The 72,089-nt window shown below is 38.6% G+C and overlaps 1 protein-coding gene, 1 long non-coding RNA gene and 2 pseudogenes across 2 annotated transcripts; 2 read left to right on the plus strand and 2 right to left on the minus strand.

Moving 5' to 3' along the window:
* Positions 1–5,614: 5,614 nt before the first annotated feature.
* On the plus strand, positions 5,615–6,031 carry LOC147826824 (olfactory receptor 6N2-like). Its single transcript, XM_087216973.1, has one exon. It carries the CDS (start codon positions 5,615–5,617, stop codon positions 6,029–6,031), a length of 417 nt encoding a protein of 138 aa, XP_087073099.1.
* Positions 6,032–21,558: 15,527 nt separating this feature from the next.
* LOC147826825 (uncharacterized) lies at positions 21,559–46,938 on the minus strand. The gene is made up of 2 exons (XR_015438742.1): positions 46,417–46,938; positions 21,559–29,782 (listed from the first exon to the last, which is right to left on the minus strand). It is a non-coding gene; the product is annotated as an uncharacterized LOC147826825 (long non-coding RNA).
* LOC147826826 (glycine cleavage system H protein, mitochondrial pseudogene) lies at positions 33,079–34,110 on the plus strand (annotated as a pseudogene).
* A 20,137-nt stretch (positions 46,939–67,075) lies between the features above and the next one.
* Positions 67,076–68,020, minus strand: LOC101716270 (olfactory receptor 2G3-like; annotated as a pseudogene).
* Between the last annotated feature and the right edge of the window lie 4,069 nt (positions 68,021–72,089).

Consider the following 72,089-nt stretch of genomic DNA (forward strand, 5'->3'; position numbering starts at 1 on the left):
ATGACCCGTGTGCAGCTGGAAAGAATGTGTATTCTGATTTTGTGGGGTGAAACACTCTATAAACATCTATTAAGTCCATTTGTTCAATAGCTTGGTTCATTTCTAGAATTTCATTGTTAATTTTTTTCCTAGGTGATCTGTCTATTTGTGATAGAGGGGTGTTCAGGTTCCCCCACTAAAATTGTCTTATTGTTTATTTGGTTTTTCATGACCATTAATATTTGTTTTGTATAGTTGGGGGCATTTGTATTTGGTGCATAAATATTTAGGATTGTCATCTCTTCCTCTTGGATTGTTCCCTTCACAAGGATGTAGTGACCATCTTCATCCCTCTTAATTAGTTTTAGTTTGAAATCTACTTTGTCTGCAAATAAGATTGCTACCCCTGCTTTTTTCTGGGTTCCTGTGGCATGAAAAAATGTTTTCCATCCTTTTACTTCCAGTCTATGAATTTCCTTTTCAGTTAGGTGTGTTTCTTGTATACAGCATATTGCTGGGTTTTGCTTCTTAATCCATTATGTCAGTCTATTTCTTTTGATTGGTGAATGGAGGTCATTAACATTGGTAGTTATAATTGAGAGATATTGACTCATTCTAGACATGATGTTTTATTGTTGTTGGTTCTTTTCTTATTTTTTCCCCTTTCCCTTTAGTACCTTACTTCACATGATGTCCTCTCTCTGTTGGCCCTCATTGCCTTTTACTAGGATATTGCACAAAATTGTTTGGAGTGCTGGTTTGGTTTTCATGAAATTTCTCAGGTGTTTTATGTTGTGAAAGTATCTACTTTCCCCATCGCTTTTGAAAGATAATTTTGCAGGATACAACAGTCTAGGTTGGAAGTTGTTTTCTTTTAGGGCTTGAAATACTTCATTCCAAGCTCTCCTTGATTTGAGGGTTTGTGTTGAGAAATCTGCCATGATTCTGATGGACTTTCCTTTGTAGGTGATTTGTTTCTTTTCTCTAACTGCCTGTAGAATTTTGTTCTTCTTTTGGGTTTCTGAGATCTTGACTATTATATGTCTAGGTGTAGATTTTTTTGATCGTTGCTGGGTGGATTTCTATATGCCTCATTTATCTGTGTGTCCAATTCTACATCTCTGTCTGGGAAGTTTTCTACTATTACTTCTGTGAACAGTTTTTTTATGTCAATTGTACTTTCTCCTGTTTTTTCGTGGACTCCTATCAGTCTTATGTTATTCTTCTTTGCATCATCTAGCAGCTGTTGGATTGATTTCTCATGATCCCTTACTATCTTTAAGAAATCTCTGTTTTCATGGTCTTGAACTGTGATCCTGTCTTCTATATCTGATATTCTGTCTTCAGATTCTCTTAGTCTGCTCTGCATGCTTTCAATTGAGTTTTTAATCTCCTGATTATCTGTTTGAATCTGTTTCATGGATTTCATTTCTTATATTGGGTGATCGTGGTTTCCATTTCTTTCTTATGCTGGGTATTCTTGGCTTCCAGCATGTTTCTGATCTCATGTATTTTCTTGTCTGTTTCTGCTCTAGAGCCTCTAATCATGTCTTTCACTCTACTCAACATCTCTGTATTTTTCTAGGAGATTATTTCTGCTTTGAATTTTTCTAGAGCCTCATGTATCTGCTTTGTTACTTCCTGTGCTATCAGTTCAGGGTGTCCAGGTGTTTGATTATCTGACTTTTCCACGTCATTTCCCCCAGAATTTCCTTTTAGTGGTGTGGAAGCCTGCATTTGTGCCTTGCTTAAATGTCTTCTCATTTTTGTTTTTGGTACTGTCCTTGATTTAATTCCTGGGTTGATATTTCAAAATTGCTTAATGCAGATATCTTTATTGCTTGTGTTTAAAACCCTTGTGGAATGATTGCTTTTCAGAGGCGTCTTCCAGATATGGCTTGCGTTTAGTTTTTGCTGCTCAAATGACTCTGAGGCTATTTTATTTTCCTTATACCAGGAAGGAAAACTGATTAGATCAATCACAACATTAGGCCAAATGTTACAATCAGCAATACCACAGCATCAAGCACAGCTTGGAAAATGACAATTTGTGGTAGTTATTAATCTATTACATTTAACTATGTCAAGTATCATCCCCTGTGCCTCTGTAGTGTGGGAGTAGGTAGCAGAAGAGCTGGAAGGTGGAGTGGGGGGTGGAATTGGACCTTGCGGGTGCCCATGTGGCTAAGCAGAGCACTGGATGAAGATGGGGCTCTAAGCCACTCCCTGGATGGTAAACACAGAACATGATTGGATAACAACCTAAATTTCTTCTGTTTATTTGGAAATACTCACATTGTACATGTGTTGCATGTTTTGGAAATAAATTTACTAATAAGTTATTAATAGATTTCATTAAGAATTACTACTGGATTTGCTGAGGATGTAATTGTATTTAATTGAGTGGGTGGGTAAATACATTAATAGATTTCCAATCACTGACATTTCATCTCTGAAATGAACCAAGTAATATGCTGTAATTTTTATCCATTTTTGGACAACACTTAATATTGTTTTAGTTAGGCAAGTATTTTTGTATCCAGAAATTGTATGTGAGTTTTTGTTGTTCTCTTTATCCTTTGCATTTCTTGTGATATTTGTAAGGTTTAAAAAATGCATGATACTAAAAGAAAGCAGCAACTGGTCCCATACCAATGACATCTTGTTAAATAAGTCGAGGTGATTTTTTTTTTTAAAAGCAAGAGCTAAGGGCAGCAAACAACACAGAAATTGAAATGAAAAACAAAATCTAGGAGCCCTAATCTATCTCCTCCAAGGTATATCTATGTATTGTGATAATGCTGCAACCTAGTTGAACCTTAAAACATTATACTTGGTGAAGAAAAGTGAGAAACAAAAATCTATTATGGTATGAGTCCATTTATATGAAATACTCATTGCTGTCCAGTGCATGGGCACAGGAAGTGGAGGCAGTGATCAAGGGCTGGGATGAGGAGGAAATGAAATGTGGCCCCAAATGGGTTAAGGACTCATTTGGTAAGTCATGACAAAATTCTATATTTACACAGTGTGGTGAAGAGCTCCCTAATTGTACCAAAATTCACTGAACTGTCACTTTAAAATCACATGACATCTGAAGCTTAACTTAATAAAGCTTTTGTGTTAAAAAAAAAAAAAAAAGGGAACACTTTCTACTATGTCTGCCCAGACTGTTTGCATGAACAGCTCAACAAATTCTTTATACAAAGTTTCTTTATTAAGCCACTGTTATCACTCATGTAACCTGTTCCCTAGGTGAACATCTAAGTTGCCACCATTTCTAATGATGATTTATTTTCCTTTTTCAAAACAAATGTGCTGGGCCAGAGATGTAGCTCAGAAGCCCTGCACCTGCCTGGCAAGTGCAAGGTCCTGGGTTTGATCACTGGTACTGGGGGGAAGAAAGAATCTAGAAAAATAAAAGTGTGCTAGAAGTGTGCATGTAGACATTATGTGACACAGAATCCTGTGATTGTCAAGAGGGCAAACTGTTTCAATATGAGTGCTTCCATGAGTTACCTATTGTGAGTTGTGCTATAAACATGGGTGTGCATGGATCACTGTAATATGACATTTTATTACTTTCAGGAAAATTACCCAGGGGAGGAACAGCTGGATCAAATGGAATTTTTATCTCGAGCTTTTTGAGAAATCCCTATTTACATTCCCACCAACAATGTATAAGTCTCCTCAGCATTTGTTGGGTTTTCAGCCCTTTTTAGTAGTCATTCTTACTGGAGTGAAGTGGAATGTCAGTATTGTTTGATTTGCATTTCTTTAATGGCCAAAGATGCTGGAAATTTTTTTTCATGCATATCAGCTCTTTATGTCTTCATCGTTGAAGTCTATACATTTCAATTGTTCATTTGTAATTGGTTATTTTAGTTTTGGATATCTACTTTTTTAATTTCAAATTTCTGTTTTCCCTTTTCTATTTTCATTCATTAGTACACATCTGTGGTACACAGTTTTTACATTCCTTTCGGGAAGGTAGAACATGTACCTAACGCATCTTAATTTCTTTGTCATCCCTTTCCCTTCCCTCTCTCCCCCCTCCATGTATCCCTTAACTCCTGCATTTTGCATGTGTTTGCAGAACATAATGTTTGTATTCCGTGTGTGGAGTCGATACTATGCTTCTGTCTGAGTATGGTTTGTAAGAATTTTTTGACTCCATAGATTGTCTCTTCACTCACTCAGTTGGTTGTTTCCTTTGCTGTGAAAAAGTTATTTTTAAATTGGATATAGTCTCATTTATTGATTTTCTTATTTAATTAGGATTCTGTTCAGGATGTCTTTGCCTATGGCTATGTCTTCAAGCCTTTTACCAATTTCTTACAAGTAGATTTAAAATGTTTCTGTTTATATACATATAGTTATTGATACATTTTGATTTCACTTTTAAATTTTGTGAATAGCTTTTTAAAGTTTTATTAGTGCAAGTTTGCAGTACATGAAGTTTACATTAATCTTGCTGAGTAGGAACATGTACATAACACAGTTTGTTTGCCTTTTTAATCCCCACCCCTCCCACCCACCTCAATCCCTTTGCCTCTAAACTTCCTTCTCCATGTTTTCATTATTATAGTTGTTATTATTCTTAGGTTATGTTTATGATGTATAATGTTTATGTCCATTGTGATTGTTTGGTCCCTACACATGGCATAGCCTAATAAAGATGTAAAGGAGGAAATATACAGAGAGAGGAAGTCAAGTAGTTTCACATTATATTCAAGGTTCTCCTTTGATACAAAGATATTAAGTCACTGTCTTTATAGAATATGCATTACATCATCTATAATATATTTATCTTATTCAAGTGCAGTTTTCTTATGCCCATCATGGTTGAATATATTTTATACTTCTTCAGGTAGGTTGATACTAATTATATGACAACACTGACTGGGATTCTCTTTCTCTGAACACAAGATTTCTGACTTCTTTTAACAAGTACTTGCTAAACATTTCCTAATCAGAGTGGCCAGAGATGGTAACATTTACTTAAGTGCAGTCCATCTGCATATGCAGTGCTTTCCACCTTCTGCTCCTCATCTTCCAAGTAGGACTTGCTCACACCAAACCCTTACACCTCTCCTCATGGTGTCCATGAGGGATGTGGGGTTAGAACTGTGGGCAGTGCTTTCTCTGGCATGATAACCTGTAACCCCTGTGACTATCTCCCATGTACTCACCAGGCCAGCATCCTCTCTGGTTTCCCCATGGCTCTCTGTACTTTGTGATGAGTGTGACATCCTCAGGGACAGAGCAACCCCATCTCTCTCACAGCCATGGATTAGGCCTCAGCTTTGTCTCTGACATCACCATTCCTGGGATCCAAAGGACAGCATCAGAACTTAAAAGACTGATGCAGCTGTGTAATAACTACTCACTCCAGGAGGTCCTTTATTCCTAAAGTTGGACATTGTTAGAATAGTGACACTGAAAAATTATCTTGAAAATCAAATGAGACAAACCTTCTAAAGTGTTCAGACAACTTTGGATCACATTTTTACAGCATTAATTGCTGCTATTAGAGACCATCACAACACTAAATAAGTGAATACAAATTTTCCATTCTTAACTACTTGGTCATCTACTGTCATCTGGTGCTGTTGATCCTCTGAGATGAGACCAGATGAGGTATGGACTAAGCAAACTGAACCACAGTGACAGAGTTCATTTTCCTGGGACTCTGGGGCCCTCCCTCCCTGTGGCTTGTAGTCTTGTGACCTTCCTCACTGTGTACTTGCTCTCCCTTCTGGGGAAAACCCTCATCTTCTTCATCATTCTCATGGACTCCACCCTCCAGACATCCATGTACACCTTCTTAGGGAATCTGTCCTTCTTGGAGATCTGGTACACTACAACCACAGTGCCTAAGCTGCTGGCCATCTGCCTCTCCGAAGCTGTCACCATCTCTGTTCCCACATGCATTGCCCAGCTGTATTTCTTCTTCTCCTTGGGAGCTACAGAGTGCATCCTGCTAGCCGTGATGGCCTATGATCGGTACCTGGCCATATGTAGCCCTACTGTGGAGTCACCCCTTTGGTAAACCCTCTCATCTATACCCTGAGAAACTAGGACTTGAAGAAAGCTTTCAGGAGAGTTCTAGCTTAAAGAGCACTTTTCTTCACAAGAAAGATTGGGAAGTTTTGAGATATCATCAAAATTGAACAATGCAGAGAAAAATGCTTTATGAGCTAGAACTTTTCCACACAGTAGAACATGAACACCACTTTACCAATGTTAAAGTTTTACTTGGCAGGAGGGCAGATGTAGGCAAGGATAATGGTGCCATAGTAGATGGTGAATACAGTGAAGTGGGAGGCACAGGTGGGAACAGTTTTGTTCCCAGCTTCTCAGGAAGCCAGCCTGACTACTGTGGCCACAGTATTGGCATAAGAGGAGAAAGTGAGAAGCAGAGAACAGAGAATCACAACAGAGCTATGTGTGTATGCCAGGGCCTCCACAAAAATTGTTTCTGAGCAGGAGAATTTGAAAATGGGGTCTGAGTCACAGAAGAAATGGTTGATCTTCCGGGGGCCACAAAAGGTTAGATGAGAGATGAGTAGGTAGTGGGGAGAGCAGCAGAGAATGCCTCAATCCAGGATCCAATTGAAAACTCAAAGCAAATCTGAGGATTCATGAGAAGTGTGTGGATCTATGACATATGATTCCTGCCTAGAAGGCATTCACACGTGTAAGAGACTGGTTAAATCTCACATCTCTCAGTTAAATATTTACATAACTGATAAAGTAACAGAAAACCTGGGCCAAAAATCTGTTACACAGAGCAGTTTCAAATGTAACTTATCATTTCTATTTCAAAAATATACCTAATAAATAGAACCCATATATGAGATCCAGAGGAAGGCTCTATCCTGGGTCATTGATTATGATTTAGTTTTGTAATATAAACATTGTTACTTTAATTATTTTGTTTATTTATTTATTTATCTTTGGTATTGGGAATTGAAATCGGGTCCTTGCACTTGCCCAGCAGGCAGCGAAACAACTGTGCCAAATCCCCAGTACTTTTAATTATTTAAAAAATATTCTGAGCAATTGTATCACTAGAACAAATAGTAACACTATTTTTAATTCTTTGGGAATTTCTATCCTGATTTCAATAGTGGCTGTACTAATTTAATTCTCACTAGTAAGTTTTCTTTATCTATGCATTGTCACCAGCATATATTATTTTTATTCTTGATGATAGCTGTTTTGACTGGGTGAGATAGAAACTCAATAAAATTTTAATTTCCTTTTCCTTGAAGCTAAAGTTGTTAAGAGTTTTTCATGTAATTATTAACCACATATACTTTGTTTTGAGAAGTGTCTGTTCAGTTAATTCACTGAGGTATTGGTTGGATAATTCTTTTAATGGTATTTTTTGCTTTTTTAATATATTGCAGATATTAGTCCTCTGATAACCTAGATCTGGCAAATATTTTTTTCCATAGCAACTAATATATAATGAAAATAACTTTTACTTGTAAATGTGAAAGTCAGCACGTGCAAGAGCAACACCTTTTCCAATAATTAACTTTCTACCTGAATATCAAAAGCTATGTGCAAATGATCCACAAAATAATTAAAACATCACTATCAGTAATTAATTATTTCTTTATGAAATCTCAACTGATGGCAAATATCCTTTTCCCAAAAATTGTGTTATTTTAAAGAAATCTAACCTCATGGATTATGTCTTGGATTATACTCATAAGAATATATTTAAGCCTCTCTGCCTCTGAACCTTTACTCATTCCAAAGTTCTAAATATTTTCTTTTTCACTAGGGGAAATCTACTGCCATAGGTGGTATTAGGGAGTTTACAAGGGATAATATGTGTTATGCTACAATTGCTCTTTACAAACATTTAAAAAAGGACATTCTCATTCACTATTTTTTTTCCCAACAGCTTATTTTGGAAACTGAGATCTTACCTTCAAAGCTTGCAATAAATGTGACTTCTCTGGGAAAAGCCAAATTTGGTAATAGTAATAATCACATTTTTATGTGAGACCAAGCAGGACATGGTGGTGTCTGCCTTCTATACCATTGTCACTCCCATGCTTAACCCACACATCTACAGTCTCAAAAACAAAGATGTCATGGGGGCATCTAGTAGGATATTCACATGTTGCTCCTCAGCTCAGAAAGTAGGAACAGGCAGCAGCTAGGGATTCAATGACATGAGAATGGGTCTTATCAAGAGCCTCCTCAGGGAGCTCTTGATCCTTGTGAGACCATTTGGTCAGCTATCACAGTGGACTTTCCATTGAACATGAAGGGGATTCCTTTCATTTGGATTCTTGCTACTAAAGGTGGAAGAATGTTTCACTCATTGCATAGAGATTGTGGGCAAATCACATTATAAAAACCAATTTATCACTAAACAAAAGTATTCATCAGCTTTTCATTCTTGTTTCTAAGGGAAACACAAAAATAGCAGAGTTCATAGCCCCCCTTCCACCATGAACCAGGTCTCCCTCAAGATTAACTCTTGGTTAAACAAAACAAATAGTAAACAATTATCAAATTTTGGGTGCCAAATATTCTGTGGTTATTTCATATGAACACAGTAAAAGAGAAAAAATTGAAATCACACAATTTAATCATGGTTTTCATTCAGAATTAATACCAATGAACTGTACATGCTCTGATCATTTTGGAATCTTCTTGGCTGGGTACAGCAGCTGCTGAATACTCAGCCACAACAAGCAGTGCATGAATTGAATAGAACCAACTGTGAAATAGCATCAAGCACAGCACAGATGCTCAATTAACATCAGAGAACACTGATGTGCCCTTCTATGAGGGTCTGAGAGCGAGATGCTATGTACCCAAGCCAGAAATTTCCCCCAGTCTGTGTGACTCCACAAGAGCATATGGATGCACTTTGGGTTCAGTTCTGAGTGTGGTGGGAAGAACATCTGTAGAGCTTTTCATAGAAATGGACACGATAAGATGCACATTTTTTTTAAAGGCTTCCTATGTCTAGGGGCAGAGAAAAGAAGAGGAAACAAATATGGATGCAGGAAGATAATACTGGAAGCTTCAAAGAAGTAACAGTAGCTGGAGTGGGGTGGAGACCAATGAAGATTAGTTCATACATTTTATATATGTTGGGAATAAATGTGGAAAGAAGGGAAACCATTGATTTTTGGCTTAAGTGAATGGAAAATGGAGTTTTATTTCCTAAAGTTTTGAAAATTCCTACAGTTCTAGGTAAGAGAAATTGCTTTTTAAGAATTCAGTTGTTGTCAAGATAATTTTTACAGTCCTATTCAATGTATAGTCACATATCAAGTCAAGTAGAATCAAGATTAGAGTTCTAACCTCGAGGAATGCATTTGGTAGTTTTCAGGGTCTAAAGATTCTCTAAAGACACAAAGTTAGTTGATTCAGGTGGACTTCCAAAGTTAGCTGAGATCACTTCCTTATAGGAAGAAGTTTCAGACTCAGACTTGAAGCAACTGGGTCAAATGAGAAATAAATAGATCAAGAGATAAGATTTGATGAGGTAAGAAATATGCTCAGAGGCACAAATGAAGTTAGGTACAAAGGGAGGGTATAATCAACTGCTACAAGTGCAGTTTGTTTTGGATTAAAATGAGAAATGAGATGTGATCTGTGTATTTAGAAATGGAAAATCACTTGATACTAATTGAGCAATTTCAGTGGAGATAGTCTTGGAGTCCATTCAAGGTACCAAGGAAAAAAAAGAAGTAGGAGCTGACAAGATGAGTAGAGTACAAAGTTTTAGATGGTTTAATTTTTAAAGGTAGTGGAGAAATTGAGCATAGGAAAGGCTTTGACCTCCTGCACACTTGAGAGTGGGTTAATGAATCCCATGTAAGACTCCCCTTAGAGGAGATGGACTCTGCAGAGTGCCTAGCGAAGAGCAAGCACTCATCATTTTAACTACAATTATATACAGTAGCAACCAACACAAGATAGTGGCAACAGCAACTTTTATCATTACTACTACAGAATTACCATTACTTCTGTGAAAAAAACATCTCATAGTCATGATTTTCGAATGCCTATAATTGCACCATTCAATAAACATTCTTTGTTTCTATGAATTGGTCTTTGGGGGCAATTAAAAACTTTACAATGAACATTCCTGCCTTAGTGGGGCTTCTTAAATTACACAGATTGAGTTGGTATTGTAAAGTGACAACCTTTCATGTCCAAATCCTAAGTTTAAAGCCTATCCCTAAAATAGTCCCTCTGTAGCCTGGGCTTTGGAATGGCTTTCAGATGGTTGGGTTTCCATTTAGTGTGGAAAAAGGTCCCTGCCCTAAGCATTCTTCTTGTGCTCAGTAAATCTCCTGTATGTTTTAGTAGATTTTATTAAAATACTCCATCTCCTATCTTTTTACACAATATCTCAATATTCAATGTTTAGAATGCATAGTGTACAATTAATACTTAATTTGTATTTGATTATTTTTACCCCATCCTCCATGTTCATAGCCAATTTAATGGCATTAAAGACCCATGCTTGGGAGGAAACTCATCTGAGTTTGAATCATGGCCTTTTCCTTTTCAGGCTGTGCTCCTGTAAGCATGATATTCAACCTCTTGGTGCCACTACTTATGTCTTGCTAAGAGTTAATCCAATGTCAAGAACAGGATTGGCTTCTTAGGACAGGTGCTCTGAGTCTATAGCTGTTGTTCCTTGAGGTGAGGGGCTCTGCCTTTCCTATGTGGCCCTCTAGTGTTCTTATGTGGGTTCTATACACAGAGAGAGGATTCTCTGGATTCTCAGTTTATATCTCAGGCACTGCAGCCAAGAACATTTGTAATTGTGTCTGATTATTTTGAATTTACTCTTTTTGCCTTGATTTGCTGATCTGTCTCCACAATGAACACAATCTCGAGGTGGGTGTTTGCAAAGTCATCCAGACATCCCAAAAAGGTGGTGCTATAGGACATGATGACATCATCATTCTGCCTGTGGCTCCTATGACTGTCTTTGAACAGTGCTCCTGGTTTATTCTTTAAAACATCATTTGCAGAGTTGAAGAACACACAAACATACACACACACACACACACACACAAAACAGTGGAATCCCACTTAACAGTTGCCTTGGAAGAGCTGAAGGTGACCTCCCTGTCCCTATCCTTTTGCCATCAGGCATTTTCCATTCTCACAGGTGTCTGTTGGCATCAACAGCTCTAATAGGGAGCTGCCTTCTGTGTGTGACAGCACAGCTGATCTGAGTTTCAAATCAGCTCCACTGCTCAGCCGTGGGCATCGCTCAAGCCTGGGCTTCAGTCTCTTAACTTTGGTGAGCAGTGAATGTGTTGATATACATGGAGCTCTGTCCTGTATCTTAGTTAGGTAGTGTTGTTCAGTGTGATCAACACCATCAGCAGAATCATCACCACACCCAGTGCATTCTGGGTATGCTCCAGATTGAAGACAGAGGCTTGGGTGTCCAAACACCTGACGGCAACTGTACCTGCTCTGTCCACTCTGTAACTGCTCCACAAACACTTGGAAAAATCATAGCTCATATGAGAACTTTCTGCATGATTATTTCATTCACTTATTTTAAAATGTTTTTTATGACATCTATTCTGTGTTTATTGATGTAATCAAACCATAGAACTTTAAATATATACTATGTATTAAATATATATATTAAGTATTACTTAACATTTAAATATATTTCTATGTCAGTTTCCCTCAATTTTTTAAAACTTGAAGAAAAAAGTTATGCAAAGAGTTACAACAATGGGAAACATTTGTTGGAGAATCTTTGTAGCTATTTCATATTATTCATATATGTATATATTAATATTATTAGTAATACAGAAGGGTGAGGTTTCTTATGTATCATATCTTTTATTATTTTAAGTTCCGTTACTCCTCTCCATTTTCTTCCCACTCATTCTGATCCTGTTGTAGTCAGGGTTTTGTTAAGATAATATGTTTAGTACAGGACACATAATTTAGAAGATTATCTTATGCTAATTACCCCAAAAGTCAAATGCAAGGGAGTGCAAGAGATTAACTGCACACTAGGGGCCCAAAAGATCCAGCTGAGGGCCTGAATCCCAGCAATGTCTCACACAAGTCCAGCTAAAAGCTTAGAGTCCAAGGCAATGTCCTCCATGAGTCCAGCCATTGGCCTAGAGCCCATGGCAATGTCTCATTCCTGTCCTTATTGAGGATCTGCACCGGGAAGGCCCAAAGGCCAGTGGTGGAATTCAGAAAACCTACACCAGTGAGACGAAGGATTTGTGCCACCAAGCAGAGGTATCCACATTGGAGCCAGGAAGTGATGCTCACAGTGAAGATCAGAGCTCCCGTGATGAAAACAGCAGCCATTCCCAGTGGCAGTGAGGCTGCGAGCTTCTTCTCCAAGAACAGCCTCAGGAAAACCATCCACAGCACGCGTCTCCTAGAAAATCAACAGGCCAAGATCTTCCCCTCCAGTTCTTTTTTTGGCTATTGGCAACAATCCTCAGATGGATCTTCCACACCCAAACCACACTGATTCAGTTCATCTGGGCATTACAAGTTGACCATTAGTCAATCCACTAGAGATCCTTTCTTCAGTCTCCCAAAATCTACCTTCTAATTCCCCGGTGTCTCTCCTTTATTTTATTTGGTATTTTTGTTTATTTATTTATCTATTTTTCATATAAGAGAAATTGTGATATGTAACTTTCTGAGTTGGATTATTTTGTCAACAATCATGGTCTCAAATTTGATCCATCTTCCTGCAAAAGACATTTTTCTTTTTGATTAGATAATATTCATATATATCAATCATCTTTTCTTTATTCATCTGTTGATGGGCACCTAGTCCATTTCCACAGCTTAGCTATTGAGAATTGTGCCACTATAAACAAAGATTTGCACATATATATGCTGTCATAAATTCTTTTAGGAGCATACTAGGAGAGTTATAGCTGAATCAACAGGTATTTTAGTTTTAATTTTTTAGGAATCTTCACACAGACTTCCATAGTTATTGCCCTGTTTTACCTTCCCCCCAGCAATGTAGGAGGATTCCCTTTTCCCCACATCCAACCCAGAGCTCATCATTTTCTATATTCTTGATGGTAGCCATTTTGATGGGGGTAAGGTGAGTTATTCCCTAGTACCTAAAGATGTGTTCCTATATTTATTGACCTTTTTGCTTCTTCTGATGGGAAGTCTATATTCAGTCTATTTGCCCATATATTGCTTGGGTCATTTTTAAAGAACTTTTTAGTATTTTATATATTCTAGATATTTGTCTTCTATTAGAGGAATACCCAGCAAACATTTTCTCCCATTCTGTAGTTTTTTCTTCCACTCTGTTGGTTGTTCCTTTTGCAGTCAGGAAGCTTTTGAATCTATATAATCCTGTTTGTTGATTCTCAATATTTCCTGTGCTATTGGAGTTCTCATTTGGAAGTCTTTACCTGTGCCTATGGCTTCAAGTGTTTCCCCTGTTATCTTCCAGCATTTCAAAGTTTCTGGTTTTATATCTGGTCTTTAATCCACTTTGATATGATTTTAGTATAGGATGAGAGAAAAAGATGTAGCTTCAGTTTTCTGTATCTGGCTGTCAAGTTTTCCCAACACCATTTTTTAAAGAGGCTGTTTTGCTCCAGTGTGTTTTTGGCTCTTTCATCAAAAATGAGAAGTTATAGATCCATGGGGTTGTTTGTCTTGTGCTCTAGTGCATTTGGTCTACATTTTTGTTTTTGTCCTGGTACCATGTTGGGGATTTTTGCTATTTCTTTGCAGTATAACTCGAAATGAAGTATTGTGATGTCTGTAGCATTGCTCTTTTCACTCTGGATTTTTTGGCTATTCTGGGTATTTTTTATTTCATATGAATTTGGGAATTTTTTCCTAGTTCTGTGAAGAATGTTCTTGGTATTTTAATAGAGACTGCATTGAATCCATTGATCACTTTTAGTAGTTCAGCCATTTTAACAAGGAATTTCTATTTTCTGAAATCCCCTTCAACTTTTTTCAGAGTTCTGTAATTTTCCTTAGAGAAGTCTTTTCCTTCCTTGATTAGGTTGGTTCTAATGCATATAACATTTAAAGATATTGTGTATAGAATTGTTTTCTTGATTTCTTTCTCAATGGTTTCATTATTGGTATATAGAAATTTGAGTTTTTGTTTATTGATGGCATATTTTGAGAATTTGTTGAATTTGTTTATCAGATCTAAGTTTTCTGGGGGGTCTTCTAGGGTTAATTTGACTTTTTAGTTTTGTATTCATATTCCTTTTCTTTCATTCTCTTGCCTGATTGTTCTGCCTAAAATTTCAAGTCCTATATTGAACATGAGTGGTAGAACGGGCACCCTTGTCTCATTACTGATTTTAGAGGAAAGGCTTTCAATTCTTCCCTATTCTCTATGACATCAGTGGTGCGTTTGTCATCTATGGCTTTTACTGGTACAAAGAAGGATCATTGTATACATACTTTCATCAGGGTTTCTATCATGAAAGGATACAGGATTTTTTGGAAGTCATTTTCTGCATGAACTGAGATGATGATGTGGTTTTCACTCTTGATTCTATTTTTGTGATGTATCACATTTACTGATTTACCTATGTTGAACTACTCTTGCATCCCTGCAATGAAACTAACTTGGCCATAGTATATGACCTTTTTAATGTGTTGTTGAATTCTGTTTGTAAGAATCATACGCCCATTTTAACATCTACTTTTATCAAGAATAGTCATCTGTCATTTTCTTTTCTTCTTGAGTTCTTGTCCAGTTTTCATATCAGGGTACTTCTGGCTTCAGAAAATGAGTTTGGAAGCATTCCTTGCTTTTCTAGTACATGGCAAAATTTGAGGAGTATTGGTATTAGTTATTCTCTAAAGGTTTGGTAAAATTCATCAGGAAACCTACTAGGTCTTGGGTTTTTCTTAGTTGGTGGTGTTGTAATTATTGCAACAATTCCATTGTTTATTACAGATCTGTTGAAAAATTTATTTATTTATATCTTCTTTGTTAAGCTTTAATATGTTCTATAGGTGCAGAAATTTATTCATTTCTTCTAGATTCTCAAATTTATTGGAATATAAGTTTTCCAAATGGTTTCTAATAATTTTCTGGATTTTCAAAGATAATTACTGTAATTTCATCACTTTCATATTGAATTTTATTAATTTGGGCCCTTTCTCTTTTTTGATAAGTTTGGCTAAGGCTTTATCAGTCTTTTTTGTCTTTTTAAAAGACCAACTCTTTGATTCACTGATCCTATGAAGTTCTGTTAGTCTCAACTTCATCAACTTTCACTCTTCTCTTCATCATTTCTTTCCTTCTATCAACTTTAGGTTTGGTTTGTTCTTGTTTTACCAGGTTCTTGACCTGCATAATTTGGTTATTTGGTTATTTTCTTAGCATTACTTCTTTTTCTAATGTAGGCATTCATACCTATAAACTTTGCCCTTAGAACTGTTTCCATTGTGCTGTACACCTTTTGTTACATTGTTTTCATTATTTTAATTTGATCCTAAGAATTTTTAAATTTCTCCTCTGATTTTTTTCATGGATCCACTGATTTTTTAAAGAGTGAATACAGACTTTTCTCAGATTAAGAAGTAGAAAAAGAAAATAAATACTTGAAAAAAATGTTCAACATCACTGGTCATTCATGAAATGCAAATTAAAACAGTGCTGAGATTCCATCTCACTCCAGAAAGAATGGCTGCTATCAAGAAATCAACTAATATGTAATGCTGGTGGGGCTGTGGGGGTAAAGGAACATTTCTCCACTGTTGGTGGGAGTGTAGACTGGTGCAACCACTGTGGAAATCAATGTGGAGATTTCTCAAAAATTTAAAACTAGAGGTTTCATTTGTCCCAGATATTCCTCTTCTTGCTATCATCCTGAAAGAATTAAAACCATCATACCACAGCAATATATGCACACCCATGTTTATAGCAGCACACATTGTAAGAGCTAAATCTTGGAAACAGCCCAAATGCCTCTCAACTGTGGATAGAGAAATGTGTTTTTTTTAATACAATGGACTACTACTCTGTTGTAAAGAAGGGTGAGCTTCAGACATTTACAACTAAATGGATGGACCTTGAGACCATACTCTTAAGTGAGATAAATCAGACACACATGATTGTTGAGTTTTTTCTCTGATGTGAGAAACTCAAAGTGGAAATAAGAACTAAAATTGGGGAGATTGGGTCAGCAATGTCCAAAACTTGTGGATTTTTTCCTATTCTGGGCAAGGAAGAGAAGTCATCCCTATGACAGGGACTGAATGAATGTTTCAGACTTTGCCTAATAGGAAAGACATCTTTGTAATGGTATTTCCTAAGTCATGGACAAGAGTCAACACAGACAACTAGGTGGGATCTGTGTTTAAGAATGGTGCCTTTGAAATATTGGTGGTCCCAACATTTTGTTATCTAACAAAAGGCCTAAATTTTAGCTTTTTTATCATTCACTTAATCTGGCATTCTGAACCCTTTTCCCCAACAGAACTCTGACTTTAATGCTCTGAGAAAATATCCTGCAGGACTGGGCCCTCCTTAATCATCTATCTTCCTTCTAATCTATGTAAATTTCTGCCCATCTTATGTAAAATACAGTCAAAATTTATTGCACATATTTTCTATTAAATGTTAAAGAAAACATGAAAAAAGAGGGTATTACTCAATATTTATGTTTTTTTGTGTGGTCTCTGGTTTTGTTTGGTATTGATTTCTAGTTTTAGTCCATTTCCATCTGATAGGTTGTGTGAGACTATTTCATTTCTTTTGTAGACTTACTGAGACTTTAGGGCCAAAAATGTAGTCTTTTGGGAGGAAGTTCCTTGTGCTGTTGAAAAGAGTGTTTAGCCTGCTGTTGTTAGATGGAACACACTCTGGATGCCTGTGAAATCCATTTGATCAATAGTAAAATTCTGATGTTTTTTGTTGATTTTTTTTTGTCTAGAAGACCTGTCAATTTGTGAGAGTAAGATGTTAATGTCCTTCACAATGTTATTGGGCCTATCTGTCCTTTTATGTTAAATACTGTTTGCTTCCTAAAACTATCTGTGCCAATGATCAGCACACATATATTTACAACTGTTCTCTCTTCCTTATGCATTGTTCTCTTTATCAATATTTAGTGGTCTTCCTTGTCTCTTCTGAAACATTTTAGTTTGAAATCTATTTTATCACCTCTAAATATAACTACCAAAATTTGCTTTCAGCCTCCAGCTACTTGGAGTATCATTTTCCATTCTTTCCTGTTCAATATGTGAATGTGTTTGTACGTGAGGAATGTTTCTTGCAGGCAACAGAGTTGGGTCTTGATTATATCCAATTTGCCAATCTTTGTCTTTTAATTGGATTGTTAACACCAGTTATATTAATCACTACCATTGAAAGGTACATAGTAATTCTTTTCATTTTGTTTTCCTCATGCTTGTTTCATTTTTGTTTCTCATTCAGTTATCTGCCCAATGAGATTTATTCTGTTGGTCTCATGGTTGTTATTCTATTGGCCTCATGGTTGGTCATCTGTGTTTATGATTGAGCATTGCATGCAATTTTAGATTAATGAGCATGAATTTTTTAGTTTGTAGTTATCAAAGTAAATCTTTATTTCTTATTTGATTTTGACCAGTACTCTCCAGTATATGGTAATAGGATTTGACAATTATTTTCATATATGAAATACATCATACCATGCTCTCCTGGTCTTCAAACTTACTGTTGAGAAATACACTGTTATTATGTTTGGTTTGGTTTTAAAGGTGATTTGCCAGTTGTCTCTAACACTTTTAAATATTTATGTTCAGAATTTTTCACCTTTTTACTACAATGTGTTGTGGATAGATTCTTCTCTGGCCATGTCTAGGTAGAGTTGTATATGCCTCCTTTACTTGTGTATGCATTGCATTCCCCAGGTCTGAAAATTTTCTGCAATAATTTTAATGAAGAGATTTTTTTATGCTATTAGCCTGTATTTTGTCACCTTCCTCAAGACCAATGAGCTTTGAAAAAATATTTATCAAGACCTCTTGAATAATCTGTTGACTATTTCTTAGTGTTCCTTAGATACATACAGTCTGAATGTTCTAGTATATCCACCTTGTCTTTAAGTCTTGATGTTTATTGTGATTCAATTTGTTGACAGCCAAGACTTTTAGTTGAGTTTCTTGTTGGACTTACTGATTCTTCATTTTCTGCATTTCTGCTTGGTTAATCTTTGAAAACCCTATCACTTTATTGAAGTGGTCTTTCTTTTTGGGGGGAATATTTAAAATTTATTTTCCAACAGATGGACAGCATCAGCAGGTACTGTTGTGCCCAGATCACGAAGTCCCCAAAGACCATCAAGGAGCTGATTCCGATGTAAACACACGAGGGTCGTTTATTCAAGCTCGAGCAGGGGCACTCAATCGTCACCGATGCAGCGGATGAGGATTGAGAGCCCTGAATTTCAAATCAGCAGGGTTTTTATTGTGGCTACTGTAAGGTTTGGGGATGTTTCATTTAGCAGTTACATGATTGGTTGATATTTAGCAAGCATGGGGGGTTGAGGGGTGGCTGCATGTAGAGTTTATGGGAAAAAGGAACAATCAGCACATTGACAGAATGTTCTATAGATAATGGGCCTGGGAGCATCTGTTTTCTGGGCAGAGGATTGAGTTAGAAGCTGTGTCTTTTTATCTGTTGTCCCACAGCAAGGACATTTTATCATTATTTTATGGACACAAAGGAGACTAGGGAAATAGTTGACTTCAGTGAAGTGAAATTTATGTCAAGGCCACTTCACTGTCTTATTTTAAGATAGAGTCAAACTTTAAAATAGAGTTAGTTAGGTCTCACAGTACAACTACAGGGGTCCTCCATAGATCATACATTCACAAGGCATTCTGAGCTCAACAGTGAGAGAGCCATTGGGGTGTACTCATAACAGTATGTGCTTCACAGTGTAAACAGGTAGTATTTATTGTGTTCTATTACAATTCCAGAAAGAAAGGCACAACTTGGCAGAACACTTTTTTGGATTCTAAGGTCAGGTGCAATAACTAAGAGACAGAACCCGGAGTAACAGTCTCGATCTGTGTTGCAACCAGGGACTTCAGCAGTGGGAAAGACTTCTCTACCAGCAGCCAGGTCTTTTTTTTCCTTTCTCATTAATCTGTTAGAGTAACATTTCACCATCTGCTCAATAGTATTACATGTACAAAGGGGGATTTTAAGAAAAAGAAATCAAAGACATCTTGAACATCCAGCTGTTCCCACAATATATCAACTCTTAGGTTTAAGAGGGAACCTAGAATACTTTCAGCGGTCATAAAACAGGAAAATAGAGACTACGGCTACAAAAATAAAAAATAAATGAGGTAGATAAATTAAAGCTTTCATACCCAGGACTTACCTGTTCCAGCTTCACAGCCTTCATGCAATACCCAAGCAGGGGGAAAAACATCTTTATTATTACTTGGCTTATGTTGCACCATTAGAAAACCAAAACAAACATGTGAACTTGTGAAACAAAGTTTCAATCTTCCATGAGTTTCAAGAATGAAAATGCAGTTCTTCCCACACAGGTGAACCCCAAGTCACCTGAGAATTCTGTCTCAGGTGCCCATGAAGTGGTCTTTCATCTCCTGCACTATCTTGTGTATTTCATTCAGGTTCTTCTATGTCTCTTCTTTGATCTCACTGATCATCTTAACCATGAGCTTTGAATTTCTTATCTGGAATTTTATCTCCTTCAGTACATGTGGGATTAACTTTGAGTTTTAAATTCTTTGAGAAATCTCCTTGCCTTGTATTGTCATTACAGTTTTGATTCTGTGTTCAGGTCGAAGCCCATTTGGGAAGGATTTTTCTTCCAGTGTTTGCTGGGAGTTGTTTTTGAAAGCAGCCTTCCCTGTGTGATGTGCTCTGCTTTGGATATATTTCCACATGAGACTTTCTTCAGGTCTGTCCTACATGCTAGGTTCTAAAAGGCCACAGCAACACACAGGAAGTTTTGGAAGAGACAATGCACAAATAATGTTCACTGAATCTATATGGACTGTGGACTGAGAAGGAGAATAACACAAAGTGGGAAGTCTTGGCACAGGAGGGAAATGAACAAGACAAGTGCTTCCTATTTCTTGGTTGGTTGGTTTTGCAAGCAGAATGCAATCTCACCTTGATGGCAAATCTCCAATATACAGAAAAGGCCTGAGGGGCAGATCTCTTTCCTCCTTCTCTGTTAGTTTAGCCCAAAAATGTCAGTTAAATAAAATTCTTCTCTCTTCTCTTTTCATCTGCAACTGAATATAGCACATCTCAGTCTTCTATCATAATTCCTATAAAATGATAGTTCCACTCACTGCTTTGGTTAAATTAATATTCCCTTTTTATATTATTCAGAAGTTATAAACTTTACTGACTGACTTGGTAGAAGCATTGCACTTCTGTCTCCTTAGAGGAAACACTTTTTTTCCTTCTTCATGCAATGAGACATCTGTTTTCTTTGCTTTAATTTGCTTCTCTGTCACATGTATGTTTTGTACTAATAACTATCCTATTGAAACAGTGACTACTTCAAGAATTCTCTTGGTTTCCTCTTCACTGTCCTCCCCCCTGCCACCTCTGTCCTCCTGCTTGCCTCTCCTTGGGCTTGGCTGCAAGGTTCCTCCCTTGCTCCTTCACCATTATCCCTTTACCTGTGGGTTCCTTCTCATTTGGATCCCATGCCTTCCTCTTTCTCTACTGAAAGAGGGTCCAACCAGGAAAGCAATGATCAAGTTGTAAGGATGGCTATGGTGTACTGCATGGTCATGCTCTAGAAGAGAATCACTTCTCACTGAGACCAGGAGAGAACCCTGAAGCCTACTGGAAATCTCTAATTGCTCACTCCTGCTGCTTTAACACTGAAGTTTAGAAGGAACAGAAAGCAAGATACTGTAACACAGTTCTATTGGCATTTATTTAGAGAAGGGGAACACTCATTTCCAGGAGTTCTTGGGGTAGGACATGTTGGTGATCACTCAGAGAGGCCTGAGCCCTCATCTCAGGTCCTCACTCCAGTGTCTCTCTGGTTAAATACAAGGCCCTGTGCAGGCATCATCAGATGCCAGAAGAACTGCACCATGTTTATTTGCACTTAGGACAAGAGTATAAAAAGCACCATGGTTGCCGGCATCTCAGCAGGTCCCAGAAACTTCCCTCCATGCAGAAGATTAGCTGCCAGGCCCAACATGTTCCAAAGCACAGAGGAGGAAGAGTGAATGCCCTTAGTTTTACTAAATGAATGATCCTACCACTTTATCCATTTTCAGCTATTTTCAGTTAACCCCTCATTAACACAGCTAGTCATTGTTTTATTCTAAAACCTATAGCTTAAATGAACCTCCTGCCCCAAAATAACAAGAACAAAAACAGTGGCATTCAGGCTTCCCATGCAGAAGTCAATTACAACTCTCCAGAGGCAAACTTTCCACCTGGAGCCTCCCAGTTTAACACAGCAGCTGTGCAGTCACTGGTGAGGTAGGTCAGAAATTTTTTTTAAATAGTCAGGAAGGAGACAAGGATATTGTTGTACCCAGTGAGAGAGAACCAACCAGACACAGATATTAAATCCACACAGGAGTTTATTACCAGGTGGGACCCAAGCCAAGCATCAGACTTGAGCCTCAACTGGGGGTTCACAAACATGTTTTATACACTTTTGAGGCCAACAGTTCCTAGGGCCCCCTATGAGATAGAACTAGTAAAGCAAGCAAAATGTACAGAAGTGGAATGTCCTGCTGTTAGAATATTTGTAAAACAATAGTTGATTAATTGTTATTTCTAAAAAGACTTTCTAATGGGAGGAGGTTTTTAAGCTTCCTCCTTCTGAGTTCATCTAAAGGGCAGGCAGGTGGGTCAAGCAGTAATATATAGTCTGTCTTGATAACTAGGGTCCTTCATTCCCCACTGGTTCTTGTGACTTAATGAAATCTTTGATTTCTGTATTTATTCTTCATATTTTTCCTCTAAAACATCTTCTAAAACCTCGTAATTTGTCTCAACACCATCAGTTTAACTGTATCAACCCTATGTCTAACATAATTAGTCAGAGCAGTTATAATGTAAGGTCTCATGAACAAAAACAGAAGATAACTAAGGGGCCTGCTACAGCAGAAAGTAGGGTAGTTAACCATGGGGACAAGTCAAATAGATTTTGAAACCAATTTTGATCCTTTTGTTGAGCATATTTAGTCTTTAAATTTTCCCTGACCATAGCTAAGGTATCTCTAATGACACCAGACTGATTAGCATAGAAGTAACAGGTTTTTGTATTTTTTTAGAGCTACACATAACCCTCGTTTTATGAACAGGAGGTCAAGTCCCCTTTGATTTTGCAGGACCATTTTAGCTAGGGAACCAACCTGGATTTTTAATCTGGAGAGTGAGTCTTTCAGGTGACCCAAATCTCTGGCTACTTGGTGGCTTAGAGCTTTTAAAATTTGTGTCCTGGAGGATCAGGGAGGAAGTTCCAATAGCCACTGACCCAGCTATTTCTAATCCCACCAGAATGGGCATTAAAACAAAGGCAGCCCGTTTATTCCTTTAGCGTTCAGTGGTTAATCCCAGATGTTCACAGCCCCCTTTTTTATTATAATACAAGACGTATGGAACAACATACAAGGTGATCCAAAATAAAGTGGCAGATTGGGTAGCCAAGACTGATTTGGGAATGTATTTAGTCAAGTCCTTGGTGCAAGCAAACCAAGCATATCAGGACCAGGTCTCCTGGCTTGAAACCATCGGGCTGGAATGTCACAAAGGTTCTTTTTCCTCAAGCCTGTTGTTTTGTAGCCTGGATCTCACTCTGAAGAATCTGTAAGGCTTGAAGAGACTGAAGTAAAGAGACACAAGAACTCTCTGTTATCTGTTTAAGGTTTAACTTAGGGAGGAGTGGTGGTGGCCTCCCATACAGGAATTCAAAAGGGGTAAACTTGTCACATATGGAGTACATCTAACTCTTAACAAGGCTAGAGGAAGCAGATCAGGCCACCTACCACCAGTTTCTAGAGCATATTTAGTCAGGGTTTCTTTCAGGGTCCTATCTATCCTTTCCACTTGCCCTGAACTTTGTGGATGATAGGCACAGTGTAACTTCCAATTGATATGTAGTGCCTTTGTCAACAACTTAGATATCTGTGCCATGAAGGCAGGTCCATTGTTGGACCCCAGGTAATGAGGGATGCCAAATCTCAGGGAACTATCTCCTGGAACAAAACCTTAGTTACTATGCTGGCTGATTTTCCACAAGTGGGAAAGCTTTTACCCAACATGAGTAGGTGTCAACCAATACCAGTAAATATTTGAAACTACTGTTGGATTTTATTTCAGTGAAATCAAGTTCCCAATGTTTCCCTGGCTTTCTTCCCTGTAGATGATTACCTTTGCTCCTTGGTCTTGCCTTGGAGTTTACCTGTGTACACACCTGACACCTGGAACTGATGTCCTGGACCATAGAGGTCAGTCCTGGGATTGAAAACTTAGAGCTCATTAGCCTTTTTAACTTTGATTCTCCCAGGTGAGTTAAGTGGTGTAACTGATGAACAAGTCACCCCAGGGCTCAGGGGAGACAAATTTGTTCATTTGTCCTTTTCCAACTAGCCTGAGTCCAATTTTGTACCCCCTCACATTTGATTTTTGTCTTCCTCTTCTAGATATATGTGGGCTTTTCTGGCAGGTAGCCAAAGGGCCGGACAGGCAGAATGTCTATTGGCCCCACTGGTTCTTTGGCTACCCTTCAGGCTGCATCATTGGCCTCTTAGTTACCACGGGCCTCTAAGCTGTCTCCTTTTTGGTGGCCTTTACAATGAATAATGGCCAATGCCCTGGGTTCCTAAATTGTCTCCAATAAGGCCAAAATTTCTTTTTTGATGGTTTTTCCTTCTGATGTCAATAGCCCTCTCTGTCTGTAGATGTCACCATGAACATGGGCAGTGGTGAATGCATACTGGCTGTCAGTGTAGATGTTTACAGCCTTGTCTCGACCTAACAGGGCTTGAGTTAAGGATATTAGTTCAGCCCTCTGTGTTGAAGTCTTTTGGCTTAATGCCAGTGTGCAGTGTACCTGTTTTTTTGGACTGACTACAGCCTCCCCTGCACACCTGACTCAGTCTTCCATGAAGCTGTTTCCATCGGTGAAGAAGGCCTCATTTGGGCTTTGCAGGGCAACATCAGTCAGATCTGGGCTGTTGGTAGTGGAGGTTGTCAGAGTGTCCAGTCATGGAGGGGCATGCATATCAGTCAGAGTCCGAGAGTAAATTGGCCAGATTGAGGGTCATTTCTCAGGAAAATTTGATGCATGGAGCATCCAGCAACAGGGCCTGGTACTGAGTCAGGTGAGCATTGGAGAGGGATTGTTCTGGGCCTCCTCTCAGCAATGTCTCCACTGCAAGGGGTTTGGTGATGACCAGGTTTTGTCCCATGCTGAGCTTATCTGCCTCCTGGGCCAGGAGGGTAGTGGCTGCAACTGTCCTCAAACAGGCAGGCCATCCACTTGCCACAGGATCAAGTCTTTTAGACAGGTAGGCCACAGATCTGTTTCAAGGCCCTAATGCCTGAGCTAGCACTCCTTTGGCTATGCCCCCTCATTCAGCCACAGACAACGAAAAGGGCTTGGTGACATCAGGTAGGGCCAGGGCTGGTGCTGACACTAAGACTTTTTTTAAAGCCAAAAAGGCAACTTTCTCTTTTTCTGTGCAGAGGGACTGTCTCTTGTGTCTGGAATGCAGCAATAGTGACTTTCCCCAGTTTCTTGGCTAGGACTTCCTTGGGGGGCATCACAGTTATCATAAACTTTCTGGGCTATGCTCAGGAGTTCAGCCTTATTGTTTCCCTCATATCCCTCTAATTTCTGTAATTTTTTTAAATGTCTGGGGCCAACTGGGAAACAAAGGCCAGATTTAAAGCTGCTGCATTTTCAGGACCTCTGGGTCAAAAGGAGTGAAAACTCTATAGGCTTCCAAGAGTCTCCAAAAATGCAGCCGGAGATTCCATTTTTCCCTGGTGAACCTCACTTACCTTACTCAAATTAGTGGGCTTTCTGGCTGCTGCCTGGAGACCCCTAATAAGTGCTGGTGGTAGGTTCCCAGCCTCCTCTTACCATCATCATCACTGGGGTCCCATTCGGGGTTTCCCAATGGAACTATTGTTTCATCCTTGGCCAAATGCCCTGGAGTTCTGGGAGTGTTGTATGGGTTTGGCCCCAGGGCCTCTTTGACTGTCTGTTGATAAATGCATCCCATTCCTCAGTGGTGAACAGGATCTGTAAAAGCTGCTGGCAATCATCCCAGGTTGGCTGATGGGTATGAAAAACAGACTCAAGAAGAGATTAATGCCTGAGGATTTTTAGAGAAGGGGGGATTTTGATGTTTCTAATTGTAAAGATCACTAGTTGTAAAAGGGACATAAATCAATTCTTCCCCAGGCTCTGTCTGTTTTAAGGGAAAAAGGGAAGAGGAAGACAGGGCTGATGGACCATAGTCCTGTTCTGATTGAGTGGCAAAGGTCGATTGAGGCCTGTGGGACCCCAACTCCCGTGACCACATTTCAAACCTTGCAAGGAATGTGCACAGAATAAATTCCCACTGGGGGCCATCATACTCCAAAACTTGACCATTCTGATTGACACAGAGTTTGCAATTTGCCTTTGGAAAATTTCATGCCATATTTATCTTCTCTGTCTGTGGAATAAATTTTTTTGTAGTTATTCAAAACACAATCAAGTGAAGTTCCTTCTGTGGACTGTGAGGAACCCATAATTTTAGCCTGTGAAAAAGCAAACGGCACACAGAGCAAGCAGACAGACAACAATAAACAGACAAAGACAAACTTTGTCCAAGTAAAACCTTTGGGGCCAAATGGATTTGGACCCCACTCAGGGAGTCACTCTTCTGAGGACTCTGACCCAGTTGAGTCTGCTTGCCATCACAAAGAGACCCTAGGTAAGGGAACCTGTGCTGCATCTGGCTTCCACTTACCTACCCACAGTGCACTAAGAATCATTTGATTCTTACCTCAAGAGGCTTTCCTGATAAACTCCTGTGGGTTGGTTGATCAGCAATAGAGCCTGACTGAGGCCGGCCTACCCAGAGCCCCGGAATACCATCAGGGTGGCCTCTCCTTCCACAGACCAGTGTTCAGAGGTGCCAAACACTGCTGATGTCTGATCCTGGTCTCTCCTAAAAAGAAACAAAGGCTCCAAGATAATAAGCTTTAGAGCAGCTGGCTATCTCGCTGGGGCCTCCAAGAATGTTGTACCCAGTGAGAGAGAACCAACCAGAGACTGATATTAAATCCACACAAGAGTTTATTCCCACCAGAACCTGAGCCAAGCATCAGAATTGAGCCTTGACTGGGGGTTGACAAACATGTTTTATACACCTTTGAGGCCAACAGTTCCTAGGCCCCCTTATGGGATAGAACTAGTATAGCAAGCAAAAGGTACAGAAGTGGAACATCCTGCTGTTAGAACATTTGTAAAACAATAGTTAATTGTTATTTCTAAAGAGACTTTCTAAGGGGAGGAGGTTTTTAAGCTTCCTCCTTCTGAGTTCATCTAAAGGGCAGGCAGGTGGGTCAAACAGCAATATGGAGTCTGTCTTGCTAACTAGGGTCCTTCAGATATCAGGATTTTTAAAAAGTGTACTTTTAAGACAAGCTGAAACTACTCAAGCCTTTTGTCCTTCCAGGAAACACACTCAAAAGTCTCTTCCTTAAGGTCTTAAAGGCCCAGAGGCCTGGCCATGAATTGTGTCCCTCACTCCGGGAAACAGCATTGCTGGCGGGCTGTGGCTCTGAGCTGAGGCGCAGAAGGACTAGGGGTCACTGGGCCCTGTGAACTCACCCACTGCACAGGCTTCCAAGGTGCCTCACTCTGTGGTCTCTGAGCACTCTTTCCATTCCTCCTAACATATCCCTTCCTGCCTCTCATGGAGGCATGTCGAGAATCCCTTCTCTGCTTTGGGTGCCCACAAAGCTGCTATCCAGGTCCACGTGGGCAGGCTGAGCTCCTGCTCTCTGGGCCTCTGTGGCCGGGATGGTGACCCCTGCTCCCATGTCATGACCTTTGACCCGGAGAAAGTGGGTTCCTGTGGGCAGCCTGGCCTGGAAGCGGCCACGGTCTGCAGGTAGCTCTGACTCTGTGCCCTGGCTCTGAGTGGCACCACCTGCAAGGGGTGCTCCAGGGCTCCCCACTTCTCAGATGCCAAAGAGCTCACAGGAGACAGCAGAGCTGGCCATTTGCAGAAGATCCTTGGCAAACGTGGGCTTAGCTCGCCACCTAGTGCTAGGAGTTTGCATTGTCCCCCAATCAGAGGAAAAGTAGAAATTGCCTTGGGTCTGATCAGGTTGTTTCTAGAGGAGAACGTTGAGACACAGGCGGCAAGTGGAAATAGACAGCTGGTGTATATCGAACTTCAGAGCGCCTGTACAGCAGAGGATGAAATGAATGGTAAAGACACAATGGAAGGGAGAATAGATTTGTAAACCGCTTACTGCACAAAGTATTAATATATAGACTATACAAGGAACTAAAATATCCCAACAAAATAAAATAAACCAATTAAAATGAGTAAATCATCTGAATAGATAATTTTTAAAATAAAATGCACAAATGGCCAACTTCTATGTGAAAAATGCTCAATAACGTTATCAAACAAAGAAATGAAAATCAAAACCAAAATGAGTCTCAAACTCACTCTGATTACAATAATCTGACTAGAAAGACACATGACGGATGCTGGTGAGGATATGGAGAAAGGGAAAGTCTTAAAGAGTGTTGGTGAGAATGTAAATTTGGACAAGCACTGTGGATATCACTACAGGACTTGCTCAAGAAAATAAAAATAGAATTACCATGTGAATCAAAAATTCCATGCTGGATATTTACTCAAAGGCAATTCAGTGGGTGTATGAGGAGACACCTGCCCTGTGTTTACTGAGCACCAGTCACAATAGCCAAAATAGGGAGTCACCCAAGACTCCATTAGGGGCTCACTGAGTAAAGGAAAGGAGGCACACATCTGCAGTTCAGTAAAATTCAGCTGTAAGAAAGGGACAAACCCTACCATTTGTGTCAACATGGATGAAGCTAGAAATCAAAATTTTAGGTGAGATAGCAAGATATAGAAAAGCAAAAACCACAGGACTCTGCCCATGTGTGAACTCTGAAAAACAGCCAAGCTCAAGGAATGAGTGAGCAGAACAGAGGTCAGGAATTGATCGAAATTGCCCTGAATCTGTAGACTGTGGGACCAAAATGACTCCATTTTGGAGCCGTCTCCTTTGTTCTCTCAAATTTGTGCTTAAACTAGGAATTCACCACTTGAAATTCCTGAGTTTATTACCCAACCACCTGTGTACCCGGGGAGAGAGCGTTCCAGGCACACTATCTGTAGGATAAGCAGTTAATGAGCTGACTGTCCACACAAGATAGATGCGGCCATTAGTGGGTCTGCTAACGATCAGTATGTAACAACCGGCCGTTAATCTTTGCCCCTTTTCTCCCTCACAAAAACCAATACGTAATCCCCTTCGACCCCCAAAGCCTAGCCAACCAAAACCCTACACTTCATATGTATTGAGTATTAACCAATCACCTGGCTACTAATAACCAAAGCTTGTTGTATTCTCAATAAAAACCCTGCTAGTTAGGGACTCAGGGCTCTCAATCTCGATCCGCTGTGTCGGTGACAGTTGAGAGTCCCTGCTTAAGCTTGAATAAACGACCCTTGTGTGCTTACATCGGAAACGGCCTCCTGGTGGTCTCTGGGACTTCACAATCTGGGCACAACATAGACCACTTTGAGTCCTGTGTATGTTTTAACAATAGTGGCTCTTTTCTTGAAAAAGGGATACCTTTGCATTTGTTTATATCTTTAAAAATTTATTATTACTTTTGAATGACAAATTGTGATTCTATACATATAAAGGGTAGATTGTTGACTGCGGTAAAATGTTCTGATAGAAATACTAAATTTGAGATCTTATTATATAGGAGGGCAACTAGATCCAGTACTAAAGCACTATACATTTAAAAATAAGTGAATAAAATTTATGTGTCTCATCCTAAAAAATGTGAGATAAGTGACATGACAAATATATTAAGTTGGTCTAAGTCATACCACATTATAAACACACGTCAAAACATCACATTATTTATATCTTCTTTAATTTTTTGTGGGACTTTTGTATTTTAATAATTTAAGTTGAATATATTTGGACACTGTAACTATTTTACATAAAAAGCAATTGTTTCAAAATATGCATCAGAAAAGTACTCTCATATATAATTAGAAAATAATCTTCTGCCTCATTTTGTAAACATTACAAACCCTGAACAAATTAGCTCCTACTATATCAGACTTGTTTAGAAATAATGCTTTAAAACATGCTTTGAGGTCCACATCTTTTACAATTTATAAAGGGTTTGAACAAATACAATGAACATTTGGAGGTTAGAGGCTTTAAGGCAGCTATTGTGTTCAAGGGCACTGATCAGCACTTTTCTGTGAGTCGTGCTTCTCCATGGTACCTGTCACCAGCTCTGTGTCATTTGTGTCCTTGGTGATGTCCTCTTCTGTTGAGTGCGTTCCTTTGGAAATGTAGATTTCGAACTTTTATTGAAAGACAAACATGGCTGGAATTTTACCCTTAAGCACAGCCCAGTAAGAATGTCCAAAGATGACTGGCATGTTGGCCCACACATGTAATCCCAGCACTCAGGGGGCTGAGGCAGGAGGATTGCCAACAGTCCAAGACTATCCTGGGCTCCATAGTGAGTTCAAGGCCAGCCTGAAATACACAGTGAGAATCTGTCTCAAAAATCAAAAAACAAACAAAAAATCTACAAAGCTGAGAGAGAGAGAGAAAGAGAGAGAATCTGCAGTCTTGAAGGACCAATGAGGCCCCATTGGCTTGAACCTGATACTACCAGAGTCATTCTGTTTATCTGTTGAACCTCATGTAATTCCCCATCAGCATTTACAGTTCTTCTAATACATTGGGCTTTTCTGCATCCTGGATAATTGGAACCCAGGACCCTGGGCCACCAGGAAGCTCCTCACTCAGAGAGACCTGAGAGCCACAGGAGCTCAGCATCCAGGACAGCAGCCTGGACACCAGCTCCATAATTATGGTCCCACATTCCTGACAACTGTCCCTCCTCAGCCACCATCCTTCAGCAGGTGGCCTCAAGATGGGTCAACTTCCTGGTCTTCATATGGCCACAGGGTTAGGTTGAGAGGAGCAGAGAATAGCAGGACCTGATGGGCAGCCTACTTCCTTTGGTCTAATTAATTTTGGTAGTTTTAATGAGCAGAACTTCCACCTGCTTGGTTATTTCTAAGTATTATACTATTTCTGATGCTAATAAGTGGGATTATTTATGTTTGGAAAGCTCATTATTGCTATGTGGAAAGGCAGCTGATTTTTATGTATTGATTTTATAAGCTGCAACTTACTGAATTCTGGGCTAGAGCTAATTGTTTTATTGCTAAAATTCTTGGCATTTTCAGTACATGAAATGATATTATCTGCTAGATGATTTTACTATGTCTTTTATAATGTAGATGTATTTAATTTCTGTTTTGTGACAAATTGCTTAGCCTAGGTTTTCAGAACAACTTGACATAAGTGACAAAGTGAATATCCTTTTCCTGTTCCTGAACTTGGTGGGAAATTTTTACCATTTTAGGATTTGATATGATGTCACTTTTATCCTTGACATATGTGACCTTAATTTTAGTAAAATTAATTCCTTCTATACATAAATTGTGGAAAGTTAATAACATGAAATGATGTTAAATTGTCCCAGAATGTTTTTGTTCTGAATCTATTGATTTGGTTGTATGATTTTTGTCCTTTACCGTTTTTAAGTAGTGTATTACACTTATTAAATTGTGCATGTCAAAATTTCCTTGCATCTTAGGTATAAACTTTCTTTCAGACAAGTGCAAAATCCTTTAGTGTTCTGTCAAATTTTATTTTATATAACTTTATGAGGATTTTAAAATCTTTCCTTCAAGAATATTTGTATTAAATTTTCTCCTCACACAACATCATGGCTCCACAAGATTCTGTGCTGTTTCTTCTTCATTTCAGAACACACTCTACAAAAAAATATAGTTATTCCCTGGGCATTTTCTAGGCTCATGATAAAGAGAAAACATTGAGATGTGAAACACATAATAGCTCTTAAAGTTAGTACACAGGCATACAAATGATGTTAATCCTTTCCATATATATTAGGCAAACATTTATGAGCAATTCTACTAATAATGGAGTATAGAGGATATAATTCTCCCATAGCCTGAGTTCCATAGGGATGAGTATAAAAATTTTGAACAATAATACATACTACACCCTGTAAGTAGAATAGAAGACTGTCTTAGCAGTCCAAAGCTTCTGTATGGAATGTGAGAAATATCTGTAGTAAAATTATGAACAAAAAATTTGCCCTTTCCACGTGCATATATGTAGGTATGTGTTTGATGTCTGTGTGTGTATGTGTGTACGTGTTTCTACAACAAACAGCAAGAGAATTATTTGTTGTTTTGAAATTAAGCCATCCTATGATATTGATTTGATTTTTTAAAATAACCATGTTACCTAATGTTTGAGATATATATCAATGGATTCACACTGATTAAAATTTATTTGGCCACTTTTCCATGGGTATGGACACCTTTTAATTTAGAGAAGGCTACATTATCTTCAAATTTCTCTACTCTCTACCTGCATCTCTTAAAAAACATTCTCCCAATTAACTTCTCTTTCTGGTTTTGTCTTTCAAAACATACAGGAAAAGATTGATTTTCTGTGTAAGAATTCCACTAAGAGGAAGAAGAATTTCCCAGGATTCTGCTAATAGGTCTCTGGAGACTTTGGGAACATGAAATATCTAGCCATAAGAGGTATCACAAAACCCCCACAGATAACAGGTGCAAAATCATGTCACCAAAGCCATAGCATCATGTTGAGAATGGACAATCTTCATATTGTTTTTTAAATGTTATGACAGATATATTGAGCTTGTGTCGGAGATGCAATAGAAGAAGTGTTACCATAATCACCAAGGAAGTTCAGATGACACTTCTGGTATTGCAGAAGGAATGCATAGAACAGAGCCTAAACAACCATGCCCATCGGGCCCCATATTTCAAAGGATGGTGACAGTTAATACAGATTATACCAAGGAATGACTGGGACTGTGGAACACATAAAGCATCCCCCTGAATAAAACATGTTATGATCAAGGCTAAACGAACTGTAAAAATGGAGCTTCACAAACAACAGTGTGCCAAGTTAGAGCCACAACAGAGAAAAACACCATCATTGATGTCACATGACTCTCATATATTGAAACTACTGACACAAGAATCTTGAAGAGATTTCGAATGTGTGTTCACTTGAAAATGCATCTAGCTCATTATTTACAGTTTTTCTGCACATAAGATTTGCATACTTTACCATAAATATTGATTTTCTATAATTATCTTAATATATTGTTATCCAGAGATCTTGCTAATTATTTTCATATCTGATAAGGCCAACAAAACTATCATCAGGAATATTTACCTGTGCTGCTGATGAATGTTTGTTCTTCTTACAGACAAGTAACATTACGTGTATGTCAGGGTACACATATGTGAGTTTACCTTCAGGACTAAGGTATAAAAATGTTGATGAAAATGTTTGCACACTGGATGTTTAACTGATTTTTTATATTCCTGTCAACAAAGTACAAGTATGCTACTTTTTACACACAGAATGCATTGCTGAATAGCAACAACTAACCTGAAACTTACTATTTTTTAATATAATACCTGATTTTAAAGAGTTTCTATGCTTGTTTTTTTAAGAATTGCAAATCTTTAATTTCATGAGTGATTTCTATTTTTCTTTATATTTTAAACACTCTTTATAGATCTTAAAACACATGTTCCCCTTTTCTGATAAAGTTCTGGATGAACTCATGTCCACCTGCCCCTCCCTGTCTACAGTGGGGAGCAGAAACACATTGATTTATGCCCTGGCTCCTTGGTGGCTGACCATGGGCTGCTGCAACTGGAGGGAATCAGCAGTGGATCATGCACCTTGCTGTAAGTGTGGGTGTAAGCGTGCTACCCCCAGGGAGCCCATGAACCTGCATGAGTACCACTTAGCTCTATTCTTTCTATATGAGAATTTCACACTTTTTCTGATCTTAAAACTCCTCAAATGGCTTCTCTTTCCACCATACACACAGATGATGAACTGGTTACTATTTCAATGAAGATATTGAAATATTCAGAAAAAAATATCTGTCTGTACTATTTCTATTGAGTGAGCACTAAATTCCCACATATCTTCCTGATTAACTCCTGTCAGTGTGAAGGATTTTACATGCTGCAAGAAAAGGCCAAACCTTACCTTTACCTTACACTGCAGATTTCTCTCACAGTCCACATTATCAGGAATTTTTTCACACCTCTGCTGTCTCTATTTTGTTTGCATCAATATTTTTCTCTCTTTTTCTTGGACTATTTCCCTCAGAATAAGAGCACAAAGTATTTCCTTAAGCTTAAAATAAACATCTTTTTTAATTGAAGAAAAGTCAACTGGCCTCAGTATCCCTGCGAACATGGTGCTGTGAGTGGCCAGTGGCATATGTTACAGCCTGCAGCCTGTCTGCATCCTCGGTGCCCTCTTCACCCTGCCTGATTGAGCCCTGGTGGCTGCAGGCAGGTGGCATGAGGACAGCTGTGCTCAAAGCATGTAAATTCACAGAGAAACATGAATGGATAACAACAGAAATTGGTATCGGAACAGTAGAAATTAGCAACTTTGCACAGGAAGCGTTCAGAGATGTTTATTGTAGTCTGCCTGAAGTTGGGACAAAATTGAAAAAACAAGATGAGTTTGGTGCTTGGGAAAGCATGAAAGCTGCCAGTGAACTCTGTTCTCCTCTGTCAGGAGAAGTAGCTGAAATTAATGAAGCACTTGCAGAAAATTCAGGGCTTGTCCACAAATCTTGTGAAGATGGCTGGCTGACCAAGAAGACATTGACTGACCGTTCAGAACTAGATGAGCTCATGAGAGAAGAAGCATATGAGAAATACGTGAAATTGACTGGGGAGTGAAGTGGCACCCAAAATAAACTAGTGTGTAGAGCCTTCTTCCAGCAATGTCTGCAATTGGTCGTGGACAGAAGACTTGAGATAACAACTTTTAGCTGTACTATAATAATGGAAAAGAAAGAAACCACTCTCATCACTGCTCCTGGATGGACATACCCCTTAACTCCCTAGTGATTGCAGATAAACACAATATGCATCTTTTTTATATAAACTGTATGATTGTTAGACTAGGCTGCAGGTTCTGATATTCAGAATTCATGAAACTATCCATGATAAAAACTAGTTATAAAATTTAATGTAATTCAAGGATAACACTGTTATCATAAGCCTTATGAAATACTGTAACTTGATTAAATTTCTCCCTGGATTTGGGTCAAAATACTCAGAGTGTGTCACTTAAAAAGTGTTGGATGAAGAATGACACTTTCTTATTTTTGTAATACACTGCATTGGCTGGGGCTGTTTTAATACAGTGAAGCAACAGCTTTGAAGCACAATAAGAAACAAATAAAATATTCAAATACTTTTAAGAAAAGAAAATTAAAGTAAATGTCATATTAAATGGTGTATATTTATCCTTTATAATATGTTCTGAAGTGTATATACATTGTAGAATGGCTAAATCTAGCCAATTAACCAATGTACTGTTTCACAGAGTTGTTGTTTTATGATGAAAAAACCATTATATCCACTCTCTCTGCATTTTCCAAGAATAAAATATATCATCAGTAGCTATAGTCACCATGCTGTTCCATAAATTACTTAAACCTGTAGCTTCCATCTAACTGTATCTGTGTATCCTTTGATAAATATGTCCCCCAAAACCATTCTGATGAACCCCATTGTAATACCTATAATTCTAATTGCTACTTCTATGAGAGCAACTATTTTAGATTCCATATGTTAGTGAAATGTAGGTATTTGTCATTTTGAGCCTGACACTTAACCTAATATCCTCCAGGTTTACCCATGTTTTTGAAGACAACAGAATTCCATGATTTTGCAGCTGACTGGTATTCAGTGGTGTGTATATGTGTATCTGTATAGACCTATATAGCTATATCTGCCTCTCACATTCTCTTTAGGCATATATCCACTGATTAAAAACCAGGCTGATTGCATATACTGGTTGTATTATTGTAAATAGCACTACAATCCACAAGAGACAGCAGACAATATACTGACTTCTGTTTCTTTGTATGCATACCCAGGATTGAGATTGTTGGGTCACAGAGTGGTTCTATTTTTAATTTTTTGAAGACCCTTCATCCTGTTTTCATAATCTCTGTATGAACTGACATTCCACACAACAGCACATGAGGATTGTCTTTTCTGGGGATCCTTGCCACTCTTTTTATCTTTGTCTTTTTCATGACACCAATTCTAATAGGAATGAAATGATATTACCTTGTGGTTTGCATTTGCATTTCCCTCATTATTTCCAATCCTGAGCATTTCATTGTGTATTTGTTGGTATATTTAAACTAGCTTGTTTTCTTATTACAGATATGAGTTCTTTATATATGTTGAATAATATGTTTTGAATAATAAATTATTAAGTGTATAATTGGCAAGTATTTCCTCTTATTATTTAGAATGCCTTTTCAAACTGTTGGTTGGTTTCATTGTGGTGCAAAACTATTCACTCTGACATAATCCTATTTGTCTTTTTTCTTTGCTTGCCTGTGTTTTTGAGGTTCTTTCTGAAAAGTAATCGCACAGACTGATGGCAGGAAGATTTTACCCTGTGTTATCTTATACTAGTTTCATAGTCTTGATTCTTACATTGAGGCCTTGGATGACTTTTGTATATTGTGAAGAATGCATAATGATTTCACTCTTGTACATGTGGATAACCTCTTATCCTAACAATATATTAAAGAGATGTGCCTTGGCACATTTCTGGAATATTTATTAGCTGTAGATTCATGAATTTATTTTGTGCCTTCTATTCTTTTATTATGGTGTGTGAGTCTGTTTTTATGACAATATCATCATGTTTTTGCTAGCATGGCTGTATAATATATTTTGAAATCAAGTAGTGTGATGGCTCAAGTTTTATATTTTTTGCTTGATTGCTTTGGCTACTCAGAGTATTCACAGGCAACTTTTAGGGTTGTATAAAAATTATAGGGTTTCTTTTTCTATAAAGAATTTCAATAGTATTTTTGTGGAAATTACAGTGAATCTCTAGATTGCTTTGGGTAGTATGAACATTTTAAATGTTAATTCTCCCAGTCCATGAAAAGAGGGTATCATTTCATCCATTTGTTTAGTTTCTTTCATCAATATTTTATAATTTTCAGGGTAAAGATCATTTACCTCATTTTCTCAAAATGTCACAGAGATACCTTTATACCTGTGTTAACTGCAGCACTATTCAAAATGGGTAAGAGATGGAATCAGCCTTTAAGTTATAGATAGGAGGAGTGTGAAGATCTACCCTTGATTTTTATTTTTGTCTTATTTTATAGATGCAAGGTCCAGACGGTTGGTTCAGGAGGCCCCACCCCATGACTTTGCATGTCACAGACATAAGGCCCTTCACTTTGGCTGGCTCCACTCACAGCCTGCAGCTTTCCTCAGCAGATGCTCCAAGTTTCTGGCATCTCTCTCTTCCTGGAGACACTCCTCACTATTGGCTTCATCCCAAAAGCTTCACACACTGCTGTCTCAGGGGCTCCTTGCCTGGCCTTGCAGGCCTTCCTTTGAAATCAGAGTGGGAGATTTCCTGACCCCAAAACTCTTGCATTCAGCATGCCAGTAAAATGAACATCATGTGGATGATGCCAGGGTCTTCCAACAGGGCAGGCAGTAGTCAGACAACCTTGGACCATGGCTACAGCCACCTCTGTGTGCCTAAATGGCTGGTTGAGAGGAAATAACTCCTGAAGAACCAATGCTATGGACAGTACTTCCCAAGGAGGGGTCCCATGAATCCTCTCAAATAGCTGACAATTTTTCAATCTTGAGACTGTGATGGGTGCATTCCTGCTGCTTTCTGAGATCACCTCAAAACATCTTGTTGTCCTTACACAAAGTACTTGATTTGTTTTAAATGGTGCTGATATCTTCAAAAACAATACTTTCTTCTTCTCAAATTGGGTTAAAGTTTAAGTTTTTTGTAGGGGGTAACAAGTGACCTCATTATTCCATCCTCTTCCTAGTGTTGCTTCTGTATTGGAGGCAGTAAGTGAGCTATGGTGATGTACAATGTGTGGGGTGGTGTGAGCATGTCACATGAAAATACTGCATTATTTACATAAGAGACCCAACCACTTATGGGTTATGGTATATGTAAGAGTTTCTGGAACTAATATCCCACCAATATGAAGATTTAACTATGACTATGTTCAAAATTTTTCTAAACAAATACAATAGTAAAATGGAAATTATAAATACAGTAATAATCTACACCAAATCAAATTATCTTCCATCTTCAGAAAATCAAAGAGAGAGAGAGAACTACTAGGAGAAATCAAATAGAAGAAAAGCAACTTACCAATAAAGAAGCTAGGATAAGAAAGATACCATACTTCTCAAAAATCAAATAAGTAAAGCATTGAGTGGAATTGTTAAAGCATTGAAAGAAGAAACAAACATCAATTTAGAATTCAGTATCCAGGAAAATTCAAGTTGAGAGACAACTAAAGAATTTCTCATATAAACAATGATGAAGGATTCTGTTCCCAGTAGACTTGCATCTTTTTAAATGATAAAATATATTTTTGGCAAAAAGGAAAATGACATATATCCAAGATACATAATTACATAATAAATTCCCAAAGGAATAAATGAATACAAAATACATTTTAATTTTAAATTTTCACATAATCCACTAAGTAATAGCATCAAAGTATTGAGGGAGTGTAGCTCACAGAGAAGTGAAATGAATGTCAGAAAATTCATATAGGGAGGGAGGGAGGAAGGAGTTGGAGATACAACCTGAACTATAGATGAAGCTATATACTGTCATTTTGATGTGGACTTATATGAATTGCAAGGCTATATTGCAAAGTGTAGAGCAAACACTGATATTCAGGAGTCCATTGCAATCCCTTAGACTCTGTGAGTCATCTCTAAGTGTCCCCTTGGTGCACTACATGATTCGGGTCCTAAGTATTTGCATGCAGATACCCATCACATGTGGAACTGTTTCACTTAGATTAGATCAACAAGGACATAAAGAGCTACTCAACTGATTTGATGGACTGCTTGGGAATTCTATAGTGAGTCCAAATAAGTACATCATGACAGTAACAGAAAGTGACACCAAGGCTCAAGATTTTCAACAACTTCTCTAAACTGAGAGGTTGACAAATGTGGGAATTGTGAAGTTAATTTAAATTTCCCCCTAGGTCACCTTTCATTAGCCCAGTGGAACATTGCCATCTAACTTAGTATGTAAACAAATTAAAAATCTAACTTAAAAGGAGCCAAGTTTCAGGCAATAGGGTGCCACAGATAAAGGTGATCACAAGCAGCCCTATGAAGCAAATCACCTGTCAGATCATGCCTGTGCTATGCAGATCCCACATTGTGGACAGTCATTGATTTCTCTACCAGCTACAAAGCCCCACGGTTCAGACAGGGAGTCAGAGATCCCAAACCTCTTCTGGTTCTGAGTGCATGCATCTCATAAATCATCCTTTCATTAGATAAGTCTCAAAAGTTTAGTTTGTCTAATGTTTTTCTTTTAACACTTGCTTTCATCATCTAAGGAAAGGAATAAAAGATGTATCTCATAAACTTCTGAGAGATTGCTCTACAGAATTTTCAAATTATCACATTTGCTGAGATGCATTATTCAAGCATCACCTTGATTTATTACCATGAAAGATACATCTGTTTTGACAAAAATTGGTTTGGGGCAAGATAAGAAACATTTTGGTGTCTTTATTAAGATAAAACTTTTCTGCCAGGGATATAGCTCAGTGGTCTTGCTGCCTGGCTCACAACTGCAAGGTTCTGAGTTTGATCCCCAAACCAAAAAAAAAAAAAGATAAAATTTTTCCAAAAGTTTGGCTACAGTGTGGAAACAGACTGTTGTAACTATGGAGTAAATTGGACACAATGAGGTATAATAAATAAGTAAAGCAACTATTATTTTTAAGTTCATTTAAGGTCTGGATTTCTATTTCATAAAAGATGCCTTATAAAACATTAAAAGGTAAATCCTCAACACTTTCATTTTCACTGTGGACTTTTCTTTGCTGTATTAATTAGAATCTGTGTCCTCATGCTCACTACTTCTCTGTGGACTTTGAATTCAATTCCCATGCACTTCTTATCCCAATTTCTGTCTCAGCACGTGATGCAACATTTTACCTGGATAAGATTTGCATCCACCTGAGACCAGTGTCTCCCAGGCTTCTCTAGAGAAACAATTCTATCCTGACTCCATGGCACATCTGCTTGGGAAGTCAGCAGAGAAGTCCTACCTTCAAATAGTTTGCACTGGGCTTCTCCATTGCTGAGTTCACACACCGAGTCAGGCCTTGACTTCCAGGAGTGAACACAGGAAGGCAGCCTAGTTCCTTCCACATCATCATTTCATAAAGTGAAAAGACATGACCCTAACCCTTTTTGTCTTTCCCCATAACTCCCCCTTTTTCATCCCTTCTTCTCTTCTGTCTTCCAATTCATTAATCAGCTGTACCGCTATTTATTTACATGGGGGGAAACTATGTGGTTTTGTGAATTTAAGGCCCTGCTTTCAGAAATGTTAAAGGGAAGACTGCCTCAGTTTCCTCTAGTCCAGGGGTATAAGGCATACTGGGGCTGACTGTTCAAGGTTTAGGTGAGAGAGCTCATACAGTTACAGGTGCTATGAACCTCTATGGTGTGCAGAGGACATGGAATGGAGCTACTCTGGCCAGATGTCTACCTGTATTCCCATTTTCATGGTGAAATGCACTTGACATATTCTCTCTCTTTTGTGCACTTTCAAGCACACCTTGGAGTGGTGCTCTGTGCATTTATGTTTTTTTACTCCCACCACCACCTTGCAGTTAGTAGGACTCAGATTAGTCCTGGGATACAAAGAACCCTCTGTTCCTTTGCTCTCCTCTGCTCTACACCTTTCAACTTCCTCTGTCTATATTTTTGGTTTTCTAATACTTCAGAAATTAAGTTCAACATTAATTACAATATTCTGATGGATTATTTAGCATATCATTGTTTCTCAAACTCTTTAAGTTAGTCACTTGTGTCTTAGAAGATAATTTTTTCATGGACCATGGATGGGGGTGGTTTGGAGAGGCTTCAAATGCATTAAAGTTTTTGTGCACCTTATATTTATTATGATTACAATGTCCAATATTATGAAATAATTATACAACTCTTATGATGCCTAATCAGTGGGAGCCTTGAGCTTGTTTTTCTGTCTCTAAATGGTCTTATCTGTGAGAGATGGGAGACAGTGACATCTGAGGTGTATTGCTTATGTCCAGTGTACACAGACTTTTTGCTTTAGTTACTGTTACTGAAGAAAAACTTGCTTCATAAAAGTGATATGGTGAAAATGGAAGCAGGCATTTCACTGCTTTTGTGGCAATCTCATGATATTCCATTTTGACTTCAATTCATTAATTATGAAGACTTGAAGTTGTCTCAAACTTAGTTTTAAGGCCACCATTATTTATGATCCACAGTATTATCTCTTCTTCTAGCACAGAAAAAGTTTACATACCTGACTGACTGACAAATGAGCCACTTCTCCCTTCCATTTGAGGTGTTTTGTGCTTGGTAAGTAATGCTTACAGTCTTTTTGGAAGCTGTGATCAATGATCAAGTACCAGCTGGTAGAAAGAAGGCCCTGGCTCAATCTCTTTCAAAATCTTTGCTAATATTTTAAACACATCTCTAACTCCAAAGTTTACTATTGGCTCCCATAATTCCTGACTGGCTTTGAATTCAACCACTTTATCTGCCATGTTTAACACAATTTCCAGTCTCCTATGAAGTGACAGATTTTGTTTAATGAACAAGTTAAATATGTCACATGAATAAATGAGTTTTGTAACTCATTCTGTGTCACATTTCTAAAATAAATCTCTAGAGAAGCTCATGTAAGTCAGTAAATATGGAAAGCTGTCTTCTTTTAGAAATCTATCTCAGTTTTGTGTAGAAGAGAAAATATATGCATTCTGGGTCCATTTCCTTACATAACTGCAAAAAGAGATGTAAGTTAAGGTCATGTCCTGTAATGTATATTGATAATTTTAATCACATCCGGCGAAGTGCTGTTACATTCAGGTGACACTTTTGGTAAGATCTCTTCTTGGATCAAGCAGTTCACAGAAATATTCAGAAGTTACCACTTTTAACAAAATAGTAAAATGAAAAAATCATCCAAATGCAGCAGCCACTTCATTCTTGCATATACCAACACAAAATAATAAATTCAGTTGTCCTGCAATGTAATCATTCAAAGAGTAAAGTAACTATGCTGCTTTGGTGTGGATTTCCAGGAAGAGTGCACATACCATATCTTCATGCACATCTTCCTTATAAATCCATTACACAAAATAAGCATTGTTTGTTCCCTGTCAACCTGCATTGTATACAACAAGGGCTCACTAATTCTCTCTAAGAACTGTGCCACAGTATCTATTATTATTTCTTCAATTTGTCTAGGTAGGATACTAGCCTAAGTAAGAACAGATGAGATCATCTGAAGTATAGTTTGTCCAAAGGTTCATGCAAGTTATTCTTAGCAGAGCAGGTAAAATTTTTCATCAATAGTAATGGGCTTCTTCTCTTTATCAAAGTGGTTAGACAATAAGAATGATGCAGAGATACTATCAGTAAGGGCACACAGAAACCAGCAAGAATCCCACATCAATCAGAGCAATATGGGTGAGAAGAACCCAGCCAGGGCTCTGCCTAGACACCAGCAGCATGGGCCCACAGGCCCCAGCCAAAGGCCCAATTGGAAAACAGCTGCACAGGTTTGCAGACAACAGCCAGAGGCCCACACAGATATCATCAGTAAGTGTGCACAGACCCAAGCTAGAACCTGGGGCCCACACTGATACCATCAGTAAGTGTGCACAGACCCCAGCTAGAAGCCCACTTAGACCCCAGTGACTCTGGTGCAGAGCCCCTACCTAAAGGCCCTCCCAAAATACAGCTATGCAGCTGGGCAGGCCCCAGAAATATGCATGCCCAGATACCATCCTAAGTGTGGTGCAGACCACAGCCAGAACCCTGCCTGGAAAACAAGACAGCACAGGGATCCAGAAGGCCACTATTCTGAACCCAGGAATTTGTGCAGTGGTGAGCAGAAGAGAGAATGACTTTCTGTGGGTTTCTGAGAATTGAAGCCCCTTGGGTGAGCAAAATGTCACCTCAACAAAGGTGCAGGAGGTTGCATCTGTTGAAATGAGAAGAAATGTAAACAAGACTCAAAACCAGAATTCCAAATCATCCAAGGGGCAACGAGATAGAACAATCTCTTACTCAAACACCTGGACTCTCAGAACTGGCAACAAAAGAGGATCTGCAAAAAAGAAAATCAGAAATAATTTCTCAGATAGCAACAGAGATTGTGTCCACAGTGAAAGACATGGTTAATAACTCTGGAGCAGACACAGATAAAAAAAAATAGAGGATCTGAGGAAAAGGAAAAAAATCCCAGCATAGGAATCAACTGGAATCCATAAAACAGATGCAAGCAGATTTCCAGGAGATTAAAAACTCTATTGAAAGTTTACCCAACAGAATGAACCAATGTGAGGACAGAATTTCTGATATAGAAGATATGATTACTATTAGTGACCAGGAAAAGAAAAATTTCTTTAAAATAGTAAGGGACCACAAGAATTAAACCCAGCAGCTGCTAGATGATGAAAATAACAATAATATAAGACTGATCAGAGTCAATGAAGAAACAGGAGAGTGTGCAAATGATGTAAAAAAAATGATCACAGAAGTAATGGCAGAAAACTTCCCAAGCAGGAGAAAAGAACCTGACATATAGATAAGTGATGCATATAGGACTCCAATTAGCCATGATAAAAAAAATCTACACCTAGGCATATATTAATTAAGATTGTAGAAACCCAGCAGAAGAAAAAAATACTGCAACCAATTAGAGAAAATAAACAAATCACTTACAAAGGAGAGCCCATCAGAATCACAGCAGACTTCTCAACACAAACCCTCAAGTCAAGAAGAGCCGAGAGTGAAGTATTTTAAGCCCGAAAGGAAAACAATCTAAAACCCCAATTGATGCACCCTGCAAAACTATCTTTCAAAATTAATGGAGAAATAAGATACTTTCATGAAAAAGAGCACCCCAGGAACTTCATGAAAATAAAACCAGCACTCCAAAAATTCTTAAATAATATCCTAGTACATGACAATGAGGATCACAATCCTGAAAGACCAGCAGAATGAATCCATCAGGCAAGACAAGATATTAAATTCAAAGGGGACAAATCCAACATGAAAAGTTGATAATAAGGACAAGTAAATACATATCAGTTATAACCATGAATGTTAATGGTCCAATTCACCAAACAAAATAAATAGACTGGCAGAATTGATCAATAAGCAACTTGCAACAATATGATGCACACAAGAAACACACTTAATTCAAAAAGAAATTCATAGACTGAAAGTTCAAGGGTGGAAAACAATAATCCATGTGACAGGAACCCCCCCAAAAGCAGGAGTAGCTATCCTCTCTGCAGATCAAATAGATTTCAAACACTGATGAAGAGAGACAAAGAAGTGCACCACATCCTTGTAAACAGAATGATGAACAATCCAATAAGAAGAGATGACAATCATAAGTATATACACGCCAAATGCTAGTGCAACCAACTATATAAAATAAATATTAACAGACATGAGAAATCAAATGAGCACTAATAAAATAGTAGTAGGGGGCTCAATAACCCACTGTCACAAATAGATAGATCAACTAGACAGAAAATACACAATGAAATACTAGAATTCAATCAAAATCTTGAAAAAAAGAACTTAACAAATGTTTACAGAGTGTTCCATCCTACAAAATCAGAATACATATTATTTGCAGCTGCACACAGGTCATTCTCAAAAATAGACCAAATAATTGCTCTTAGAACAGTTTTAAGTAAGTGCAAAGGAATTGAAGTTATCTTCTGTATATTATCAGACCATAGTATGATGAAATTAGAGATCAATAGAGAAAGAAATCACAAAAATTTCAAAACATATGAAAATTGAACAACACACTTCTGAATAACCTATGGATCACAGAGGAAATTAAAGAAGAAATCAAACAGTTTCTACAATTAAATAACAAGTCTAATACAACATATCAGAATCTATGGGACACAATGAAACAGTCTTATGAGGGATATTCACAGCAGTGAATACTCATATTAGGAAAACAGAGTCAGCTCAAATATGTAAACCAATGCTGAACCTCAACCATGTAGAAAAAAGACCAGGACAAGCCAAAAGCTCATACAGGAGAGGAAATTATAATGATCTGAGCAGAGAACAATGCAATGGACACTAAGAGAACCATACAAAAATCAATGAAGCAAAGAGTTGTTTCTTCCAAACAATAAACAAAATTGACAAACCCTTAACCACCCTTATGAAAAAAAGGAAAGAAAAACCCTAAATCCATGGAATTAGGAATGAAAAGGGTGAAATTACAATAGAACCAGCAGAAATCCAGAGGATCATCAACACCTCCATCAGGAACCTGTACACCAAAGAGTTGGAAAACACAGAAGAAATAGAGAGATTCCTAGATATTTATGAATTACCAAAGTTGAATTAAGACTTCATATTCTAAACAACTCCATATATATATCAATGAAATTGAAAGTATAATTAAAAACTTACCAGTGAAGAAAAGCCTGAATTGTATAAGACATTTAGAGGAGAACTTTGCCACTACTGCTTAAACTCTTCAATGAAATCGAAAGGGAAACAATACTCCTGATTTCATGGCTGTAAGCAAGCATCACCTTAATCCCCAAAACAGAGAAATACTCAACTGAAAAAGAACTATAGGCCAATCTCCCTAATGAACATAGATGAAAAAATTCTCAATGAGATACTGGCAAAGAGAATGCTGAAGATCTTCAAGAAGATCATACACTCTGAACAAGTGGGATTCATTCCAGGGATTCAGGTATGGTTCAACATATGCAAGTCAATAAATGTGATACACTATATTAACAGGCCCAAGGACAAAAGCCATATGATCATCTCAATAGATGCAGAAAAAGCATTCAACAAATCTAACATGCATTCATGATAAAACACCTACAAAAGATTGGAATAGATGGTCTCTTCCTCAACCTGATAAAGCCATCTATGAAAAGTAAAGTGCCAGTATCATACTAAATGGTCAAAAACTGAAATCCTTCACACTAAAATCAGGAACAGAAAAAGGATGTCCACTATCACCACTCCTGTTCAATATAGTTTTGGAAGCATTTGCCACAGCAATGAGATAATAGAAAGAAATAAAAGGAATAAAGATAGGAAACAAAGAAGTGAAATTGTCATTATTTACAGATGACGTGATATAGAAGTCCCCAAGAACTCCACCAAAATTCTTGTAGACCTAATAACCAAATTCAGTAGAGTAGCTGGATACAAGGTCAATACACAAAAATCAATAGCTTTCTTGTATATAAAAAACAGACTCACTGATAAAAGGAACTGGAGAAACAATTCCCTTCACAATAGCGTCCCCCCCAAAAAAAGAAAGAAAAAGAAATACTTTGGAATCAAAGCACTCTACCCTGAAAACTATAGCACTCTGAAAAAAGACATCAAAGAAGACAACAGAAAATGGAAAGATATCCCTTGCTCCTGGGTAGGTATAAGTAAGAACCAATATAGTGAAAATGGCAATAAATCCAAAATTGCTCAATAGATTCAATTCAATCCCCAATGAATTCCAGCAGTATACTTCACTAACCTTGAGAAAACAATCCAAAAAATTCATTTGGAACAAGAAGAGACCTAGAATAGCAAAAGCAATTCTAGGCAACAAATACATGGTAGGGAGTACCACAATAATCCCCAACTTGAAACAGTACTACAAAGCTGCTATCATAAAGACACCATGCCACTGGCATAGAAACAGACCTGAGGGTCAGTAGAACCTATTAGAAGATGTAGAAACAACTACAGACACATTCAGCCACCTCATCTTTGACAAAGGAGCCAAACACCCTCACTGGAGGAAAGATAGCCTCTTTAATGAAAGGTGCTGGAAAAACATGATTTCAACTTGCCAAAGATTAGAACTAGACCAATGTAGGGGACAGGGCGAGGGGACCTTACCAGAACCTCTGCAGTGAGTCCTGGTCTCCTGCGAGCCATGGCAGCACAAGGCGAATTACAAGAAAGGTAGAAAAATGAGACTGAGAAGAAGCTGAGCTTTGGGTCTGATCAGTGCTGCTCTGGGCAGCAAAGACAAAAGCCTCCAGTTTACCACACCTTTTATTCAGTACATCGGGAGAAACAAATGTAACAAATGACTTGCAGAGAGTTCAGTACATTGGGAGAAGCAAATGTAACAAATGACTTGTAGAGAGTTCAATAGTTCACATTGGGATAAACAAGGTGTAACAGAAGGCTTGCAGAGAGTTCAGTACATCTCGGGTAAACAAGATATTAACAGTCCAAGAACAATGAGGAGCTGAGCAGATGTTTGTTCTCCCAGGATGTTTCTTGTCCTGGAGAATCACAGCATCACTGGATCACTGAAGTCTCAGTTGTGACCGGAGGCCAAACTGGAGCTATTCTGTAGCTGGGCTGTAGGCAAGAGAACTAGGCTAACCAAATGATTTTTCCCTAGAATTATGTAGCATTGCTCCCAACAGACCTATATCTCTCACCATGCACTAAACTAAAATTGAAGAAATAAAGATCTAAATATCAAAACAGAAACACTAAGCCAGCTAAAATAGAGGTTAGGTAGATCACTTGAAGATGTTGGTGTAGGAAAAGATTTCAGTTGTGCATGAATTAGCAAAAAGAATCAACAAATGGGATCTCTTCTTACAAAAAGCTGCACAGCAAGAGAAATCACCAACAGGGTGAAGAGACAACCCACAATGTGGGGAAATTTTTTTACCAGCTCTTCCTCAGACAAAGGTTTATTATCAAGAATACATAAAGATTTTTTAAAAATCAGACTTCCCAAATTTACAGACCCAATCCAAAAATGAGCATCTGAAATGAACAGACATTTCTCAGACAAAGAAGTTGAAGTAGAAAATAAACAAATGAAAAAATGTTCAGCATCACTGGTCATTCGAGAGATGCTGGTAAAATTACACCGAGATTCCACCTCAACCCCCAAAAGACTGACTGCTATCGTGAAATCAAAAAACAACAAATGCTAGGGGAGCTGTGGGGGAAAAGGAACCATTCTCTGCTGTTAATGGGAATGTAGACTGGTGCAACCACTGTGGAAATCAGTACAGAGACACCTCAAATAACTTAGATTAGAAGTCCCATTTGGCCCAGCTATCCCACTTCTGGGTATCTTCACAAAATAATTAAAAGAATCATACCACAGTGATATATGTGCACCCATGTTCATAGTGGGACAGTTTTTAATAGCTAAAACTTGGAAGCAACCTAATAGACCATGAACTGGAGACTGAATAAAGAAAAATTTTTGTTTAATAAAATGGAGTACTACTGAGCCATAAAAGATAAGAAATTAGAGAAATTTGTAGGTAAATATAGGTACATTGAGGTGATAATTTAAAATGAAACAAATAGGACTTACGTGTGTAAATACCGGTTTCTCTAGTGTGAGAAACTGAAAGTGTAAATAAGGATCAAAATGTATAATATATAATGTGAAATAGGAAGAAAATGGGCAAAGGGGAAGGGGAAGTAGGAGGGGAGGGGAAAGGAAAGTGGGGAATGGAATAAATATGAGAAAAGAAAAAAAATAAAGCAAACTCTTTGTAAATAGGGAGTGGTGGAGGAGTTGATGAGATGGCAGGGGAATGGGGAAAAATATGAATCAAGAAATTTTACACCTAAAATGTACCAATAAAATTAAAATTAAAAAGATGAATGGATGAAGAAACTGTTGTATTTCTACACAATGCAGTACTCTTTTGCTCTAAAGAAGGGAAATGTGGGTATTCTTTTTAGAAAAATGGATATATTTTAAGACAAAGTGAAATAAATCAGAGATGCAAGATTAAATATCACAAGATTTCTCTTACATGAGAATCCCAGAATATAAATAAATTCAAGAGAAAAATAAGTAGATAATAGTGCATGGAAAACAAGGCATTAGACATTTTGCAAGATGGAAGGGGACCAAGAGATAAACAGAAGGATGTGGGAGAAGAAGGCAATATAAAAACAAATAAGATCTGTTTTGTAGATGCACCAACTCCCCACAAAAAATGTATTCATTGGGAACCACAAATGTAGTGATAAAATTAAATTATACAAAGTCAAACTGGGTATATTTACAACAAATTTAACTTGCAATAAAATTGTGTTATGGCAAGAAAATAAATATCTAACCAGCTAAAGAGCTTCTCAACTTTCTACAGAAGTAGTATTTCTGTTTAAAGTGTAATTAGCTATGAAAGTTATTTTTGAATCCTGTGTGAATAGGACAAGCCTGCTCCTATGCATGATCTTTGATAGAAGCCCCAGAGCATTTCAGTCTTTCTATGCAATAATTTTAATTCTTTTCTTTTCTTTTCTTTTTAAATTCTTTTATTGGTACATTTTAGGTATAGAACACATTTATATTTCTCACTGGGAACTTGTACCATTACATGATGCATCTTGGTTCTTATTTTTTCCCCATTGCTAGCCCTCCCTTCACCCCCTCCACCCTTCCCTATTTACAAAAACTTTGTATCCACTTTTTCCAGTTCTCATCATTCTTCCTTTCCTTTCTTTCCTTTCCCCTGTGCTTCCCACTTCCCCTACCCTTTTGGAACTTTTCTACCTATTTTGCATTATCAATTATTCATTCTAATTATTGGTACATTTTAGGTGTACAATATAATGACATTCATCATTGGAAATTTGCACCTTTACATAATCTCTCTTGGTTCTTATTTTTCACCCTTCCCCTGCCCTCGCTTCAACCCCTCCAGTCCTCCCTATTTACAAATATTTTGTTTCCATTTTTCCATTTTCTCATATTATTTCCATTCCCTTCTTTCCTTTCCCCTAGCCCTCATACTTCCCCTTCCTCTTTGCCCCTTTTCTTCCTATTTCACATTATCTACTATACCTTTTAGTCCTTATTTACACTTTCAGTTTCTCACAACAGAGAAACTATTTGGTATTTATACATGTGTCCTATTTATTTCACTTGAGAGAATTGCCTCAATGTGCATCCATTTAGCTATAAATGTCTCTCATTTCTCATTTTTATGGTGGAGCAGTACTCCATTTTATATAAAAAACCACATTTTCTTTATCCAGTCTCCAGTTGATGGGCGTTTGGGCTGTTTCCAAGTTTTAGCTATTACAAATTCTGCCACTATGAACACGAGTGCACATATATCACTGTGGTATGATTCTTTTAATTCTATGGGGAAGAAACCCAGCAGGGGAATAGCTGAGTCAAATGGGCCTTCTAGTCCTAGTTCTTTGACGTTTTTCCATGCTGATTTCCACACTGGTTGAACCAGTCTACACTCCCACCAGCAGTGGAGCAGTGTGCCTCTTTCCCAACAGCCCCATCGCCATTTGTTATTTGTTGATTTCATCATAGCAGCCATTCTTTCTGGTGTGAGGTGAAATCTCAGCATTGTTTTCATTTGCATCTCTCGAATGACAAGTGATGTTGAATATTTTTTCACATATGTATTTGCTATATCTACTTCTTTGTGTAGGAAATGTCTGTTCATTTCAGATGCCCATTTTTGGATTGGGTCTTTAAATTTGGGAGGTCTCATCTTTTTAAGTTCTTTACAGATTTGAGATAGTAGACGTTTGTCTGAGGAACAGCAAGTGAAGATTTTTTTCCCACATTGTGGTTTGTCTCTTTACATTGCTGGTGGTTTCTCTTGCTATGCAGAAGCTTAATAAGAAGAAGAGGTCCCACTTCTTGATTGTACTAGTTCACCGGCAACTGAGTTTTTGTTTCTGAAATCTTTTCCTGAGCCAATGTCTTCAAGAGTTCTACCTAACCTCTGTTCCAGCAGGTTCAGCATTTCTATTTTAATATTTAGATCTTTAATCCATTCCAATTTTAGTGTAGTGCATGGTGAGAGATATAGGCCCACTATTAGTCTTTAGCAAGTTGAAACCCAATTTCTCCAGCACCATTCATTGAAGAGGCTATCTTTCCTCCAGTCATCACTGGATGTTTGGATCCTTTGTCAAAGATGAGGTGACTGAGTGTGTCTGGGGTTGTTTCTGCATGTTCTAATCTGTTCCATTGGTCCTCAGGTCTATTTCTTTGCCAGTACCATGCTGTTTTTATCACATTAGCTTTGTAGTATAGTTTCAAATTGGAGATAGTGATACCCCCTCCCATGTCTGTGTTACCTAGAATTTCTTTTGCTCTTCTGGGTCTCTACTTGTTCCAAATGAATTTTTGGATTATGTTCTTAAGGTCCATGAAGTATGCGGTTGGGATCTCAATTGGAACTGCATTGAATCTGTATAGCAGTTTGGGAAGTATGGCCCTTTTCACTATATTAATCTTTCCTACCAAGGAGCAGGGGATGTCTGTCCACTTTCTGATATAATCTTCAGTCTTTCTTTTAAGAGTGGTATAATTTTCAAAGAAGAGGTTTTTGATTTCTTTCATTAGGTTGATTCCTAGGTATTTCAGTGATTTGGATGCTATTGTGAAAGGAATTATTTGCCCTATTTCTCTCTCAGTGAGTCTGTTATTAGTGTAGTTGAAAGTTATTGATTTTTGTATGTTGAATTTGTATCCAGTTAAATTACTGAATATGGTTATTAAGTCTAGAAGACATTTGGTGGAGTTCTTAGGGTCTTCTAAATACAGTATCATGTCATCTGCAAATAATGACAATCTGACTTCTTCATTTCCTACCTTTATTCCTTTTCTTTCTTTCTCTTTTCTAACTGCCATGGCTAATGTCTCCAAAAATATATTGAACAGGAGCATTGTTAGTGGACATTCTTGTATTGTTCCTGATTTTACTGTAAATAATTTCAGTTTTTGACTTCTTAGTATGATACTGGCTATTGGTTTTTCATAGATGGCATTTATCAGTTTGAGGTAGAGACCATCTATTCCAACTTTTGTAGCATGTTTTTTTTTATCATAAATGCATGTTGGATTTTGTCAAATGCTGTTTATGCATCTATGGAGATAATCACATGATTTTTGTCCTTGGCTCTATTGATATAGTGCATTACATTGATTGATTTGCATATGTTGAACCATCCCTGCGTCCCTGGGATGAATCCCATTTGATCAGGGTGTATGATCTTCTTGATTATCTTCTGCATTCTGTTTGCAAGTATCTTATTAAGGATTTTTTCATCTATGTTCATTAGTGAGATTGGCCTATAGTTCTCTTTTTTGGTTGGGTCTTTCTCTGCTTTGGGGATCAAGGTGATACTTGCTTCCAGGGATGAATTTGGGAGTATTCCTTCCCTTTCAATTTCATTGAAGAGTTTAAACAGTAGTGGCAGTAGTTCCTCTCTAAATGTCTTGTAGAATTCAGCAGTGAAGTTGTCAGGACCCAGAATTTTCTTAGTTGGTAAGTTTTTAATTATGTTCTAAATTTCATTGGTTGATATTGGTTGTTTAGAATTTTTACATCTTCATTCAACTTTGGTAATTCATAAGTATCTAGGAATCTGTCCATTTCTTCTGTGTTGTCCATCTTATTGGCATATAGGTTCTGGAAGTAGGTATTGATGATCCTCTGGATTTCTACCTGGTCTGATGTAATTTCACCCTTTTAATTCCTAATTGCATGGATTTGGGCCTTTTCTTTCCTTTTTCTTATAAGGTTGGCTAAGGGTTTGTCAATTTTGTCGATTCTTTTAAAGAATCAACTTTTGGCTTCATTGATTTTTTTGTATCATTCTCTTAGTCTCCATTGCATTGATTTCCCCTCTAATCTTTATAAATTCCTCCCTTGTATGAGCTTTGGGTTTGTCCTGCCATTTTTCTAGAAGCTTGAGGTTCAGCATCAGGTTGTTTACTTGGGCTCATTCTGTTTGCCTAATATGCATATTCACTGCTGCGAATTTCCCTCATAAGACTGCTTTTATTGTGTCCCATAGATTCCAATATGTTGTACTGTCATTGTCATTGAAGGAACTGTCTGATTTCTTCCTTAATTTTCTCTATGACCCATTGGTTATTGAGAAGTGTGTTCAATTTCCACGTGTTTATGAAATTTTTTGTGTTTCTTTTGCTATGGATCTCAAATTTCATCACACTATGGTCTGATAATATACAGGGGATAACTTCAATTCCTTTGCACTTACTTAAACATGTTCTATGTGTGAGTATGTGGTCTATTTTGGAGAATGACCCATGTGCTGCTGAGAAGAATGTGTATTCTGATTTTGTGGGGTGGAACACTCTGTAAACATCTGTTCAGTTCATTTGTTCAAGAGCTTGATTGAGATCTAGTATTTCATTATTTATTTTTTGTCTAGTTGATCTATCTACTTGTGACAGTGGAGTGCTGAGGTCACCTACTACAATTGCATTAGTGCATATATGACTTTTCATGTCCATTAGTATTTGTTTTATACAGTTGTGTGCACTAGTGTTTGGTGCACAGATATTTATGATTGTCATCTCTTCCTCTTTGATTGTTACCTTTACAAGGATATAGTGTCCTTCTTCATCTCTCTTAATCAGTGTTGGTTTGAAATCTACTTGTTCTTCAAAGAGGAGAGCTACTCCTGCTTTTTTTCATGTTCCTGTCACATGGAGTATTGTTTTCCACCCTTTAACTTTCAGTCTATGAGTTTCCTTTTGAATTAAGTATGTTTCTTGTATGCAGCATATTGTTGAATTTTGCTTCTTGACCCATTCTGCCAGTCTATTTCTTTTGATTGGTGAATTGAGACCATTAACGTTGATGGTTATAACTGAAACATATTGAGTTATCATTGCTATGACTTTTTCTTTTTGTTGGGTTCTCCCCATTTACATTTAATTTCTTGTCATGCCAGATGTGTTCATTCTTCTTTGCTCCCTGGGTTTGTTATCCTCAATGTCTGTTCCTAGGATATTGTGTAAAATTTGTTGGAGTGCTGATTTGGTATTCACGAAGTTCCTAATGTGCTCTTTGTCATGAAAGTATCTTATTTCTCCATCAATTTTAAAAGATAATTTTGCAGGGTACATCAATCTGGGTTGGAGGCTGTTTTCTTTTAGGTCTTGGGACATGTAACTCCAAGCTCTTCTTGCCTTGATGTTTTGTGTTGCAAAGTCTGCTGTGATTCTGATGGGCTTTCCTTTGTATGTGACTTGATTCTTTTCTCTAACTGCTTGTAGAACTTTGTTCTTCTGTTGAGTTTCTGGAATCTTAACAATTATATGCCTATGTGTAGATTTTTTTTGATCAAGGCTATTTGGAGACCTATATGCCTCACTTATCTGTATGTCAAGTTCTAGTCCCCTCCTTGGGAAGTTTTCTGCCATTACTTCTGTGAAGAGTTGTTTTTTTTTTTTTTTTGTCATCTGCTCTCTCTCCGGTTTCTTCTTTGACTCCAAGCAGTCTTATGTTATTCTTCTTTGCATCATCTAGCAGCTGCTGGATTGATTTCTCATGTTCCCTTATAATTTTGAAGCAATTTTTCTTTTCCTGGTCATTAATTGCAATCTTATCTTCTATATCTGAAATTCTGTCATCACATTGGTTCATTCTACTGTGTAGACTTTCAATGGAGTTTTTCATGTCCTGGAAATCTATTTGCATCTGTTTTATGGATTCCATTTGTTTCCTATGTTGAGATTCCATCATGTTCCTCACCTCCTCTCTAGATTTATTAATCATGTCTTGCACTAGGAGCACAATTTCTCCTGTTATCTGAGAAATTATTTCTGATTTCATTTTATTCAGATCCCCTTTTGTTGCCAGTTCAGCGGGTCCAGATTTTTGAGTATCAAAGTGTTCCATCTCATTTCCCTTTGGGATTGCTGTAGGTGATCTGGAAGTCTTGTTTTGAGACTTATTTATGTGTTTTCTCATTTTGACTGGGGGTTGGGGGGGTGCTGTTGGAGTCCGAGTGGCTCACCTCCTCTGACCTTGGAGAGGTGGGCCAGGACCTGGGAGCAGTGATAGGGATGGTGGTCTGAAAGCCCCTTCCTCTGGGCTGGGAGCAGCAGGGCATTTGGTGTCCCAGAAGCCCCTTCCTCTGGACCAGGAGCAGTGGGACAGTGGCTCAGAAGCCTGTATCTCTGGGCCAGGAGCAGCAGGATGGACAGCAGCCCAAACACCCTTTCCTCTGGGCTGGGAGCATTGGGAGAGATGGTGGCTGGGCAGCCCCTTCCTCTGGACCAGGAGCAGTGGGGCGGCAGCTCAGAAGCCCCCACCTCTGGGTAGGAATTCTTTAAATGCTAAGAACTTGATTAACTTCAGTACAGTGATCTTGTGGTTTGGTGTCCTCTGCATCTTTGTAGTGTGGAACCAGGTGGCTGTACAGAGAAGTGGCCAAAGGAGAGAGGTAGGGGGTCCAGTGAGCTGATACCTGGACATGGGCTGATTTGATGTTTTCTGTGGGACTGGCAACCTCGGGACTGCATCTGCAGACCTGCCTGTCTGTAGCAGGCTGATTTGGCATTTTCTGCATGACTGAATCCTGTTTCTTTAAACACCATCTCCCAGTCATCTGCTGGTGAGCACTGTGCACATTTAACAGATTCTTTCTCCATAACAATTGCTTTGAACTGCTGCCAGACCATGAGCCAGAAATGGCAGCCAGTATTAGGAAGTGGGCCCTTTGTTAAGATGTAACTTTTTGTGGCTTTTCCATGTGAACTAAGCTAGCATCAATGTCATAATTTTCAGTATTTTTCAGTTTAACACCACTGTGGTTATATGAGGTCACATCTCTGTATCTGTTTCAATTTCTGTTTTCTGGAAAATTGACCACTCTATGAGGCTAATCATGGGACTCCTGAATTTACAGGTATAGTGGCTGCAAGCAACACTGTGCATCCAGGTCCTCAAGCTCCAGCTGGACAGTGGCAGGTGTGGTGCTGAAGGGTGCAGGTGCAAGCACAGCCTGCCCTCGGCCCCCAGTGATCTGCATTCTGGCACTGTGGTGCATGAGTACCCTGTGTCAGGCCCCGAACCTGTCCACTCCTGCTTTATTTTCCATCTTATTAGAGTACAGGTTCTTAAGTAGGTAGTGATGATCCTCTGGATTTCCACAGAATCTATTGTGATTTCACACTTTTCATTCCTAATTGCATGACTTTGAGTTTTTTCTTTGCTTATTTTGATAAGGTTGGCTAAGGGTTATCAATTTTATGTAATCTTTTGAAGAATCAACTCTTTGATTCATTGATTCTTTGTATTGTTTTCTTAGTCTCAATTGCATTAATTTTTCTCTGATCTGTATAATTTCCTCTTTTGTGTGAGCTTTGGGGTTGACTTGTTCTTCCTTTTCTAGAAGTCTGAGGTTTGACATTAGGTTCTTTATTTGAGATTGCTCCTTTTTCCTGATGTGATTGTTCACAACTATAAATTTCCCTCTTAGGACTGCATTTTGTCACATAAGTTGCAGTATGTTTTATCTCCATTGTCATTTTATTGTAGATACTGCTTAATGTATTCCATGACCTATTGATTGTTCTGGACAGTGTTATTTAATTTCCATGTGTTTATGAAAAGTTTGTGGTTTCCTTTGCCATTGATTTCCATTTTCATTGCATTATGGTCAGGCTTACACATTCTTTGACAGCTCATCTTGGGTACTTCTGGCTTTCACTGTTGTGTATATTATTCTATTAATATACTTGCACAAATTCCTCTTTGAGAATTTGCTCTCCATTCTCTTGAGTGCACCCTGGATGTGGAATGCTGGACTAGATATTCTAATTAATTTGTTAATGAATGTATTTTCTGGCAGAAGTACCACTTTAATTTCCTACCAATGGCGCTAGAAGCCTCTACATTCTCCCAACCTCACCATTACTTCCTCAGGTCTCCCACCATTACTTCTGCAGGTCTCTGTTTTAGGTTGATTCATTGGGTCCCATTGGTCCTTGTATCTGTCCACTTTGCTACAATCCTTTTCTCTCATTCTTCAGACTTTGCAGTTTCCATTGTCCTATGTTCAGGTTTGCTGGTTCATTCTACTGTGTGCTCTGCCTTTGGATTTCTAGAGGGAATCTTTCTATCCAGGCACTATACTTTACATTTGCAGACTTCCTGAATTTTAAGGTTTTCTCTTTCCTGGCATTACTATTTTGTTCACACCTTCATCCCTGCTTATCCATGACTTGGCTTTCTACAGCATCAATTACTTTGTCTCTACCATGGTTCAATCATTTCAAGTGGAATAGTCCAGAAATAACAATTCACACATTTTAAATATCCTTGACTATGGTATTTTTAGCAGAATTTTATTTTGAAAAATGGGACTCAAAGGGTATTCATTTGTATTCATTTAAAAAATGAATGTAAAATCAAAGTTTACAGTATATAGTGATAAACTCTGATAATAGAAAAAGATTTAAATATAAAAATTCCTTTTCAAACATAAAATTTCCCTGACTATGGTATAATTGTTCTATTGAAGTATGAATCATTGTTCCCAGTGTCTTCCTGTGCCTGCCTAACTATTAACCAGTGTCATAGCCATGAGCCCCAGCAGCGTAAACACTGGACCCTGGGTTTGGTGCCCCTTCCTGGTTGGTGCGGGGCGTGCTCTTCCTGAATGAGCAGATTCTCTATCTTGATTTCCTGACCTCCTTCTCTCCTTCAATTCTTGGGGCACCTTAAAGATCAGTGTTTGAAAGTGTTGGTCTGATAGATCTTCCAGCAGGTTTTGGTCAGGATTTCTTCTTGTTGATTCCTTTAGTTTTCATTTGAGTAGGTCATACACTCCTATGTCATTATTGTTGAGTTAGTTTGGTGAAAAGTACACATTTAAATCTAAAAATGGGAACTGCATCTGTCCCCTTCCCAGGTTTGTGGTTTGTCCCCTGTGTTTGTTTCTCATGGTTGTAGCTTCCTTGCTTTAGTGCATCTGTGTCCTGGGCACCAGACAGGGTGTGGACAGGCCTCTCCCAGGTCTTCCTGAATCTCTCCCTCCTCTGGGCATATGCCATGAGTCTTTTTTTCTTTTGACAAGAAATCTTCACAGGATGCAATGTTTTACTGCATCTTATAATGTTCAAGCAGGGAAAGCACATCTACCTCCTCACATACTTATTTCTTGGTGGTGAAAACATTCACATCGATGTTGTATCTCCTTGACATATATAGTATATACAGAAATCTGTAGTTACCCTGATGGGCAGGAGACACCAGAACTTATTTCTTTCATCTAATTCTTTGTACCATGTCCTGAAGCTCAATTCCCTGGAGCTGGGGTGCATGACAGGGACCTCCACATGTGTCCTCCAGTGCCTGTGATGCAGTTGCTGGCTCCCTGGTAGAGGCGAAGGATCTCCAGGGATTCCCCCAGCCCTGCACTGAAGTGCAGCCTCTCTAGAAGCTGAGTCACTGCTGGTCCTGCTGCTGGGTGAGATCCAGACTTGACCTGCATCAACTGCAGCTCACATCAGGAACTGTCTCAGCTCACAGCCTCTGCTGGACATCTAGGATCTGTCAGTGACCTGGGGGATTCTGTAGACCACCAGGTTGCAGTGGGGGAAAGATGGGTTCCCTCGTAAAGTCAGGATTCTGGTGCCTCTGTCTCTGTTGTTTTCACTTCTGTCTCTCATTTCATTACACACTAGTCTCTTGTCAGAATTTTTGTGTCCTAGTGCATTTTAAAGAATAACAGTATGATATAATTTTTGTAGGCCATGAATGTTCAAGCTCTATTACTCCATTTTTGTTTCAGATGTCCTACTTCTTTTATAAGTACACATCTGCAGTGCATTGTCAGTGACTACATGCATAATGAGAGTTGGTGTAAGTAAGTAACACATCTCAATTCTTTTTTCATCCCCTTCCCCCTTAGTCCCCTTCCAGTTACACATAGAGACTTCACTTTACAGTCCAGCCTGTGTCTCAGCCTCAGACAACTCAGGTCCTGATTTTTGATTGTGAGGGTACCCTTCCATCCTCCCCTGCTCAGAGTCACCTTCCTCCTATCCAAAGGAATCAGGGTGACCCAGAGCACTGAGACTGCAGAGGATATGCAGTGCTGAGCAGCACACAGAAGACACATGCCCCTGACTGGTGTGTGCACACATCCACGTTAGCTCTCGTATCCCTGGGCACAGTGATCTTCAGATCACAGCTCCAGCCTCAGTGTACAGAGGAGCCTCCTGTGCCCTGGAGCCTTGAATGTTTTAATGTACATTCACACTGCACATGTTCCATGTTGGCTTCTCAGCTCACCCCAGGTCCTATTTGGATGAGCATGTTTGTTGTCTTCACCACCTCCCCAGAACTCAGTGGACCCACAGGCTTCTCTCAACAACAGCCCCACCAGCTTTAGACACTTTTCTTCTATATATATATATATATATATATATATACACATTTAAATATCTAACTGACTGATTTTGTAGTTAATTAAATACAACTTTTCAGAATGTGCTTCTTACATGCCCATGGAGAGTCCCTTTTTGTGGCCTTTGGTTTGCAGTTCCCTGTGAAAGGAAGTAGTTTTTGACTCCTATGCTTAGCTGCTTGCACTGCATGGGCCAGGCTTGGTGTGAGGCAGCTTTGGGCCATAAGCATTAGTCTCACTACTTGAACACAGCACTATTTTCATGGTTGTGTGTTATTCCTCATGTTCCTCTTTTGCCCCACAAGGAAATCTGTTCATCACAAGTAGTGGACTCTCTTTATACAAACAATACATTGTCATCTCCTGTGGACCTTTTTGTGTCTCCACAATCCTTATGGTGAATCCACAAAGAATGGCTGTTATCAAGAAATCAACCAAGCCAAATGATGGTGAGGCTGTGAAGAAAAAGGAACTCTTCTCCACCATTGCTGACAATTTAGACTGGTGCAACCTATATTGAAATCAATATAGAGATACCACAAAACTAAAACTAGAGGTTCCACTTGACCCACCTCTTCCCCTTTAGGTATCAGTGATTTATGCACATCAATGTTTATAGCAGCACATCAAAAGTGTAATAGCTAAATACTGGAACAGCACAATGCCCATCAATGGCTGAATGAATAAAATGTGGTTTTTATTTACAATGGAGCACCAGTCTGCCATAAGGAAGGATAAAGAAGACATTTTTAGGTAAATGGACACACATTTAAAAATCATATTATCTTGTGTGAGAAACCAAAAGCATAAATAAGGACCAAAGTTGATTATACATATTGGGAAGTAGGAAGGAAATGCTCAAATTGGACAGGGAACAAAGGAGAAAGAAGGGGAAATAGAAAGATGGGAGAAGGAGAAAAGAGAATAGAAGAAAAAAAATGAAACCAAAGCTTTTGTAAGAAGGATGTGAGGAAGGGTTCAAGGGAGGAGAGGGGCATGGGGAAAAGAATCAAGATAAATTATATACAGGTACAACTTTCCTATGATGAATGTGATCATTATGTATATCTAAATTGTACCAATAAAATCAATTAAAAACCATCAACGGTTCATATGATGAACTCACTCCAAGGTGACTGCATCTGGGGAACTTCAGGAGGTCACATATGTTATGGGAGGTGCAGATGAGGCCCCCATCTGACAGCCCTGTAGCCTTTGAAGAGGGGAAATCCCCCCACTCCTTCATCAGGTGAGGACACAGAGAAATAATCTGTGGCATTTTTTATTTTTGAGACAGGGTCTCACTATGTAGATTAGGTCTGTTTTGAACTTACTATCTAGGCCAGCTTGGCCTTGAACTTGAGGCAATCCTCTTACATTGGCCTACTAAGTGCTGGTGTACAGGCCTGTGGTATCACACCCAGCCAAATCCTGACTTTCTACAAACCAGGAAGAGAAATCTTGATGGAAATCAAACCCTAATACAACCTTTATGTATTACTTTTCAAGCTCCAGATCTGTGAGAAAATAAATACTTGTTTTGATGCCATGCAGTACCAGCCATGGTTGGACAACATCTTTATTACATGATGTCACTCTTCCTTATTCATCCTTCTGTATTTTAACCTAATTTAAAAACCATCTTTCACTAGACCACATAAAAGCGGCACAAATGATAAATGTTTTCATATGCTTCACACCAAGATGAACATTTTTATTTCACAAATGGGAAGCATCTCCAAGAAATACTTCCAAACTAAATATGAGCTTGGAAAGCAATTGTGCAAAGGCTAAAATATAAACAGCAGGGTAAGGTTTTAGACAATGTTGGGAACAATAATAGTTTTCTTTACATTTGAAAGAAAACAAACAAGGTTAAATAATAAACATTGCTAATACAATCAATCTTATTAAGAATAGTGGATGTTGAAAGAGCACTTGAGGTCCACATTGTGTATCTACTAGGAAAGAGGACCTTGCATTATTACACATTTTTAATGATTGCAGTCCTGGAAAATATTTGAGAATCATAAAATTCTTCCACAGATCAGAGTGGTGAATATTATGTAAAGTTTCAAAAAAAGAGAATGTAAATCCCAGGGTTATGTATTCATTAAATTTGGTGATCACCTCTGGGAAATCTAGAAGAGAGTGCTAAGCAAACCTTTTTTAAGCATATGGAAAAAGTGTGGCCAGCAGCACAGCATAAGGGTTAATTTGATTCACACATGAAAAGGGGCCCTATGTGGAAAGTGGGGCGGTTGATGTTAGGGTTGGCATGGATGCAGTGGATGTCTGGTCTAGGGCTACTGCACAATGTTTATACCCGAAGTCAGTGTCTCTGAGCCCAGGCTCTGCAGATATGGGACACAGACACCTGAGGGCCAAGGATGAAAGCACCTCTGTCATCAGCCTTCTGCAGGTGGGATGCAGAGGCTGGGCCTGAAGGTGTCTGAAGGGCAGCTCAGGGCAGGAGGAATTCCCACCTCTGCCTCCCTGTCACATCTGACTCTGTTGTTACCTTCATGCCTGTGAGTCAGAGCCTGCTCAGCTCTGCATGCAAATTAATCACTTAGGGAGAATCTGTAGAACAGCTGGCAACATGAGGTTTACCAGCCATGAATTTCCCTACTTTGTCTCATCTTCCTTCAATGTGGAGGACACCCAGATAACAGAAATACAGTACACCACAACTCTATCAGACACTCAAAAATTGGTTTGTACATCAATTTTTACTAAATGACTTGTCTCTGTCATCAAGATATGGAAGGACAGAAGTTTTATGTTATTTTGTCTTGTTTTATCTCCCTTTATGTGACATTTAGTATACCACTTGACTCTTGCTACAGGTTCAATATTTTCCTTGGAGAATAATTGCTCTCTGCCTCTCCTCTCCTGTGTTTTTTTTTTCATGTGTGTGTTTGTCTGTGTGGCTACAGCCTTTTCCACTAGTATTTTTCCTCTAGTATTTAGAAATATATTCATATTATCAGAACCAATAATTTCTTGTTCTTGAAAACTACATTTCTGAGTGGGGAATTGAAGTCATTATTTTCTTTAAGAAATCTTTCTCCCCATGCTTTTACTTTGGGAGTTTTGTTTTACCTCCCAATATCTATGGCAACCCAGCTTCATCAGGGAAGTGAGGAAATCTATTTCACCACTCTATGAGATCTGGTAGAAGAGAAAGGAATTTTATCACAGGCTCAAGCCAAATCTCACCCTCTCCCATATTTATTCTTGTTGTTTTGATGCTTTGTTGAACCCTGAGCCTCCCCCAAACTAAATGCATAATTGCTGCAGAGCTATATCCTGACTTCCACCAGTTCATTTTAACTGAGATCCAGTACAAGTGGGTGTGGAGAGGTGAGGACCTGCAGGTGAGAGTGTGGAGTTCTAGGTTAGAAAATGTAGTCTGTCTTCAGAGTGCCTGGATTTAATGCAGAGTTGCACCTCATAATAATCCATGGGGAGTTTATAAGAATCCAAAGGGAGAAGGAGAGGAAAGAGAAGGGGAAGGAGTGGGAGAAGGAGCAGGAGAAAGAGTAGGACAAGAAGAAGAGGAAGAGCAAGAGGAAGAGGAAGAGGAGGAGGAGGAGGAGGAGGAAGGTGGTTGCTGCCTTGAAGAGGCTCTTGAGCTTTATTCCCTTAGATCCTGAGAGAATTAATATGTAGTGACTTTCTTTGCCTCTTCTGATCAGTTTTGTCTTCAAGCCCACTTTGTCTGGGAATAAGATTGTGACCCCTGCTTGCTCTTATAGTCCTGATCATGGAATATTGTTTTCCATAATTTGTTTTATAGTGTATAATTCTTTTGGATTAAATTTCTGCAACAACTCTTTGCGTTTTGCTTTTTCATGCAGTCTGCCAATCTGTGTGTTTTGATTGTGGGTTTGAGGGCACTACAGTTATTACTGAAAGATATGGACTCATTTGTGTCATTGCATTATTTTACTGTTTTTAATTACTTTATTTTTTCTTTTGGTTTAACTGCAAATCCTGCCTGGTGTATTCACTACATGAAACTATTTGTTATTATTAGTTATATTTTCTCCCTACTTTATATCTTTGAGGATTTCTGGGGTGCTGGTTTTGCAGATATAATTTTAAGGCCTTCTTTCTTATGAAATGTCATTATTTCTGGATCTATATTTTGGGGGGTACCTGGGATCTAACTTAGGACCTTGGGCTTTCCAGTCAGGTATAGCACCACTGAGGTACATACCTGGCTCTTTGTTTTGTTTTTTGCAAAAGGGTCTCTAAGTTAAACTGGCCTTGAACGCACTATGTAGTCCAGGGTGGTCCTCCAACTTGCAGCAATCTTCCTGCCTCAGCCTCTCAAGTGCTGAGATTACAGCCATGTGTCACCATACCTATCCTCTGCATCAATTTTGCAAAAAAGTTTTTCAGGATATGTTGGTCTGGGTTAAAAAGTTTTTGTTGTTGTTGTTTTGAGGGCCTTAAACCCTGCACACCAAACTCTCCTAGTCTTCAAAGTTTGTGCTGAAAAATCTTTCCCCATCCTAAAGAGTTTGACTTTATGCATGTTTTTTTTTAACTTTACCTGATGGCTTTTAAGATTTTGACTTTGTATTAGACTTCTAGGATTTCGATTATGATGAGTCCTGAGGAGTTTTGCCTCTTGTTATAATTAATTACTTAGAGTTCTGTATGTCTTACTTAACTATATTATGAGTTGTTCTCCCATACTTGAAAAATTTTCAGCTATGATCTCTAAACATTTTTTTATTCCATGCACACTGACTGCTAATGTTCCTATAACTCCAAGTAATCTTAAGGTAGTCTTTTTTTGCATAATCTAGTGTTTGCTTGATCAATTTTCCTTGCTCTCATTGTTTTAAGCTATCTCTGAGTATATGGTCTTGTGCTTCCTATCTGTTTTCAAGGTCTGGCACTCTACTTACGTTGTTCATTTATACTGTCCATATATTCAATAGATGTCTTTATTTTTGGATTTTGTGTTTGGCACCTCTTTGTGGACTCTATTTCTTTGATAAACTTGTCCCTCATGTCTTGTGTGGTTTTGGTTAGCTCTTCTACATTTTATTTGATTATTGTTTAACCATATTGCTCAGTTTATAATTCCACTATCTAATTATTTTTAACATCACCTTTCAGCTCACCAAGTTTCTTTGCTTCTTCTTTGATAATTTTGCATAACTCAGCTACTTGGTGTTTGATTTCATCCACATCAGTGTCCCTTGCATCTGCTCTGAGAGAGTTGGAAGTCTTCTAAGGCATTTTGTTGCCTTTTTTATGTTCCTTTTTTTTGTTGTTGAAGGTTGAGGTCAAATACAATGAAAATAGTTTGTTGTTGGGAGATCTCTTTAGGTTCTTTTTCCAGTGAGATGATCTTGGTTTTATTTGTTACAAGGTATTGTCTACCAATTTAACCTATTCAGTTTAATTAGGTTGAAACCAGTACTGTGCTATAGGGTGGGAACCCCTGTGGCTATCAGAGCATCCATGGATTCAATCATATGTCACTCATGAACATTAAAACTTGTTCTGGTAATTTTTCTCTTTTATTGTTAACCCTCACATACTGTACTATATTGCTATTGGCAGTTGGGCTAGACTGTGAAGGGATGGGGAAGAAATGGGGATGTGAAAAGGAAGGATGTAAGTCAGTAAGAAGAGAGGGAGATAAGAGACATGTCAGTACGTAAAAACAGAAGGTCAGAGTCTGTTGGAGTTATTTTTATAACTGGAGTAAAGGGCTAGTGTTCAAGATTCTTAAAGAATATTTGTGGAGCCTGGAGGAGAGATGGAGAGAGAGGAAATTATAACTAGAGATTGAGGGAGGCTGTAACATTGTTTGCAGTTAGTCTTGTTTGAATCTTCTAAGCATATTTCCACTGAGAGTTACCCCTGTGGCCTCAAGTGGTCCAACTCAAGTTAAAGCACTGGCCAATTCTCATTTGCTATTGGATAAATATAGAACTTGCTACATATAATTTACAAAAAAGTTGAAAGAAGAGAGAAAAGAGAAGGGGATAGGGAAAACTAGGACAATCAAATAGGATAGAATGTTAAACAGAGAGAAGACAGGCTGAGGGAAAACAGAAAACAGGGAAAAAACTTTAAAAATAAAAATAATATTAATAAAGAAGCAAGAATAGGAGAAAAACAAAAAGAAAAAACCCAGAACAGATAAGAAGGGAAATGAACAAGAGGCCCCCACACAGCTGATATACCATAGCACCAGAGTGTCCAGAGAGCTCCCTGACAGCTGTCATTGTAGTTCCACTGCAGTTTCCCCTGTGGACTTCTTAACCACCTGCCTGGGCATGGTGAGGGCTCTCCATGTCTGTGAACCTGCCTCCTGGCTGCAACCCTTGGTTTAGGTGTGGCCAACTGCAGACCTTTTTCTCTGTCTCAAAATCCAACCTCCTGAATTAATTTGGGGGGAAGAGGATGCAGTGCAATTTCTCCAACAACCAGTTCTCTGGTGATCTCCACCAGTGATCACCCCTTGCTTGGCCTTCACTGCAAGGCAACTCCTGTGGTCAACACCACACTCTCCCTCAGGAGCCTTCTGCCCTGTGTAGCAGCAGAAGCCCTCAGCTAAGGCAATACTTTCTGTTCCTTCACACTCAGATCTTTACCCACCCTTGGTCCCTGTCCCAAGAGCTCTGCTTTCCGAATTATGGAGCTCAGCACAGTCCCCAGGCTCAGCAGAGGGCCCCCCCATCCTATGTGGGACAATGAGTGGTGGGAAGGATTTCATGCTGTCTCAGATCTTTCTGATGTCTGGTGAAGCAATAGGAAAGTCACCACTCTGTCCAGCTCCAGCAAATCCCTCCCCTCCACCATATCTCCAGGAATGAGATCTCCCAGCCCTTCCCAGTGAGCTCTGGGCTGCCCACAGTTCCCTGTGTTCAGCCTCTCTGTGCTTAGGGCATAAGGCTTCCCTTTCTGTCCCAGAGGGGTGGGGAGGATGCTGCAGGGACACAGTATTCCTGGTATTTGGGAGGGTGTTGGGGCAGATTGCCTATTTTTGTGATGCTGGCCCTCCCTTTCTCTGGTTGCAGTCCATGTTTTCCCTGGGCCCTAAGTGCAGTTCACGACCATGTTGGATTTCCCCTTCCTTCCAGGTAGGAGGGAGGAAATGTCAGGAGCCTGTCCCAGGAGTCTGTCCTATGCAGTGCTGCCTCCTTCCCTCAGCCTGTTAGAATCATTGCTAAGATGGCCCTGTAGCTCAGTGCTAATCAAATAACCCTTTCTCTCATTAATCACTCAAATATGGTGAGCTCTGCACTAGATTTCTTCTCCAACTCTAGACTGCCATGTGAAAGGCATTACTTTCAGGTAAAACTCCATGCTCTTTTTGCAGTTTACAATAACTGTGGGTTTCTTGGGATTTAGCACTGCCATCCAAGTCCATTGCTTCTCTCTGGAGCTGACAATCTCCCATGCTTAACCATGATGGATTAGTGGAGCCAGGACCTCTCTTTGGGACCTGGGGATAGCATTTCAGACTGTTTCATTACTTTGCACTGTAATCAGACTTTTCACTTTTCCTGTATTCCCACTTTACTTGTCAAGTCTTTACTGATTCCTGGAGGTCTACTTTTAACTCTTCAGGGAAAAGGAAACAAGCAAGCAAAGATCCCAGACAGTTCCTATACCTGGTATCTTTATTTCAGGTCCCTGGAATCCAAACAGGCTGTATTTTGCTGCTGGTTTTACTCTACCATTTTAAATCTCCATGTGCATTTTGTTTGGTATGCTTTAATCTGGTTTATGTGTCTGTTTTTGTGCCAGTACCATGCTGTTTTGTTACTATGGTTGTCTGGTACAATTTGATTTTGGGTATTGAGATGCATCCAGACTTTCTCTTTTTACTTTGCATTACTTTCTCTATTCTGCGAAGAATCTCATTAGAATTATAAATGGGATTGCATTGAATCTGCAGATTGCTTTTGGTGATACAGCCAATTTAATAATATTAATTCTGCCTGTCCATGAACATACAAACTCTTTAATCTTCTAGTTTCTCCTTCAATTTCCTTCTTCAGTATTCTGAAATTTTTATTGTGGAAGGCTTTAACATCCTTGTTCAGATTGACTCTTAATATTTTATTTTTTTCAAGCTATTATGAGTGTAATTATTTTCCTGATTTTTTTTTTAGTTAGTTCATTATTGGTGTATAGAAAAGCTTTTGATTTTTTTTTACTAGTACTTGTTTTCAGTGCATAATGCTCATATTCATCATGGGGAATTTGTACATATACATACCATATTTTATGTCTTTATTGTCTTCTTCCCATCCTGTTTCCTCTCTGAAAATATTCTTCCCTTCTCCACTTTCAAAAGCTCTATTTAATTTTGTATCCTGCATCTGGCTTTTAAAGACTGCACCCTACTCTGGGATTGAAGTATTTTCTTCCATGCTGTCTTCACATCCTTGTTTCTCAGGGTGTAGATGAGTGGGTTGAGCACTGGGGTAATAATGGAGTAGAAAAAAAGACATGAGCTTGGCCTGCGTGCTGTGGGCAGGGGGCTGGAGGTACATGCACATGGAAGGACCAAAGTACATGGTGACCACCAACAAGTGGGAACTACAGGTGGTGAGTGCCTTGTGCCTTCCTTCAGCTGAAGGAAACTTCAGTACAGCCCTGGAAATTAAGGTGTAGGAGATGACCACCGTGAGAGGAGCCACTAGTGCAAAAGGGATGGATCTTAAAGCCAGGGCCAGCTCATTAGCAGAGGTGTCCCTGCAGGCCAGCTTGATGAGTGCAGGCACCTCACAAATTAAGTGGTCCAGGGTGTGGTGCCCACAAAGGGGGAGCTGAAGGGTTAGAGTGGTTTGGACAAGGTAGTTCACCAATCCGCTGGTCCAGGAGGCAGCTGCCATCTGAACACCCAGGGAAACATGGTGAGAGTGTACTGAATAGGCCAGCAGATGGCCACATAGTGATCAATGGCCATCATGGCCAGCAGGATGCACTCAGTGCAGCCCATCCAGGTGAAAATATAGGCCTGTGTGATGCAGCCCCAGGCAGCAATGGTCTTGTCTATTCCCCACAGGTTGGCCAGCAGCTGGGGCACAATGGTGCAGGTGAGACTGAGGTTCAGCAGAGAGAGCTTGTCCAGGAAGAAGTACATGGTTATCCAGAGTCTGGTGTCCATTAGGGAAAGGATAATGATGGAGCTGTTCCCCACCAGGGTGGGGATGTATGAGACCAGGACCACTACAAATAAGGGCCTTTCTAGCCATGGAAACTCTGAGAAGCCCAACAGGACAAAAGTGTTGGGAAAACTCATGTTGCCACTTTCCATTGTAGCCACCTTACATATGCCGAGAAGGTAAGGGACATAATTTGAGTACAAACATGACTTTTCCATGTCAAAAACTTCATGGCTGCACCCTCAAGTCCTCCATGGTTTTGGAGTAATAATTCTTTTAACAGGAGATGTTTTGGACTTTGTACTTGAAATTTCTCTATCCTTTGATTTGGAATTCAGGATAAAGGTAAAAGTGGATAAAAATATGCTGAGAAATTTTACATTGCATTGAGATCACTGAACTAGTATCCTTCTCATAGAAGCAATCTCCACATCATTTTCTCCCCAGTTCTCCTTTATCATCTGTTTCATTCTTTCTGTCTTCCAATCTATTCATTGTCATGTTCTGTAGTCATGTAGAAAGAGCCATGTGGTCCCTCGCATTTAGGGCACTGCTTTCAGGAATGCTTTGTAAGACAATTCTACCAAATGTTTCCTCTCAGTCCACAAGGATGACTGTCCTGAGCCTCAGTAGGGCACAGTGGAGTTTGAGAGAGGCAAAGTGGCTCAATATGGCTGTGATTTTCTGTGGTGGGAGAAGGTAATGAAATGGAGTTATTCTGCAGACTTACCTATCCTCAACCCACTTTTTTCATTTAAAGTGAACATGACATACTTTTCTATTTAAACAACTTTTCAGGGAGACACCTGGAGCCATCTAGCTGGACCATCCCCTTGCGGGCCTCCCAGGCAGGGACATACTGTTGAAAACAGAGCCGCATGTGTGCCTGAACCACCACCGCAGGACCCAACCCTTGCCTCTGGGCTCCAGGTTGTGCCTATACTTGGATCTACATGCCAGAGGTGCAGGGGGTCATGAAGGCCATGGTCCTGAGCTCCAGAAGATAGAGCAAAAGTGAGCAACAGAAAGAAAGCCTCTCTCAGGGTCCTTGATGAAAATAGAAGCCCACTGGAAAAGTGAAGAGAATCTCTGCAATAAAGGCACAACAGACCACCATAATTGATAAATTGGAGGGATCACCACCTCCCATTGGAATCTAGACTATCTCTAGGGGAAGGGCAGCTGGAACCTGCAGCAGAGCATTGCTGAGACCAAACCTGCAGGAGGTCAGGGAGCTCAACTTGGGAGTTGGAGCCAGAAATCAGCCTGAATCTCAGAGGTCTGCTGCTGGCTTGCTAAGACTAATTGACTTAGATCTGCATACTGTTGCCCACATTGTTTATTGTGACAGCAGAGACATACCCTAAAGGAAACCCTTCATTTTTATTTTTTATTTTCATAATCATTTTTTTCTCTTATTTTTAATTTTTAGTTGATTCTTATTCTTTTCAATTTTTTTCTTCTTTTGCTTTTTTTCTTGCCTTTCTCTCTTTCTCTTACTCTCTTGCTCTCCCACATTGTTCTTCATCTCCCTTTTTGTTCCTGTTTCTACCCTAATTTGGATTTCTTCTTTCTTTTTCTATTCTTCTCTCTTTCTCCTTCTCCCAATTGTCATTAGTTTCAAAGGAAAGTGAAAACAGTTTCTAGCTTCCCTATTGTTGTTAGGTTGTTCTGTTCTTGTCTTTGTTCTTTCATTCTGTCTTTTCCTCTTGTCCTCAACATTTCCTTAGAGTTTGCATGATCATTGTGTGTCCTCTGGTCTCACTTCTAACCTTTCCCTATCCTTCTACCTATCTATCACCCCCTCCCCAAATTCTTCTAAGTCTCCATCCCAAAGGGTAAAGTTGCTATATTGAAGAGTTTATTCACTATAAACATATTATGGGCTAGTCATTGATTTTGATTTAATTCACATGGTTAAAGGTGATAGATTAATGACTACCACAAATTGTTATTTCCTAAGCTTACTTTATAATCTTATTATTGCTGATATTATCACTTGGGTTAAGGTATTGTGATCAATCTAATCAGTTATCCTTCTGTTATAATGAGAATGAGAATATCCCAGAGTCATTAGAGACACAAAACCTGAAGACCAGCTACATCTGGAACTTCAGAGAAGCAATCATTCCATAAGGGTTCTAAATATAAGCCACAAAGATGCCTACAGTAAGCAATATCACAGTATCAACCAAAGAACTAAACTAAGGACAGTTCCAAGAACAAAAACAGAAATGAGAAAACACAAGCAAGGCACAATCCCTGATGTCCAGATCACCAGAGGCAAATTCTAGGGGAAAAGAGGAGGGAATGTCTGAAAATCAGCTACCTGGACACCCTGAACTGATAGCACAGGAAGTAACAAAACAGATGAATGAGGCTGTAGAAAAATTCAAAACAGAAATAATTTCCCAGATAAATACAGAGATTGTGAGAAGAATGAAAGACATGATTAGAGACACTAGAACAGAAACACATAATAATACATGATAGATAGAAGAATCGATGAGTTCAGGACCATGATGGAAGCCATGAATGCCCAGCATAGGAAAGAAATGGAAAAGATGAACACACAACATAAGAAAGAAATGGAACCCATGAAACAGATTCTATCAGACATACAGTAGATTAAATACTCTATTGAAAGTAAAAACAGCAGACTGAGCCAATCTGAAGATAAGAATATAAGATATGGAAGACAGGATGGCAGTCAGTGACCATGAAGGGAGATCTCTTAAAACTAGTAAGGTCCATGAAATATCAATCCAACAGCTCCTAGATGATCCAAAGAAGAATAATATAAGACTGAGAGGAGTCCACAAAAAGGCAAGAGAAAGTACAAATGACATAAAAAAATCTGTTCACAGAATTAATGACAGCAAACTTCCCAAACAGAGCAAAAGGATTTGCCATACAGATAAATGAGGCCTATAGGACTCTGACTAGCCATGATCAAAATATTCTACATCTAGACATATAATAATCAAGGTCCTAGAAACCCAACAGAAGAACAAAATACAAGAAGCAATTAGAGAAAAGAAACAAATCACATGCAAAGGAAAGCCCAACAGAATCCCAGCAAGCTTTTCAACACAAACCTTCAAATCAAGGACAGCCTGTGGTAAGGTATTTCAAGCACTAAAAGAAAACAACCTCCAACCTACATTGATGTATCTTGCAAAAGTATCTTTCAAAATTGATGGGAAAATAAGATACTTCAATGAAAAACAACACCTGAGACTCTTCATGAATACCAAATCAGCACCCCAAGCAATTCTAAAAAATATCCTAGAAAAATACAGTGAATGTTACAACTCCATGAGGCCTAAAATAGCAAATCCATCAGGCAAAGCAAGAAATTAAATGGTGAGAGTGAAAAAATAAAAAAAGAGCCAACAACAGGAAAATAGTATGACAATGACAAGTCAGTACATATCAGTTATAACCATAAATGTGAATGGCCTCAACTCATCAATCAAAATAAACAGACTGTCAGAATGGATTCAGAAGCAAAATCCAATGGTATGCTGTATACAAGAAATGCACCTAGTTCAAAAAGAGACTCATAGACTGAAAGTAAAAGTATGGAAAATAGTTTTTTATTGCAACAGGAACCCAAAAAAGGCAGGGGTAGCTATCTTATTTACAGAAAAAGTAAAGTTCAAACCAAAACAATTAAGAGAGGCAAAAAAGGTCAATACACCCTTGTAAAGGGAACAATCCAAGAGGAAGGGCTGACAATCATAAATATATATGCACAAAACACTAATGCCCCCAATTATACAAAATAAATATAAAGGGATATGAAAACCCAAATAAACACTAATACAGTTGTAGTAGGGGAACTTAATACCCCACTGTCACAAATAGAGAGATCATCTAGCCAAAAGATCAACAACAAAATACTGGACCTGAAACAAGCTTTTGAACAAATGGACTTAATAGATGTCTACAGAGTGTTTCACTGCACAAAATCAGAATATACATTCTTTTCAGCTACACATGAGTCTTTCTGGAAAATAGACCACATGTTAGCTCATAGAACATGTTTAAGTAATAACAAAGGAATAGAAGTTATCCCATGTATATTATCAGACCATAGTGCAATTAAAATGTAGATAAATAGCATAAGAAATTCACTAACACATGGTAATTGAATAACACTCTCTTGAACAATCAATTCGTAACAGCAAAAATTGAAGAAGA

This window comes from Heterocephalus glaber, unplaced genomic scaffold, assembly GCF_053883595.1.
Source record: "Heterocephalus glaber isolate CG9 unplaced genomic scaffold, H.glaber_assembly_v1.0 deba00001461, whole genome shotgun sequence".
Classification (NCBI taxonomy): Eukaryota; Metazoa; Chordata; class Mammalia; order Rodentia; family Bathyergidae; genus Heterocephalus; species Heterocephalus glaber.

Coding starts and splice junctions, on each gene's coding strand:
- LOC147826824 (XM_087216973.1), top strand. CDS start 5,615: ATGAGGTATGGACTAAGCAAACTGAACCACAGTGACAGAGTTCATTTT.